At 41.0% G+C, this 70207-nt stretch overlaps 5 protein-coding genes across 6 annotated transcripts in view; 2 read left to right on the top strand and 3 right to left on the bottom strand.

Moving 5' to 3' along the window:
• The first annotated feature begins 11531 nt into the window (after window positions 1-11531).
• On the top strand, window positions 11532-26082 carry otud4 (OTU deubiquitinase 4). The gene is made up of 21 exons (XM_026344445.1): window positions 11532-11932; window positions 12285-12368; window positions 14105-14155; window positions 14279-14325; window positions 14929-15001; window positions 16713-16794; window positions 17069-17234; window positions 17873-17918; window positions 18020-18119; window positions 18686-18750; window positions 18836-18936; window positions 19217-19311; window positions 19401-19560; window positions 19791-19926; window positions 20079-20153; window positions 20433-21201; window positions 22073-22951; window positions 23116-23156; window positions 23296-23938; window positions 24120-24184; window positions 24378-26082. Exons 1-21 carry the CDS (start codon window positions 11795-11797, stop codon window positions 24756-24758), a joined length of 4197 nt encoding a protein of 1398 aa, XP_026200230.1. The 5' UTR covers window positions 11532-11794; the 3' UTR covers window positions 24759-26082.
• Window positions 26083-26462: 380 nt separating this feature from the next.
• abce1 (ATP-binding cassette, sub-family E (OABP), member 1) lies at window positions 26463-33678 on the bottom strand. The gene is made up of 19 exons (XM_026344459.1): window positions 33523-33678; window positions 32173-32314; window positions 31989-32074; window positions 31814-31911; window positions 31034-31151; window positions 30421-30558; window positions 30219-30288; window positions 29969-30065; window positions 29783-29872; window positions 29578-29699; window positions 28754-28878; window positions 28420-28516; window positions 28270-28329; window positions 28134-28192; window positions 27923-28033; window positions 27350-27492; window positions 27138-27260; window positions 26939-27050; window positions 26463-26821 (listed from the first exon to the last, which is right to left on the bottom strand). The coding sequence occupies exons 2-19, from the start codon at window positions 32273-32275 to the stop codon at window positions 26774-26776; spliced, it is 1800 nt and encodes a 599-aa protein (XP_026200244.1). The 5' UTR covers window positions 32276-32314; window positions 33523-33678; the 3' UTR covers window positions 26463-26773.
• Window positions 33679-33699: 21 nt separating this feature from the next.
• anapc10 (anaphase promoting complex subunit 10) lies at window positions 33700-35859 on the top strand. Its single transcript, XM_026344460.1, has 6 exons — window positions 33700-33840; window positions 34325-34442; window positions 34529-34619; window positions 34705-34825; window positions 34930-34983; window positions 35107-35859. Exons 2-6 carry the CDS (start codon window positions 34328-34330, stop codon window positions 35284-35286), a joined length of 561 nt encoding a protein of 186 aa, XP_026200245.1. The 5' UTR covers window positions 33700-33840; window positions 34325-34327; the 3' UTR covers window positions 35287-35859.
• Window positions 35860-39791: 3932 nt separating this feature from the next.
• LOC113151485 (F-box/WD repeat-containing protein 7-like) lies at window positions 39792-64304 on the bottom strand. Of its 2 annotated transcripts, XM_026344392.1 has the most exons (14): window positions 64054-64304; window positions 62999-63528; window positions 49308-49390; window positions 49063-49198; window positions 48833-48967; window positions 48603-48726; window positions 47268-47404; window positions 47066-47179; window positions 43991-44172; window positions 43154-43379; window positions 42981-43047; window positions 42714-42857; window positions 42290-42439; window positions 39792-41824 (listed from the first exon to the last, which is right to left on the bottom strand). In XM_026344392.1, the coding sequence occupies exons 2-14, from the start codon at window positions 63479-63481 to the stop codon at window positions 41691-41693; spliced, it is 2115 nt and encodes a 704-aa protein (XP_026200177.1). In that variant the 5' UTR covers window positions 63482-63528; window positions 64054-64304; the 3' UTR covers window positions 39792-41690. The 2 variants fall into 2 exon arrangements, with proteins under 2 accessions (XP_026200177.1, XP_026200179.1); XM_026344394.1 differs by lacking the exons at window positions 62999-63528; window positions 64054-64304 and adding an exon at window positions 51766-52093.
• Window positions 64305-65016: 712 nt separating this feature from the next.
• The window catches only part of LOC113151532 (FH2 domain-containing protein 1-like), a 22740-nt gene continuing 17549 nt past the window's right edge, over window positions 65017-70207 (bottom strand). Inside the window, exons 11-14 of the mRNA XM_026344448.1 lie at window positions 70192-70207; window positions 69811-69975; window positions 69535-69630; window positions 65017-69444 (exon numbers count right to left, since the gene is read on the bottom strand). The exon at window positions 70192-70207 is cut by the window's right edge and continues 102 nt beyond it. Of these exons, the coding sequence (XP_026200233.1) occupies window positions 67036-69444; window positions 69535-69630; window positions 69811-69975; window positions 70192-70207 (2686 nt within the window). The 3' untranslated portion in view covers window positions 65017-67035. The remainder of the gene's footprint in view (window positions 69445-69534; window positions 69631-69810; window positions 69976-70191) is intronic.

Below are 70207 nucleotides of genomic sequence, written 5' to 3'. Positions count from 1 at the left end.
TTTTTCAAGGCATAGATGCAAAATAATGTCCTGTTTTCGCTTCTTAATTGCAAAGATTTTCTGATTTTTTGTCTCAATAGTAAATGATAAACAGAGTTACTTTAGTTTTTGACTAAACAAGTAACTGCTTTACACTTTAATGAACTGTGGTGGACATTGTTCACTATTTTGTGACTATTTTTAGAGTTAACAATGAAGTAATTGATCAAATAAGCATTAGATTAATCAGTAGTAGTAGTTAGTGTGAGTTAGGGGGCTAGAAACTGCTAAAACAAAAAAACTCATTCAAGAACAGTCGGATCAGTTGTAACGTAATAATTCAGTCACACATTTGAATTTTTGTTTATATTTACCAATAATGGTCTAATTTTCATGTTTTTTCTTTAAGCAGCAGCCACAGGCTTTTCTGAGTGAATTTTAACTATCACAAACATTTTTATTTCCACTGTACAGACACTGTTAAATAAATACTTTGAGGGAATTTGTGCATTTGTTTTGCCTGCAGTGTTTTTAATGCAGCATTATTATTGTTATTACTTTTTAATGACTGTCTTCGTATGTTCTGTTATGGATTTATGCTGCCACGAGATCGCCCTTTGGGTTTATAGTAAAGATGGCACTGAAGTGAAATCTCTAAACACTCAGAGAAGTGTACCACTAATAACTTCCAGTGGGACTCATCGTTAATAGATTTTGCAGTGCAGAGTAAAACATAAAAAATATAGCAGGGGAAGTTTTATTTCATGAATCACTTAACAGAATAATATAGACTCACTTTGTGTTTTCTTCTCGCAGGATCCCAAACCAGCCTCAGCAGAGATCAAACCACAGGTTGCTCTTACTTCTACAGGTAGCAATTACGAATGTTTGTATGATACTGTACTTAAAAGGAGAGAATAGGTTCACCAGCCTCAAACTATAACCTTATCCAGTCCTTCAAAGTACATACACATATGAATACACCATTGGGGACACACTTTGTGACTCATTTGTTAACACGCGTGATTCTAAAATACACTTGAGCTCTCCAAGACTCCCTATTCCCAGTCTGTATGCTAAGCTTTATGCTAAGCTAAGCTAACTGCCCACTGGTTATAGCTTCATATTTATTGTAGGAACACAGGAATTACTAAAGAGAACAATAATATTCCCTAAAACGTTTCCCCACAGGTGTCACGTATGTGGGTTTGAGACGGACGGCCGCGGCCTTTTCCACAGTCACATGACAGAACACCGGCAGTGGGAGCACGGCTCGTTCTCACTGCACTGCTGCGTGTGCGACCACTCCACCAATCAGGAGGCAGAGATGAGGGTCCATGCTGACACGCACATACAGGGCAACACTGGAGTCAGCGGTGACATGAGGTGGGTCCCCCTTAAACACATGTCCGACACGTTTTAAGCTATTGATGATTATATATATTATCATTTTCTACTTTTACTTGAACTCAAACAATAATAATTTGACTTTAAATTTACATTTAGACTCAAAAAGTTTTAATATATAGACATTAGCCTTGTTAACATTAGATACCTTTTGTTACACACCAGTATCAAATTTCTACCATGATGCAACTACACTGTAAAAAAAATTGCGTTCCTAGTGGAGTTCCTGTATGTACGTACAGTACTTTTTAAATTAAAGGCGTTTTAGTCAAGTGGTTGAGTATTGAGTTTGTGTAGTTGTACCAGTGGTGAACTTGTCTCGTGTGTTTTGTCTTGGTGGGAGTGAGACGAATACGTGAGTACCAACTCAGAGCTCTGGAATCGCATTTGTACGTTTTCTGTTTTATCTTTGAATAAATAGATTTCTGTCGTTCACTTCACTTTTCATGTGTGTATGTTTAACCTTTTTAAGTGTATGTGTGTGTGTTTTAACCCCTCCCCGTCTGACTCCCAGATGCCCCCCTGACATCCCTCCTGTTGCCACTGCCGCCTCCAGCAGCGCTCCAACAGTTGCCATGGCAACCCAGCCGGAGAAGAGCACCTCTGAGCATCGCTGCCGCATCTGCCAGAGGTCGTTTCCAGAGCAACAAGAGCTGCTGGTTCACTTCCAGGGTCATCGCCAAGGCAACCAGTACCGGTGCGACCGGTGCGGCCACCTGACGCGGACAGCCAACAAACTGGTGGAGCACGTTCGCGTGCACACGGGGGAGCGGCCGTTCACCTGTGACTTCTGCCCCTACAGCGCCAAGCGGCGGGACAGTCTGCGGCTGCACTGTAAGGTCAAACACGGCGCACACGTCAACGGGAACGTGGCAGACGCCCCCGGCGACGTGCACACACACCGGTCGTACGTGCACGGAGACAATCAGCGTTCTAACAAACACGTCCAGCGGCTGCACACACCGCCCAGCACACACACTGCTGCACCCTCCTCTCTTCCTCCTCTTCACCCCTCGCTCTCTGACCGGGCAGGATGGAGGGATCTGTCTCCTCTTCTCCCCATAACGACACTCATCTCTCTGAAACCACGCTCTCCTTCATCCTCCTCCTCTTCCTCCTCGTCTTCCTCCACCAAGGACTCCTTTCTTAGCTACCTTGGTCTGACGACTTCTTTATAAGAGCTTCTTTTCTGTTTCTTCTCTTCATCCCTCCTTTTCTTGTTTCCTCCTCCTCTGTCCTGATTTTCTAAATGTTTTTATCTTTTTCTCTTTTACTCCTGTCCTCAACTCTCCCCTCCTCTCCTCCCATTTCCTTTCTCTCTCGTGTTCTCTTCTTCTTTTTTCTCTTTTATTTCCCTCGTCTTCTCATTTCATATCCTCTCCTTGTTCTTTCTCTTCTGGACTCTTTATCTTTTCTATCTAATTTTCTTTTCTGCCTTTATTTCCTCTTCTTTCTCTCCTCCTCTCCTCTTCTCTCCTTGTGTCCTTCTTCCGTTCCCCTCACTGTGTTGCCTCTCTTCTCCACTCCTCTCTCCTCTTCTCGTTCGCTGTTCTTTGCTCATCATCTCTCCTTCTCCTCTCCCATTTCCTCTCCAGTCCTGTCCTCATGTCATCCCCTCTCCTTGTTTCCTCTCCTCCCCTCCTCTCTTTGTTTTTCATCCTTTCTATTTTTCAGTTACTCTCCTCCTCTCTCCTCTTTGCGCCTCCTCCTCTACGTCTATCCTATCTTCTCCCCCCTTTGTCCCTCTGTTTCCTGTCCTTTTTACTGCTCTCCTTGTTTCCTCAACCCTCTTTGTCCTTCTGGTATGTCTCCATACCAGGGGTCCTTCTTCTCCTCAACTTGTTTCATCTCTGTATTTCCTCAACTCTCCTACTCTCCTTGTTTGCTCTCCATTTCTTCTCTCCTTGTTTCCTCTTCTCATGTCTTCTGATTTACTTTCACTCCTGTTTGTTTCCTTTCCTCCCCTGCTTGTATCTTCTTCTCTCCCTCCACTTTTGATCACATCTCCTTCCCTTGTCTCCTCAGCTCCTCCTCTTTCCTGTACTTCTCTCTCCACTCCTCATTTCCTCTCCCACTTACCTCTCCTCTCCTCCTCTATCCATCCTTTGGACATTTAAAATGATGGATGTAAAGCTCTGTAATGTATCCGACGTACTGTCACTCAACACTATGTATGAGAATGTCACATACTGTTATGCTCAATGCACTGAAAACTCACAGATAGGGAACGTTTTGAATTTATTCGACTTTTGCATCATGCTCGTGATTTTTGCTGCATTTCTGCCTGCTTTAGCCTCTCATATAATCACTGAACTCTTATCTATTTATCTGTGTAACATATTTATTGCCTGTCTCTCTTGTCCTTCAGAAACTCGAAACTTAAAAACCCTCCGCAGAGTCTTGCACAAAAAACACAAACACTTACATATAAAGATTGTATATTTATTCTGTATAAAATCACTGCAAAAACTACCTTAACAAGTTAGTTACTGTTTTATTTACTCATAAACTTATAATTTTACCTGTTATAACAAATCTCTAGGATCATGTAAAGCAGCAGTTTACTTTTTGGGTTATTTTGCATGAAATAAAATGTGTGAAACAAGAAGCTGCAGCCATACAAATGACTCTGTGAGGCTGCTGCTGATGTTAGGCAGATATAATGTTTACCATGTTCACCATCTTAGTCTGTTTTGCCAATTAGCACTTAACAACTCAAAAACAAAGTTTTGCAATTATTTGGTCATAGACCAAAGCTTTGGACGAATTGAACTAATACTACAAATCATCATCTCAGCACTTTGGACACCTGAACAACATTTTATGATGACCCATTACTTTTGCAGTTTAAAACATAAAACATAATGAAATAAACAAACTTCTGCATTAAACAACAATATCAAAACGAAACATTTTAAAACAAGAACTATGATAAAATGTTTATCATCAACAAATAAAACTGATGTGAAGAAAGAGCAGATACATGTATTAGGTAATAAAAGAAAAACTTTTACTCCAGTACCCAAAATATCTCTGGTTCAAACATCGATTTGGCCACTTTATTTTTTGAGGCCACTTCATGCTTTATGTGTCCTCGTGAGCGAGAAGGTGACATCAATTTCATCACCTGCTCAAGGTCAAGTTGGTCAAGAGAGGGATTTTTACTTTTTATAACGAGGAAGCTTGACCTTCTGGATGACCCGTGATTAATTTCCATCCTGTTCTACATGTTTTACCAGAGTTCACCAATGACAAAAATGTAACTTACAGGAATGATGATGATGTATGATAAGTATCTATATGAATGTGCTGAAAGCTTTTTTATTCAAGAAAAAGGTGAAATTGTGCATCACAATGTACCAAAGCTCGAGGAAATGTCTTCCAATGTCTCAGTTTGTCCGACTTACTCTCCAAGATTATTATATCAATTAAATTCAGTTTTGTATCATGAATGACTAGATAGTATTCACACTTTAGAAACTGGAACAGGTGCATTTTTGGCAGTTGTGCTTAAAATAACTTAAATATTAATTCTTAAAACTTTTTCTTGTTACATCATTTTAAATGAAGACAAGAGAAGTTCCCAAGTGATCCTTGTTCCACTGCTGTTTCTCGGATCTTTGAGGATCTTTAAGTAAACACGGTTTCTGGAGGACAGTGATGATATTTCTAATATTTGTGTTGTATATTGATAATGTATTTGTGTTTACATAACTACACAGGGCTCCTAAGAGTCTAAAATGTCTTAATTTAAGGTTGCACTATACAGTGTGTAGTTTTGCTAAGAAAAAAAAACCATAAGAATACTTAAGCTCTTTTTTTTAATACTCTTCACAAGATATGTTTTTTTAAAAGTGCAGGAGGAAATTGAAAAACAACAGCACCTTCAGTCCTGGTATCAAGTTTTGTAAGAACTTCATGAGGATTATTCATTATATTACAGAGCCCTGGAGGAGTTGTGGAGAAAAAAGCTTGTGCACAGTGGTGGAGTGTAACCTTAGTACATTTACTCAAGCACTGCACTTTAGTACAACTTCAAGGTACTAGTACTGCAATTGAATATGTGCATAGCCAATGCAACTTTAAATGTTCAAATTAAAATGTTTAAATCTCAGGAGCAACTAAATATTGGTTATTATTATAACAGTTTCAACCATAACTTGTCTTTCTCAAAGCAAATTGAAATCTATTTTACAGCTTTAGTTACTGATCACTTTTCAGATTACAAACTTTTATATTCTTCTTGTCCAGTGAAAACCATACATCTCTAAATGTGGTTATTTAGATGGATGTGATAAATATGTACTGTATGAAGTAGTGCAACTCTAAACAACTGCAGCATATAAATGCTAAATGCACATGAATGTGCCAGTAATATCAATCTAAAAACATAATAAATAACAGTTTCGAGTGCTAATAGTTTTGCTCTTTAACTAAAGTAAAATAAAGAATGCTATATTTACTATAACTGAGTAATTCTAGAGTGTGATATGTGTACTTCTACTTAAAGTAAAGTACTTCTTACACCACTGCTTGTGCACCTGATTTCATCATTTGGAGGACACTCGCAGTATCATTTAAAGTATCATATAAAGTTTTAAAAGCAAACTTAAACAAAACACCATGCTGTGTTTAACAGCCAAAAACTGAAGTAGACGTGTAAATATAAGCGAGACTGTGAAGCTCACACAGAATAAGACTGATGGCATGAAGATAAGACGTTTTGCCAAATCAAGCAAAAAACATTAAATCATGCACATAGTTTTTTCTCTCCATAACACCTCCCAAATTATATTGTACTTCAAAGTGAAACGCTTCTTTCACATTTACTGTGAATGTAGGATCAGACCCATGAGACAAATGAAATGTGTTATTAGTGGTTGACTCTTTAGCACTTTAACACAAAGAAAGCTACAGCTGAAACACATTAACGCATCTATTCATGCAAAGTTTTGAAACAGAACCAGAAACCTGAGCCTGATTCTGAACTTAGTCGAGGGTGAGAGATGGGTGTCTGCCCAGGTAAACTTATCACCAGGCTCAAACCATGGTCCCCTCCCCGTCTCTGGTTCAAAGTTTCCAGCCTCTGTCACCTTTGACTGCAGTTGAGTGTAGTGAGAAATATGCTGAGTCAGTTAATGCTGCATTACCTCTGCTGCACATGCACACTTGTGCTGCAGTAACTATTCATAACAGGGACATTTGCTCCCTCAAATAATACAGATTTTAATTTAACAATGACAAAAATAAAAGATAAATCACAGGATTAATGAAATTTTGTTTCATGTTAATGGTTTTCTGGTTTGGCTTTATTTGAGAACTTACTATATCAATTTTTATCATCTAACAGCAGAGGATATTGTATTCTTACATTTTATTGGGATATTAGTCTATGTAAAAGTACTTTTATTTAATTTGACATACAAATTAATACAGAAACAGAGCATAATGCCACAAATGAGCCTTTGTCCAATATGTTCAAATTAAAATGTTTAAATCTCAGGAGCAAGAAAATATTGGTTATTAATATAACCACCGTTTTAACCACAACTTGTCTTTCTCAAAGCAAATTGAATGCTAGAGTCCGACAGCCTTATATGCACTCACAACTAAAATAAATCCAATTGTTGTGGACGTTTTTTTATTATTTGCATGTTGCCATGAATAGCACCTAAATTTCTATGTGCATTCATGCAACAAAGCAAATTCTCCACACTCTTCTCACCAAAATGTAATTTAGGTGAGCAAATGTTGGTACAATAACATAATCAGTTAACATGTTTGTAAAACCAGAATACAACTTGCATGGTATAACAAATAAAAAATATGAGAATTATTTCATTTTCAACAATGATTTAACAATGTTTTTTCTTATTGTTTAAATGATATTGAAGAATTATAAAATGTATCTTTGTCTTTTTTTTAGTAGTAGATGAACATTAGAAACAGAAGTAATGTGCAACTGCAACCTGACTGTGAAATAAACAAAGAGGTAGTGACAGAATCAACAATGTTGTCAAAATGTAAACCTGAAACTCCCACAAACCAAACAGAACAGCTAGAAGAACAAAAGGTTTTAACATGAAAAATGTGTCTAATCAATGGCGCTAGACTCTGCAGAGCCTGAGATCTGATGTCTGCCTGCACATTTCATTATAACAGTTTATTTGCTCCAAAACATAAACAAGCATGAAAAACAAAAAAACCTCTCCACGTCTTTAGACTTATTATGTTTTATTGTCTATTTCTCTACTTCCTTTCCTTTATTTACTCTGCTGTATCCTTTTACAGTTTGCTGCTGCAATTATCAATAAAGTTTACTTTAATCCGATTCACCTCTGCTCAGGTGTTTTCTCTACATGAGCAGGTTTAATAACATTTGAATGCAGAGACATAGTTTATTAACTGTTATTATGAATAATACGAATAAACACCTGCAACTTTATGTGTTAATATATGACAGCCACTGAAAAACTATGTAACAATACTTACTTTTCAGTCACTTTTTCTATTTTCAACTCTTTACATCACTGTATTACCTACATTTCGGCTTTCAAGGTAACACTAAGCAGGACTAAATCTACAATATCTCTACAAGTATTGGTCCCAGCTTTGCAAACTTACATTAACATCCAAACACTAATGTTTATGGTCATCATGGACATTGATTAAACTTACCATGTTGATTCTTGTTAACACTGGATGTTAGAGTTAGCCTTTGTTAGCTTCAGCCTTTAGTTAGCTAGTTAGCTAGCATCAACTATGCTGGCATCAATAAACAAATCTAATAAATGACACACTGATTTTTATCTTTACAACAAAGCTTTAGTCGATCTTGTTGGTCGTGATAGTTCAGCCCTCAGCCCCCTGATGCAAGCAGTTCTTGGTTCTAGACCTGGATTGTGTTGGTGCCACTGTGGAACCAGGTCTTCTGCTCCTGTGATTGTCAAAATAGAACTGAAACTGAAGCGTTGGCTCGTTAGTTGCAGTAAATGTCTTCACACCTCAGGTTGTAGATTCAATATTAACAAGTCCACTATCTATCTCCTTTTTATTGTGGTACAATGGTGCCCCCAGTGCCCCCACCACAGGGGGGTGCCGGGCCACCCCAGGCCACCTCTGTGACTCCACACCTGCATCTTTACTCCAACGTAGTCACATGCTTGAATGAAGATCACGTTACAGTGCAGTAGTGGAAGCTAAAAGAGTCTAATCTGTTTACTGGTGCAGAGATTTCACAGGACAGTGAGACCGCTGCATAAATGCTCCACTCTTTTAACATTATTACTACAATTTAATACTTTAATAGTTATATAATGATTATCTGAAATGCTCCAAACACAGAGTCACTGGGATTTAGATCAGAGATGAGAGAAAGCAGAGAATTAAAGAGGCATTTCAGAGAGAAGCCAGGGATGAAGGTCATACACCACACTCACCAAACGAGTGGGAGGATAAGTGTCAATCGCCATGGGTCCTGTCCCCTCCTCGCCGGTTGCCACGGTTACCTGGCATGTTGTAGGTCTCCATGGTGGCGAGCAGGAGACCAGTCGATTGGCTGGCTAAAGCTCCGGCCTCAGCGAATCATCGGGAAACGTGAAGGCCGGGGGGAGGTCGGAAAAAAATAGTCACCGATATGAGCACAAAGGTCATTATTAGATTTCAGAAAATCGTATTAGGGAAGAGGAAAGAAGGGAGGAGAGGATATGAGGAATGAAGGAAATGAAAAAGGAGGAGATCAAAAATGAGGTCGAGACAGAGTGAGAGAAAGAACCAGTAGGAAGGAGAGGTCAAACATAGAACAGGAACCCAAGTACAATATTGAGGTATTTGTACTTTACTTGAGTATTTCAATTTTGGTACTGATTCTCCGCTAAGGTTCAACTGGAAATATTGTACTTACTAATACTGCACTTTAATGTACTAGATTCATTTGACAGATTCGACTGCAGTATACAGCACAAATGTGAAATAAGTTGATGGTACATATTTCCTCCTTCACTGGTGTGTAGCCTCCTCTTTTTACTGCTGCCAACTAAAGGATTGATTTCTGAATAGAAGAAGTGAAATTCTCTGAATCATGACGTTTTCTCTGTGGTCCTCTCCTTGAATCTGTACATGAATTAAACACCACATTTTAGATTTGTGGTTAAACCTTTTAAACTAATGACATGATGATGATAATATGGAATAAATCTGGACTAAACTTGTTGATTTGCTCTTTCATCATTAACTTGTCATTAAAGATAATTTTAAAACACTCATTAATGACTTAAATCTACAAGTAGCAGAGTACATTTTTGGGGGCAGTACTTGAACTTTTACTTGAGTATCGAGTGTGGGTCATCACTATTTTCTTTGGCCAAGAGGTCAAAGATCAAAGCTTGAGGGACAAAGTTAGATGCAGTTAGTTTTTCACTTTGTGTGATTTAAAGGTATTTTTAATGCTTTAATCTTTATGGAGGTTTCTGCTCCACCTGGTGGAGCTGAGACTGCTACACACTACTGTAATTGTTAATAACACACTTAGACTATGTGAATGAATGACTAACAGACACGCACATGCTTAGCTGAATCCAGATCAGTTGTTACACATGCACATAGTGTTGGCCCACACCCAGCCTCTCTCTGCAAGACCAGAAATCAATACTGCTGTATGTGACAGGAAGAGATAGGAGCACCACATAAGGCCAGGGAAGAGAGACAAATGGACGGGTGAGAAAAGGCTGGAGGAAGGAGAAGATGGAGGGTTAAAGGAAGCAGGAAAGGAGCGAATTGGTAGCCTAATGGTTTGTGTGCATGCCACGTAACCTCAGCATCACTGGTTTGAGTCACGCTGGGAACCTTTGTTGGATGTTATGCGCTCTCTCCATGTTGTCAAACTAAAAGACAAGAGTAATCAGAACCTAGCAATCATTTATGAATGGGACTAATATTGAAATGTACTTATTCTTAAAAATAATAATCAATATTAATAATTAGAAATGTGAGTTAATCAGTGCCAGAAAGTAAGTTACTATTGCAATTTTTACTCTACTAAACCTGAACTTACTAATTACAGAATAAGAATTTGCATTCAAAACATTTCGGATTATGAAACACAAGACACTGCAACACTGGGAATTAGAGTTTAGAGAGTTTATAAAATGAAAAGCTTTGTTATGGACAAAACTATAGATACAACTGTATTTTGTGGTTCTACCTTCTGAAATGTGAAGGTTTGCTGTTTTTTCTTTAAAATATTTTGATTATTTTTATAAATATTTACTAACTGATTATACTGTGTATTAAATATCTGACTGAATGAAAACCGCCCCCTGTAAAATATTTCAAGTATGTGCCCATAATTTATACTTAAGTCTTTCTACTAAATATTATTATATAAATAAAATATTTAGGGAATATTATGGAAAATTATTTATATTCCTTTGCATTCTTTGTCTTCTGTAAGAGCCAAAGTCCAAATGCTTCCTGATATTGTGCAGCATGATGCAGCCCACAGTGGGCGGTGTCTGTGTGTTTCCATGCTGTTTTACCCTCTGATCTACCACGTGGGTGTGACTCTCTAGCGGGGTTTGACCTGCATGTGACAACCATGCACCGTCCACCAAAACCACCCATTGTAACACACAGTATGTGTTCCTCTTCAAACCAGTTCCTTTAGATTATTCTGATGTTGGTTTGTGAAGTTATAGACGGCATGCAAAGCTTTTATTTTGACAGCAGGTTTCCGGGATCTTCTATGAGGCTGACAGAGGTTTTATTTTGAGCCTTTTTGGTTAACATTATGTTAGCAACATTATATTATTTGTTTAAGAATCCAAATAGTTGTAATTTACCAGATTTACTAGACCTGTGAGACATTTATGCATACCAAAAATCTAAACTTAAAATTTAAAGATAATGGCAGATGTGATATTTCCTGAATTCATAGTATAGTGAAGAAATAGATGTCTGGCAGTTTCTAAAAGTAGATGAAACATCAGCAACCATATGTGAACTGTTGCATCTACAGTTCAATGTTTTGCTTTGGGACTTTTAATTTGGTATGAAACAGGAAACATCCCGTTGCGTTGCGTCTAACTTGAAACCGTAGAAGAAGAAGGGGGCGTGTTGCTAGGTGCTAGCCTGCTGCTAACTGCGAGCTAAAGTTGACTTTCTACTTTCACTTTCTGACAGTCAGGGATGTCGTCTGTGGGATGAGCAGACCTTCCTGGAAAACGAAACTAGAAGCTGACGTTGTTGTCCCAGGTCCAGCTTGGATCGTAGATGTAGTTATTTAACTGTCTTCGGTGGCGATATTGACACCTTGCAGCCCGTGGCGTCTAAAAGTTTGAACGGCCAAAACCGTCAAACACGCAGGTAGCGTCGCTTCAGCAGCTAGCTTTAGCGGCTAGCCCCCGCTAGCATGGACCAAGTAATGAGAGAAAGTAATGATGAGAGGGGCGCAGATAAATTAATGGACGACTACCTGAAAACATTGGGTTTGCATCGCAAGAGGATAGCCAAAGATGGGTCGTGTTTGTTTCGGGCTGTCGCCGAACAGGTAAAGTATTAAAACCTGAAACGGAGCGTTAGCATGAAGTTTGTAACTAGCTAACTGAACACAGGTGAAGAGCTGGGCTGGGTCAGTTTGTTGTGCTAATGCTGACTAGCAAGTGACTAATGGTAACTTACTAAAAGTTAAAAGGAAGTAACAAGAACTGTTTAAAATGTATATATGTAAACACTTAAATTATAACATCTTAATATAACTAAGGTGAAATGAGGTCAAGTTTAAAAACTAGTTAGGTAATGCAGGAAAATAATATATTTTGTTACTTGATGTATGTCAGCTGTTTAGTGCCTGTTTATCTGTAATTCTGACTGTATTACTGTTGACCTTTGACCCTGTCTAGGTGCTGCATTGCCAAAGCCTCCATACTGAAGTTCGTGCCCAGTGTGTGGAGTTTCTGAAGAAGAACAGAGAGGTCTATGAGGCGGTATGTGCACGTATACTGATGATTATTATTGTTCCATAAACATATACAGCTCTGTTGCAACTGCATTAGCATTTTGGTTTACACATGTTTGATGTGGGACCTCAGCAGTCTGCTCAGATTTAAACAAGGCAGCTTACTGAGTTTCGCAACCAGAGACTCGATGTTAAATTCGTTTTGTTTCCTTTTGTTTGTTTGTCTTTTTAAGCAGTGTAGCTCCTTGGTAGCCAAAGGGTTAGAGTTCATTCTACATAACGACAACCTCCCCCAAAATATAAAAAGATTATATATATATATATATTTTTTTTTTTTATATATATAGTATTCATAGAGTATTCAGTGGATGTCATGCCAAAACATTTATCTTCCTTAAATGTCTTCCCTATAATACCATTTTGGTACATATCATTATATTTTATGCTTTTGGAGAATTAATATTGTAGTGAAAACATTATCTTAAATAAATTATGTAATTGATCATAAATCAGTACAAATGTGAAAACAACAAATCAAAAAAGAAGAAGTTGTAGGGTGAAACAACAGATCTTTGTTTCGTGTCTGAGGTTGTGAGATGGAAGGAAATGAAAGCAAAAGTACTCAGTGTTTTTGTGACGATAATTACCAAGTCACCTTGCGCCACAGCAGGGATTTACTACATTTCCCATAATGCGTTTTAGAAGTGTGACCTGTCTGCCCTCAGTCAAATCAAAGACGTGCAGGTGGATACATGTGACGTACAGGAAAAGTAGGTTTTGATTCTGAGGTGTGTTTGTGATTACCCTGTGTAAAATGTTTTCGGCTCACTTCACTGTATTCTTGTCTTTTTCCTGCTACTGAAAATGTAGAAATTAGTCTCTTTGCCTCTTTGTTAATGATAACAGTTTATTCCTGTATGGTTATTAAATGTACCTCTTTCTCTTAAATGCCAAAAAGGCCCAACATAATCTTCTGATATCCAAGCTGATTCCTTCTTACAACTGTGAAGGTGGAAACAGAAAATATTTGCAGTTTTTGCTGGAATTATCCAAATAGAAACCTACAACAGATTTTAGGAAATCAAAAAAAAAAGCAGATTCGGCAGTATTTTCATCTGAGTACAGAACCCATTCCACTGTTTTTTGGTCCATATGACTTGAGTTCGAGAACTCGATAGCGTTTCTGCATAAAATTGATGTGTGGCTTCAGTTTCAGGTTGCATTTGTGAATCACAGTGCAAACTGTCTTTACTTGTAAGGAGTGAGCCTCTGGTGGACACTGCTTTTTATACCCAATCATGATGATACCCTCACCTGTTACCATCTAAGCTGCTAATTTACAATCATGCAGAGCAGCATTACTATAATATAATATGTTCCAGTCTTATTTGTTGTCTGTCCCTAGTGTGTTTCAGGCATCAATCTTTAGATTAGCTTATATTTACAAAATACGATTGATGTTTTCACTAGTCAACTTAAATATCATGTCTTTCAGTACTGTACTGTCAGATAAAGATTCAAACCAATTAACCAGTGTTTGGTTTTATTGCATTTTGGAAAAAGTGGCACCTTTTCTGTAAATTAGATTCTTAGTTTTTAGCAAATGTTAATGGAGATAATGAATATTCTTCAACACCTCAATCCTTTTGGGAAAATCTCTCTGATGAGCTAAAACAACCATTTTTTACTATTTTCTGCTTGTCCTCTACTGAGTGAGTGTGAATCCAGATGTCTTTATTGTCAATATGTGTATTTTTGTTGCAGTTCGTTGAAGGTGACTTTGAGGATTACCTGTGCAAACTTCAGGACCCACAGGTAAAGAGTTACATGATTACACACAGATTAAGTAACTTATTAACAATATCTTATTCATGTTCATCTTTATTGATGAATAAATTAGTGTTGATGATGAAGAGAAACTTTTTTTTTCTTTTTCAGCAATGGGTGGGAGAAGTGGAGATCAATGCGCTGGCTGTCATGTACAAGTAAGGAAAATGTTATGTTTAAGACCATAGCCTGGCTGATACAACTGTAGAAATTTGTAGCTGATATCTGTATTGATCTTTATTAATCAACTCTGATACCTAAAGCTTGACAGTAAGAACAATAAAAAGCCCTCAAATGTCAGCAGCAGCAATAGGAAATAGGAATTTGTATTTTTGGAAATCACATCTTACTCTGAGCCCCATTCGTCATCTGCTTATGAGGAGTAGAAAGATAGTGGCAAAAAAAGTAAGTGACCTATTTGATGTCCTGGTTTTCTGCAAATTTTGGTAATGAAATGGGATCTGATCTTTCTTTAACATCTCAAATATAAATAAATAGTTCTAAGCTCAAACACAAACAATCGAACAGTCAAAATCTTTATTCTTTAGTCTTTATTGAATACACCCAGTAAAAAGTAGTATTCTGGAGAGCTGTAGGACAAATTTCTATAAATAATATTCACACTACTTGAAAAACACTTGGAACCACTTTTAGATACTTAGATTAAATTTACTGTTAATCTGATGTCACAGCACAACAGTTACACATGTTGCTACATGCTAAAGAAGTTTATGACTCTGTTTTTCTTTCTTTTTATCCAGGAGGGATTTTCTGATCTATCAGGAGCCTGGTAAACCTGCTGTCCCCATCACAGACAACAACTTCAAGGAGAAGGTGAAACTGAATGCATCCTTTTATTAAACAGTCTTTTAAATTTAAAGTGCATTTATGAAGCTGGATGTTTTGTTCAGATGTTTAAAAACTTTAGTCATAAAGATATATTGGACTCAAATTTTATGCGCCAGTTTATTAGGTGCAGACTAAAACTATGCAAATGTCTGCAATAAATCTTTCTCATCTTCCTCTTGACAGTTCCTCATAGTAAACTATAGCTTTCAGATCAGTGAGTTGGATGACCAATCAAGCACATATAATGGTCAAAAAACTGGTTAGTGGCAGCACCTGCCACAATGGGCATGTGCTGCAGGAGATCAGAATCTCCATAAGGCTCATCAGCAGACGAAAACCTGGTCTTAAATGTCCTGGTGTTGATTTTGGACACATGTTAACAACAGTGGATCAACACCAGCAGAGGATATGGCAACCTAAATCCAGTGGAAACTCCACACTGGACCTGTATTTTGTACCTCTCCACACTCTGGGACCTTGATTTCCAAATGAAATGCTAAATTCACCTTCATCTTAAGATGACTTTGGTTCACTGAGTGAAATTCTTTTTCTCCTGACGTTGTCTCAGGCTTGATAATAATGCAGCAGTTGTAGCTCAGTTCCTGAAGACGTCTTGTGTGTGGTCCCTCTTGATGCGCTGATTCCAGCCTCAGTTAACTCTTTTTGAAGCTCGTCCTAAGTTCTTGAATCAGCTTTTCTTCTTCTTGCTCTTCTTCAACACAGCACTGTGACAGCCAGTGATGACCTTCTGTAACTTACCTCCCCGTGGAGGGTCTTGATGACTGATTTCTGGACAACTGTCAAGTCAGCAGTTGTTTTTTGCTTTATTGCTGTGACTTTAATTAATAAATTACGGTCTTACAGGATCCATAATCCCCTGTTTATCAGGCCTTCACAGCTGTGGGTATAATAGTGTGCAGTGAGACTATTATTGTAAAACAGCAGAGCAAGATAAAGACAAAACAGTGGGTCTTTAATACAGTGAAGACTGGTCATACATCACACTGGATCCCCTGCAACAAGCAGTGCTGTTGTGTGCTCAACCATGATCATCTGTGAAGGAAGAGCTTTAAACTACAGTAACCATGGGTGTTTTTGCTGTATTCATCTGCTCGCCCTTCTAACCACGCAAAGAAGTATTAAGTTGTAGCATTGTCAATTATTTTCATTTCATAATGTCAACAAGATGAGCTTAGCAGGGTGTGGTGGAGCAGGGAGAGGGAGAGGGAGGGCTGGGGCTGAGCAGAGTGGACTGATAGTGAGGCTCATGCTAGCACTAGCTGCATGCTGCAGCTTTAATTAAGAAGGGTTTGCCAGTTATTCTGCTTCTGATAAAAGAAGTATACACTGTTGCTGAGCCAGAGTCATGATGCCAGTCGAAATTGTTGACAAGGACGTGTTTTTACTTATCACTGATAATATTTGCACAGCTCTTAGACCATCATTAATATTGTTACTGTCAACATATGGTAACATGTTGTAATATTATTTTAAGTCTGTATCATCCACAAATACAAATCTGTAAAACTTTAGTCACTTTTGTTTTGCAACACTTAATATTGCCTGATATTGATTGAGTTAGTTACTTTGTCTTTTTGCCTCCAGTTTCTTGTAACTTTTGATGTTTTATCATCTAGTAAGAAAGAAAAATGTCTAGAGATGTGATGCATTTTATGTTTTTCTTTCTCTCTCTCAGGTGCGGTTGTGTTTTCTGAACGGAAATCACTACGACAGCGTTTATCCTATCAGCCACATTAAGAACACTGCGGTCTGCCAGTGTGAGTGTTTGTCGTTAAAAATCCTCTGGGTGCATATTTGTCGAACTGAAGCTCTGGACCTAAAATAAGTCACAGTTTTGTAGGTTGTAGTCAAGTCAAGTTCTTGCCACTTGTTTTTTAAGATATATGTGCAACCTGAGAATATTTGACAGTTTTGGTTGAATTTTTTCTATAAAACTTTTATCTCAGCTTCTGTAGGAAAAACATCAGAGTTTACAAAGAATTATTCACACACACGACTGTGACACTTCTGCTCTATGTGTGTCTGCTGCAGCCATCCTGTATGAGCTGCTGTATGATGGCGTGTTTAAGGTGGACCGGAGCACCCTGTCCACTTATTGTCAGCGGAACAGTCGACCCAATGACTTAGTCAGTGACGACAACATGCCCGCCTGCGTAAGCAGCGACGAGTCTGAGCTGGACCCTGGTGATGTGTTCCGGTAGGAAACGTGACATTTTAATCCTGAGACTTTAAATACTGTCCAGTCTGTTACTTCTATTCACCTTAACGTTCCTTATATGATATAAAATGCTTGTGTTGTTGTAGAACAGAAAAAGCGGGGATCTATAATCTTGTATCGAGGTTCCAGATGTCAGAACTGGAATTTCTAATTTCACAAAAAAAGATATGAATGAAACTATAGGTTTGGAGAATTTTGACATACTGTAAACTCAGCACTTTATTTCTCTTGAGCTACTTGAAATTTCTAAATTATTATAGTAAAAGTAGACTTAAGCTTAAATTTTATTCACTGTCGTTTTTAAATGTCAACGTGGCCACTGATGCAGTATGATGCATTATAACCTTTTCATTAAGTAACAAAGTTTAACTGCAGTAGATTTTTTGTGTACTTCTTTTTTACCTTCTTATATTTGCTGATTTATCTAATGCATACTTTACTACTACTGAGCACAATTACTCCTGAATTTCCTTATATTTGTGTTAGTATTTAAATATTTGCTCAATTTCTACAGAAAAAGACTTGCCAATCTAATTTTACCACTAACATTTAAAAACCACAGAACTACATGAACACCCTCATCAACTGTATTTTTTTGTTTTGTTTTGTTGATGAAGGGTTGAAAATGGATCAAGCACAACTTCTACAAAACACAGTCACAAGGTAACACACACATTTCATCAAACAAATGTGACCGAGGTTCTGTACACACCCGCTGAACTGTTGTTAAATATGTGATCACCGTGTGCCTGTGTGTGTTTTAGGGCCGCGGGCGTGGTCAGGTTTCTCACCGGGTGAAACGTTCACTGAACCCGACTTTGTACAGAAACATAGAGTATGACGTCTGGCAGAAGACCAAGAAAGGTAACGCGCACAGTAAAATGTGCATTGACTGAAAGGACCTTGAGCCTCCAGAGCCTCTATTGATTAAAAGGACCTTGAGTCTTCAGAGCCTCCCTTTCTGCAAGTACTAATACTGGAACCAAGTACTGTGGAAGTTGTTGTGCATCATGTTAATGATTACTGTCATGATTTGTATTCATGTGAGCAGCGTGAGATTTGTAGTTGGAGGCAAAACAAGGTTAAATAAAATAACACGTCATGAAAACATAACTTGCAACCTCTCTCCCTTCTACGCTGAGCTGACACAAACATAGCAGTTTTACTACCTCCACTGCCAGCGTAGCCCTGGGGTCTTAGTTTTTTCACACAATTACTGTTCACCATCTATTAGCTCCAGCTGTAACATTATTCACTCAGTTTTAGCACGAGTGTTTAGAAACTTTCTAAACATAATGTAAGTTCTAGCTTTTGACAAAAAAGAATAAGTGAAATTAAAAAAGCTGTAATCTCTGCATTGATTTTGATTCTTTGGTTAAAACATTTCTGACCCTTACAAAGCTGAACCTTTTTCTCTGTTTTCATCTCAGCCCAACAGAAGATAGACTACTGTATCGCTGCCGGGATGCAGTACACTGTAGGAGACCGCTGCCAGGTGTGTGTGTCTGTCCAGTGTGATTAAAACTCAGTTTCTTCGTCTGCCTGTTTACATTATTTGTTGGCACGTGTGTCATATGTAGGTTCGTCTTGAGGGCAGCGGACGGAGCTACAATGCAACGATCAAAGAGGCTCCTCCCAACAGCAGCTATGTAATAGTTTACATAGAAGAACTGGGCAAGAGGTAGGTCACACCAACAGAACACACCAGTCTGTGTTTGTATGTAATAAAGTCTGTAAAAGCCTCCAAAGTTTATCTAACTAACTAGTTAACAAGGCGCCGTAACTAGTTTTGAAGTACAGATGTTCATAGTAAAATAGTAACTTGTAAAATATTTTCTTCTGATCTTCCAGTTTTTCATCTGGATTTAAAGGTTGTCAAAGTCTGAGCAAATCTCTGAAGACTTATTCCACTTTTATGTTGCACAATTTAAAGCTGCTTTTGTATGTATGTGTGTGTGTAGACAGGTTCCTCTGTGGTGTGTGTGTCATCCCAGTGATGAAAACAGCTGGAGCACAGTGGTCAACAGAGACAAGAGACTCAGCAACGGACATGGAGGTGGTGGAAACAAACAAACACACACCCAACAACATATTTATGAACTGTTACTAACAATAAATTAATTAATGTCCCTCTTTCTGTCTCAGACTGGGAAGAGAGGGGTAAAGGCAGAGGTAGGGGGAAGTCCAATGCAGCATCCTCCTCCGTTTCCCAGGCGACGGCACCGGGCTCTGGTGGGCGCGTGCAGAAACAACATTCGTGGCCACAGGCCACTGTAGAGGAGCAGGGCGGGACAAAAACCAGCAGGTGAGAGTGTGGACAGTACTTAAAAGCAGCTATAATCATGTATTCTGGAGAGAATGTATCACTCAAAACTGCAATTTCATAGTCGTCTCATCAAGACCACAAAAACAGAGCTCAAAAAGAGGGAAGATTGGACACATAATAATGTTCCTTTGTAACTGTTGGATGTGGAAATACACAGCTGTGTGATCAGGAAGGTGGATGCTGTTTGTAACTTGTCTGCGTTTCTGCAGGAAGTCTCAGAGCACAGTAGATTCTGCGTTGTTCGGTCTGACAGAGGAGGAGCGATTGGCCAAAGAGGAGGAGGAGAGGAACGTGGCGCTTGTTGAAATCCAGCTCAGGGATGAACACAGCTTCCCTGCCCTCGGGGTGAGTTAGAAGTCAAAGAGATGTCGTTGGATAGATGCACCTGCTTGTATTGTTATGTTGACGTGTTTATTACGTTTAGTCAACATCCTGTGAGTCAGCATGGTTTAATATTTTAATCTGAGTCATAAATGCATTCTGTTTTTCCCCCTCAGACTCAGCATGGGATGCAGAGTGATGGAGGAAAGAGGAAGGGAGGAGAGAAGAGAAGGTCTCAGAGAAATAAGACGGTAAGTGAGTGAAACCGCCTCGAGTTTAAAAACTGAAAGGTGCTGCTCTGTTACTCGTTTTTGTAAGATGATGATCTTCAGTTTGGTTTGATTAAAAGATCCATAATAAGTTTGAAGGTTTAACACATGCTAAAGCAAAGCACAGTGGTTAATAGCATTATCAGGAAGGACGACTCTTCTCAGGAGAAGAACCTGGTTGTGATGATCAGCAGGTCTTCGAGAACACACAAGGAGCCCTGAGGAGTTTTAATTGGAAACAGTTTCCTTCTGCTTTTACAGAAAAGTCCAGTTGAGGATGTCAGAGCACCGTCTCCCTCTGCTGGTGAAAGACCCAAATGCTCCACTCCATCACTCGCAGCTACTACTGCTGCACCAACTACTACTACTACTAACCCCGCTAACCCACCTGCTGCAAAACCTCTCGCTGCTGTGTCTACGAAGTCGAACTCCAGTCCCGCTCAGCCGAGCTCGCTCAAGGCTTCAACGCCCAACACAAACACGGCCACTGCAGCACCAGGCTCCTCTTCAAGACCACCACTCGCGTGTGCTGCCCCGACGACTAAAACAAACGCACATTCTTATGCGTCAGCTGCTTTTCCCGCACCAAGCTCTCCTCCTGCTGCTGCCCCAAGTACAAAACCTACAACAGGAGGTGCCCCACCTCACTCTGTCCCATCCTCTGCTTCTGTCTTCTCCTTCGTTACCCCTGTTCTCCCCGCTGCTTCACCCATCCCCTCCTTCACTTCTTCACCCTCATCCTCTTCCTCTAAACTTCCCAAATCCTGCTCTTCATCACAAACTCCTAAATCGTCTGCCTCCCCACCTCCTTCCTCTTCAGTTCCACCTCCCACTTTCATCGCTCCCATTGCTCCGTCTCCCGTTGCTGCACAGGGCTACCTCGCTACCTCCTCTTTCCCCCGTTCTCACCCCCACTCCCCCAGTCCTCCCTCCTTTACACCCTCCGCAGACCAGAACTCCTCCTCCTCTGTTGTCCATCATGCTGCTCAAACCCAAGAGGCTCCACCAGCTTCAGTAGCACAAACTCCAGGTAAGAACTCAGTTTTTAAAGTCAGTTTTATTGCACTAAATGTAAAATAAGGATGTTTCAAAAACAAACATCTTGACTAGTTTTTATTAACTTCACCCTTAAAACCCTTAATCATGTCTGAAAACCTGTTGCCTTTCAGACACCAGCTCTCCTCAGTGCACATTCTGAGTTTTCCAACTTAGTTTTTCAGTTTTTCTGTGGGTTTCGTCTCCTGTCTCTTCATATAATCCCAGACTGACTGAATCGTGTTGACATTTTAAAGACTGTAAACTTGTTCTATGACGATTTGACTCTCCGATGGTATTACATGATAGACAGCTTAAAATATTTGCACAGTACAATACAGCTAACGAGTTCCTGAAGGAAAGACGGATGGAAACACAGTGTGTTGTGGCCCCTTTTCATCCAGTTTGACAATGTCTCTGATGTCTATATGACTGGTGACGATAGCTACAAACACTTTTTCCTTCATACGTAGGTGAACACCTGTCATCTTCAAGTTATTATTTTTATTGAGCTAAATGCGGACTTGAAATGGTGCACTTGATGCCCAGATTCTTAAAGCCTTATAAAGAAAAAGCATGTGTGAGGACCTTTTATGTTCTCTGTTGAGCTTTGGTTGTTCTGTTTTTACGTCATCATAGATCATGACAGGTTGGGATTCAGTGTTCACATTCATTGAACCTCCCCTGTGTCGCACAAGAGACGAAGTGCAGCATTTGAACAATGAGTCTCTTAGTCCAACTCACAGCAGCAATTTAGGGGACCATGAAGATCCTAACTGACATTATCATACTAGATGTTTCCTGCAGTGAGTGTGCAGGTAGCTACCAGTCCTGCTCTGACTGCCTTTTTTTCCCCCTGTTTGCAGATTCTTTACCACATGCTGAAACTCCTCCTGCTGCACTTCAGATCTTCCACAACCAGAGTTCTCTGTCCCAAACTCATCACCAGGAATATCAGCCCCAAAACCAGGCATCATTACCCCAAGCTGAGATTTCATCCCAGCCTTCGACTGAGGTCCAGACACAAAGTCAGCCTTCGATACCCCAAAACAATATCTTGAGACCCCAGATCCAGACGGAGGTTCAGTCCTCTGTCCCCCACCTCCAGCACCAACCTCAGACCCACACTGAAGCAGCCTCTCTGCCTCAAACCCAAATTCAGCCACCTGTGCTCCAGACCCAGATGCCCCTCCAACAGGCCCAGGTCTCTATCTCCCAATCTCAGGCCAAGTTCCCGCCACACACCCAGTCTGAATTCACCCAGGTTCAGTCATCTCACCCCGCTCCAGGAGCTTCCTACCCCCATGTTCCCCAAGGCTCTGTCTCTGCATCTGTCCAGCCCCAGCCACCAGTCACCCAGTCTCAACTCCACAGTCAGCTGGTCCAGCCTCCTCACCCCTCCCAAGTTCCACACCCGTCCCTCTCGCTGTCTGCCTTCCCGACCCATCCCTCCGTCCAATCCCAAACCACCAACACCCAGAATAAAACAGAAGCCCCACTGCCTGCCGCTCAGCTCCCACAGCCTCAGCCGGAGTCCCAGCAGTCACAACCTCCTCACCCCCCGTTACACTCAGCACACCCTCCTCAACCTCATCCTCAGTCCATGCCAGGAGCAGTTCCTCTCCAGCAGCTATCCCAGCTCTACCTGGACCCTCTATACCCCGGCTTCCCCCAGGATGAGAATGGCACCTTGGCCCCAACTCCACCCTTCTCTTCCAACAAGTCTGGGGAGGACCTGCCCCAAGGTGAGAGTTTCAAAATTAGTAGAGCTTTGTCGAGAAAATTATTTTCAGCATGGAATATTCTCCTTGATTGAAAATAGTTTAAAATGCCTCCAAATTATCTACAGAAGTATCAGTACCAAAGAATCACGCCTTTTTTCTATTGTGTTAATTGTCTTCCTCTGCAGACGTCAACATCTTGAGGTTTTTCTTCAATTTGGGGGTCAAGGTAAGACAAAAACCGAAACAAAAGCAAAGATAAAAGTTCTGTTAGTACAGAAAAAAGTATTTTGTGTGGTATTTTGTAGAAGTAAAAAAAAAACTTAAACCACATCAAACTGACTTTTACATCCTGCTCTTTTCCCCAGGCCTACTCGGTGCCCATATTTCCCCCTTGCATGTACCTAATGCCCCTCCAGCAAGCGTACACCATGCACCCCAAGCTCTCCTCCCGCTCACCCTCCCCTACTCCCCACTTTGCTCCCTCCAACCCCCCGGCCCGACACCAGGAGCCATACCCTCAGTACCCTCAAAATTCAGCGTCGGCACCAACTCAGTACGACCACCAGGCCCCAGTCACTGGATCCCCACATCCCAGTGAACCCTCTTTCAACCAGGCTGCATACCCCGTCACCCAACCACCGCCGCACAGAATGCAATGGCAACAACAGCAGGTGCCCCCACCTAGAAACTCCAGCTATTCAGTAGGGTACCCCTCCACAACACCTCCATACCCACTTCCCCAACCTTCACCTCAGGGGTTCCCCTCAGGTCAAGACCCAGGACACCCACCATACCCACCACCAATGTCCACTTTCCCCCCATCCTCACTGGGATATCATCAGTCGCCCACCCCTGAAGAGTTCCAGGGGAGCCATCACCTTCAGGCTGCCAGTGGGGACACGATAGCTGGCCACGGGCTGGGCAGAGTCCCCGGTCCTCTGGAGGGTCCTGCTGCAGCTAATGTGACTAATGCTAACAACAACAGAACGATGGTGGTTCACGGCTACGGTACGTACACCCAGAATAAGGTGTCGTGAGAATCTTTGTTTAACACCAAAAGTTCAACAAAGCATCCAATCAGATCTTTTATTTATGGGTAACGTTGTCCTTAGATTTCAAGCTTTTACTGTGTTTTGTTTTATACCTTAGTGCTGTTTTTATAAAAATAGGTTTATTGTTTTTCTGTCAGGCTTCAAGAACGAGCAGGAAGAAAGTGTTCTGCTGGTGGACCCGCCACTCAACAACACACCAATAGTAAGACACACACACACACACACACACACACCAGGTAAACAATAGAGGGTCAAATGTGAAATACTATGTGAAAAGTAGCACACTGGTGTATTAGTAGTGTTGTATGTACTGTAGTAGTAGTTGCAGTAATATGTACAGTAGTAGTAGTAATAATAATAGTAAATTAAGTTCAACCCATCTCTCTCTTTCTCAGCATGTCACTATGACAACCATGAAGTCCAGCAGCATCGCGGGATCCCATGACATTGTATCCAAGCCAACCGTCTCCATGGACAACAATCCAAGCCATGTGTATCGAGGCGCCCGAAAACCGTATGTCAAACCTGGGGCCATTGCAATGGCAGAGGGTCTGTCTGTGGGCTGCAGCACTGAGGACGACTGGGAGGAGAAGGAGGTGTTCAACCACCCTTCCATGAACCACCGAGGGCCAAGGAAGAGCAACAGAGGAGGCAGAGGGCGAGGAGGCCATGATGGAGGAAGGGTGGGACAAAGGAGGAGACAGGACATGGGAGGGAGATTTATCCACAACCAGTTTGCACACTCCCATGGGGGGCAGGGCTGGGGCACCTTCTAGCTCCCAGCCAATCACAGGAAAGGAAACGAGAAGGTGTTTTTCTTTTTTTGCCCAAAGCTCGTTGGTTTCTGCTCGTACTTAATCAATTTTTCTCATTTGATTTGACGCCTTAACTTTTTCATCAGCACCTCAACATCTGATTGGTGGATCGGACAGAAAACGGACAAAGGAGCCAATCAGTTATTTTTCAGTCCAGCTTGTTATAGAGACAAACACTACCAACCTCATTAGTAGCTTGCTCATTAGCGTGTTAGGAACTGCGAGTTTACAAGTAATTTACACATCTCAATAGTTGAATGTATGGATTTAAACGTTGCTGTGGTTAGAACAGGGCTGCAACGAAATGTTGTGAATCAACAAACCGTTGTTTCCATAGCTCTGGTGGCTATAAACACGCAGCGCTACAGAGAATTTGTCACCATGTTGGTGTTGAGATAAAAAATGTCTGATTCTGATTTTGTCAAATTAGTAGTTTATGGTTTTTTGAAATGTTGTCTTTGTTGCTAAGAGTTAGAGGTTGGCTTAGCATTAGGAATGGAGAAATTGGAATAACAGTCCAGGCAAGACATAAACCTGTAAAACAAATACACGTTTAGCTTTGTTTAGCACATGGACAAAAACAACCCAAGGTGAGAAATAATTTGGTATATTACTCTACGTAAAATTTAGTTTTCTTGTCTAATGCTTACGCATATTAGCTTAGCATAAAGAAGCTTCGGTTACTGGCAGTCTTTATGCTAAGATAGGCTAACTATCATCTTTTTGCAGGAAAGTTTATCATTCCCAAAATTTTGAACTACTAATTTAAGGAAAGTCAGATTTTCTGGCATTTCTTGAACGCACCATAACAATTCAGAGCTTAGCATTAGCACCTTTAAGCAACAGAAATGTAAACTTATCAACTAAAAGGCATCAACCGTTTTCTGCATGCACGTCTTCCGAGCTTGAGTTGGCTCTGCGAGATAAACAGGAGTAAATCAACAAACGTCTGATTTAAGGTCAAAGAATCCGACCTGAGAACAGCTTAGAGTCGTATTGCTGCTATAAAGTGACAGCAGGTGAACTGAGTGTGTGTGTTTGTGTATAGGGCTAATTTGTTTTGTTTTTTTTAAATTGTTTGTTGCTGCTGCTGGTTTTCTTGTCTTCTTCCTGGTGTGTGTCTCGTCTCTTTGGATCAGCTCCGGCGTCAGTAGAGATTCAGTGCCTTATGTTTGCTCCTTTTACTTTGCTTTAGTGTGAGTCAGAGACTCTGCTGTACAGAACAGAAGCCGTTTGTTGGATTTTTCTATGTGAACAAATGAATAAAACTGAAAATAAAAAGGTTCAGATGCTGCTGCTCTTTCAGACGTCTGTCAGCTCTCTGTAGTACTTAAAGCAGTTCCTGTAGTGTAAGTGCAGTAGTCGGGTCTAGTGGCTATTATTGTGTTGTTTTAGTATTCAGTGCAGTAAGAGTAGTGGTGTAACTGTAGTACAGTCAAAGTAAAAGGTGGTGCAGTTACTGTAGCAGTAGTCACTCTCTATTAGGTACTGCAGTCATACACTGTTGTAGTAGTGTTACTATAGTATTACAGTAAGTAGCTGTAGTAACAGTTAACAACATTCAGTCTTAACTCAACAGTGAAAAACAGAATGTAAAACAGTTCAACTGTACCTGTGTCCCTGAATGCAGCACAGGCATTTAGAGACTGAAGAAGTGAGAAGCTGTTCTGGGATCAGGTAGGATCAGTTTATTCATCAGTTGTTGTAAATGCATGAATGTTAAAATATGCTGCTGAATGTTCCACAACTTGTGAATGCAGCCCAGCGTGTTCAGGCTGACGGACACAGAATGCAATGCACTTTATACTTTGAAACGTTTTTAAACAACATTGCTGGCTATTGAATGCAGCCTGGTACATAAAGGCCGATGACTTATATTTTGTTTATGACTTTAAACATCGCTGCTGCTTTGTTGAACGCAGCACGGTTGTACTTGTTGGTAAACGCTCCTGAACGCAGCGTCACAGGAAGGCGTCTTAGTCGTCCAGGAAGAAATAGTTCCCGCTCTTCTTTTGTTCAGTGTCCTGGGACAAACGAGACAGAGGTCGAAGGTCAGCGAGCGTTCAAACACAACATAGGTTCCATAACAAGGAGTTAGTAACGTTCTTAACGGATACGTTCACAGGAACCAACAAAGATACCTTGATGGAGTTGAGCTTGTTGATGCGCGGCCTGAAGTTGTTCGGGTCTCTTCTGAACGTGATTTCCAGCAGCGACAGGAAGCGGTTCATCCCCGCTAACAGACTCTGAGGACTGAAGATAGAAAATAAATGTGGGCACCTTAGAGTCGACGCAGTGCGAAGTGTGTTTATTTAAAAAAAAAAAAAAAAAGCGGCTTACGTGTTAGCTGATGTGTTCTTGGAGGGAATACCGTCGAACACGATGACTCTGTCGGCCAGGTAGGTCGCCATGATAAAGTCGTGCTCCACCACGAATGCTGTCTTCTTCGCGTGGAGGATGTACCTGCAAACACAGACACACGCATGACGTGATGAGCAGAATAAAAGGAGGAAGGAAATAATACATAAATACATAATAAAGTACCGTCTGACCTCTTGATGACTCTGGCAGCCATCAATCGCTGCTCGGAGTCCAGGTAGGCTGAAGGTTCGTCGATGAGATAAACATCAGCCGGTTTCCCCAAACACAGAGTGAGAGCGACTCTCTGCAGCTCACCACCAGACAGGTTTTGCACCTACATGGAGAGAAGGAGGAGAAGGTGGTGAGCCAGCTGGTCCAGCCCCTGATGCAAAAGCCTTTCTTGGCTCTGGAACTAGTTTTCCTGCAAGAGAACCCTCATATCTCATATCCAGCTCTGGTTCTGAGTTTGGGCTTCTTCATACGTAAATGTGTAGTCTAAAATCTTTTCAAGTGCCCTAAGCACAAGCGCAGGTTCTCGTGTGTCCAGAAGGGGGCCCTAATCCAGACACAAATTCTGTCACTACTTTGAAAACTGTGTAGAGAAGAAGAACTGAACAAAACTAATACACACGTCTTCTGTTGTCGCTTTTCTTTCTTTCTGCCAGGTAGGTTACCTGACTGTGACCATGAGACCAATGGAATAAAGACTGAGTCCCGAGACCAAGTTGTTTTATGTTTAGGGACATAAAGTGTGTGTTTCTTACGTCCTGGTCTATGATGCTCTCGATCTGCATCGGCTTCATGACGTCTGTGATGAACTGCGGGTGGGTGTAGGCGTCTCTGATCTTCTCGTGCAGCAGAGCTCTGACGCTGCCCTGCACAAACGAACATCGACACACGTTTGTAAAATAAAAACAGGTTCAGAGTGTAGAAGAGAACAAACGGGGCTCTGCTGACAAAACAGACTCGACTCACCTTAAACTTTGGGCTGATGGTTTGAGGCTTGTAGCTGACGTTCAGGATGGGAACCTCACCTGAGAGAGAGAGACGGGTCAATGTGTGTCCATGCGAAGACATGTTGGACACCTTACTTTTACAACTTGTGACTCACCTCCTGCGTCAGGTTTGAGTCCTCCAGCCAACATCCTGATGAAGGTCGTCTTCCCTGTGCCTGCAGACAAACAAACACATGTTTTAATTTTAAAGAGAACACATCAACAAATTCAAACCGAGTGTGTCCGTTCTCGTTCACTCAGCTTACCGTTCTCCCCGAGCATCACCATGATCTCAGAGTCTGTAAACTCTCCTCCCTTGATCCCCAGCGTGAACTCCCCCATCGTCTTCTCCATGTCTGGATACTGAACGACGACAAACAGCTCAGACCTCAAACGTCTTCACACTTCACAAACTATCAATCTTCACATTTATTCTGATGAATTAAAACACTGGACGCTCTATTATCGCTTTATTATGAATCAAAACCTCATCTTTCTGATGACTGAACCTGACTGAAGCATAAAGATTTTCTATTATTCCTTTAAGTCTTTTACTTAAGAAAAAGCAGGAGTGAGTGAAAACGATCAGCGGGGACAGACCTGGTAGTGTCTGAGCCTCTTCACCTCCTCCTCATTGGCCGTCTCAGCCACTTTGAAGACCAGCGAGGTCTCACGAAACCTGAGATTCTCCGTGGGAACGTAACCGTCCAGGAAGATGTTGATACCTGTAAAAACACCAAGACGAGGAATTAAAGTAAGTTACGACTGACTCCAACAAATCAGATACGAGAGCTCTGAGGAACTTTCCCAGAAGTTATCATGACTTGAAAGTCGACACCAACAACTTTTACAACTGGAAACTGCAAAAATATCTTGTTTGTATAAATTAAGCTACTTTTTTAGATTTTACTTTACTGGATTTATTATGACCTTGTATTTATTTTTTTTTTTTTTATTTTTTTTTTTTAAATCGAAGCCAGGACCAGGTACAAGACAAAATAAGGAATACAGCACAAATAATTTTATCTAATGTGCTCATAAATGTTTGTGTTCACAGAAATTGTTCAATACTTTGGGAGATCAGTTTGTGTCAAGTAACCGATGAATCTGAAAATGACCAGATCCTGTAGAGCGAAGCTGTATCACTCTGCTAGATGTTTCTGGAACAACAGAAACACTAAATCCACAGAAGGTTGTGGGCAGGTAGTGCAGAGTGAACCATCTTCTTCCACAAACTATCTTTGGTTTGACACCACCTTCACAGATTTAATGTTAATAAGACTTTAATTCTAATTTTCACTCTCGTATTACTAATACTTGTGTTTATATTGTATGAAAACTAAACATTAAATCACATATACTGATAATGAACCATATAAACTGTCGGGTAAAGTACAATGTGATATTAAGGCGTCTGGTTTTACCCTCTCTGACGCTGAAGGGCATGGTGACGACTCCGTAGGCGCTGGGGACTCCGTACAGACAGCAGATAAAGTCAGACAGGTAGTCCAACACACTCAGGTCGTGCTCCACCACGATGATGTATCTGCAATAAAACAAACACACGGTCACAACACAGTAAAAAAATGATCAACAGCGTCCGCAGTTACACAACAGGTTGACATTTACCTGTCCGGGGTGATGAGTGAGCGGATGGTGATGGCAGCCTTCAGCCTCTGTTTAACATCCAGGTAACTGGACGGTTCGTCAAACATAAAACTGCAGTAGAGACACAGTAGAGACAGTAAACACAGCCGTCAGTCTGAGGTCAAATAGTAAATTAAAAAACGTGGAGCTGCGTCTGCGCTTCCTCACATGTCGGCCTTCTGGATGCAGACGACGGCACACGCGAACCTCTGCAGCTCTCCTCCGGACAAATCCTCCACGTTCCTCTCTCGCAGGTGAGTCAGATCTGCCCGGCAACAGCAGAAAAAACAGCCAATCACAATCAAGTTAATGACAAACTATTCTGTTCTGTGTTGCGTTTGTTTTTTGTCAAACTTTGGGTTGCACGACAGGAGTTGAGGGTAAGTTGTGTGTGTGTGTGTGTGTGTGTGTGTTTTACCTAGCTGATCACAGACGATGTCCTGTGTGTCTGTGTCGTCTTTCCTACTCAGAATGGCCCCTACTGAACCCTAAAGGCAGAAACAATGAATTACGCACAATCCTAATGATCACACAGTAACAGCTGCCACTGATTGTCAACCAACAGCTGGATGTGCAGCTGTCAGAGCGCCACATTAAAAAAAGAACACCTATCTACCTACCTTGACCGTCTTTGGAATCTGGTCGACGTACTGCGGTTTGACGATGGCCCGCAGGTCGTCCTCCAGGATTTTGGTGAAATAGTTCTGCAGCTCAGATCCTCTGAAGTACGTCAGGATCTCCTGCCAGTCTGGAGGGTTCTGGGTCAGGAAAAAAAACAGATCTTTATACAGTATTAGTGCTTGTTACCTGTCTACTACAGAGTTACTGTCACACAGAAGCACGTTACTGTAGTTTGTGGTTAAATAAGACTCGGCTTCAAAACTAATTTTGATATAAGCAAAAAAATGTGTTGCTATGAATTTGTAACGTCTATGTTTCGAACAAGGGCTTTGGTCAGTATACGTCACCAAGCCAGTGGGTTGAGGTGTACATTTTACTGCATCTATCACATTCCATCATCTGTGTTCTTAGACTTTCTCCAGCAGAGAAAACATCAAACAACTTTCAGCGGCTGGTTTGGGAGAAAACAAACGGCAGCTGTGAGCAGCTACACCCTCATGTTATCTCATCAGCGCAGCCGCGGCTTCCAGCAGCAATCACCCCCAACAAATCGACCTCTCAGCTACATGAGTGTACGTATTTTTACATCCTGACGGAGGCCTGAACACTCACATCGTACTTCCCAAGGTTGGGTTTCTGTTTCCCAGCCAGGATCTTCAGAGCCGTTGACTTGCCGATACCGTTGGTCCCCACCAGCCCCAGCACCTCCCCGGGCCTGGGGATAGGCAGCCTGCACACACACACCTCAATGTTACACATCATACCTCTAAAGGGATTGGAACAGTGAGGTCAGTTTGTTTCAACATCAAAATATGAATATAAGACAAAAGATCAACATTTCAGCTTTTATTTACATCTGGATCTGATAAAAAACACAAAGGCAGCACCTTCTGTTTAAACCCGCCCTTTTTTCATGTGAGCACAAGTTTTGGAACATGTGACTGACAGGTTTGTCCTCTTACATTGATTATGTTACCGATTTGGGTTTTGCCTGTTTAGACTGAATTTATAGTTAAGAGGTGTAACCAGCACGAAAACCACAGAGCTGTTTATGGTGCGAAACAAGCACTTGTGAAGCTGAGTGAAGCTGGAAAATCAACCAGAGCCACTGCACAAAGACTGGACATAACCCGTAAAACCATTTAAAAGTCCTGAAGAAGAAAGAAACCACTGGTGTACTAGGTAACAGACATCAAACAGGTAGACTAAGAAAAACAACAGCACATGACGACAGAAACCTTGTGAGAGCTGTAAACAAGGACCTCACTGCTCGGCCTCACTGATCCAGGGGAGTGTAGCTAAACTATAAGTGCTGACTTATAACCTGACACTGCTGTTACTAAATGATATAACTCAGTGATCAGTGTATGTTAATGCTCATGTGTGGCGTACCGGTGTAGCTTGAAGGAGTTGGCGCAGTATCTGTGTGTGGTTTCCTTCTCCAGGTTGCTGGGCAGGTTGACGATTGACAAGGCTCCAAACGGACATTTCTACAAGAACCAAGCACCATCAGAAAAACCGAACAGCAACAAAAACAACAAATCAAATCAAGCTGCAGTTTCATTACCTTGATGCAGATGCCACAGCCTATACACAGAGACTCTGAGATCCACACAATCTTACTCTGTGGAGTCACCTCGATACACAGCTTCCCTGCAAACACACACAGAAGCACAAATTACTATTTCGTGTTAAAGATGAGTCATGTTAAAGTTTGTCTGGAAGGGAACACCAGTGAAATGATCACTCACCCATACGGACGACTGGGCAGCTCTTCTTGCACTCCTGACGGCATTTCTTCGGTTTGCATTTGTCGTGGTTGACGATGGCGATCCTGGTGTTTTTATCCGCCATGGTGGAGGGCTGGGATGACGGGCGCTAGCACCGGTGGAGCTGAGAGACACAATCACATGACATGTGAGACAGACAATTTGAGAAAGGCTGATGAGGAGAAAGAGGGAAATGGTGCAGAAGCAAGAAGAAACTACAAACAAAACTCCTTTAGATTTGGGAAGTTTAAAGGATGCAGACATAAAGTGTAGTTATTTGCAAACTTGCCTTGTAATAATGATATGTATCTAAATATAGTGGACAGTGTTCAGGCTTGAACCTGTCACCACAAGCGCAACGTTAACTCTGCTGAAGCAACACATTCAATTCTGAACAAAAACGCAGTCTTAACATCTAAAACAAAGAGCTGCCACAGATCTGTTACCTCAGCTTTAAAGCAGCCTCTGTTCTCCACACTGTAACCAAATGTAATGCTTTCTGGCTTTAACGCAAAGGGGGTTTATTTCAGGCCTTAATGATATGAATTAAGATAAAAGCAGCTGCTAGCAAACGCCAGGCCAGTTAGCGTTCTGCAGTGTTTTGCAGTCACACCAGACTCCGTTTAAAATCCTGGCCTTTTATTGCAACCTAAAGAGAGAACGTAAATGCCTTGGTGGTCATCCCGTTGCTCAATGCGACATACATTCAACACAAAGCGGCAAAAAAAACGTGTGAGTAAAAGTAAATAGCTGCATTGAGCTAATCTGTTACTCTTAACAATAGCGTTTTTCTTCCGCTGAAACGCGACGTGACGGGCGGCGACGAGCAGCATCAAATTTGGATTTGTCCTCAAATAACCTCCTGATCTGACTCATTAATATGCCGAATTCATCAACTAATCCTAAATACTGCCAAGACATGTCGAACTGGGATATGGTAAATGTGCGCTGTTGTCAGTGATCAAGAAAACATTTGATTAGGAAACTATCAAACGGAATTTGGAGTACCATCTTTTCGATACAAGAGAAAACGTGTATTTTCGGGGGGCTTGTAGCCGTAAAAGCAGCTGTGCTAAAAAGCAAAAGGTGAATCTATCAACCATGTTAAACTGTGGTCTCGGGTGCATTAATCAGCCGTTTAAAAGGCCACACCGTACCGTAACATACAAACATGAGAGGGTGCTAACAGCTAGCTAACAGCTAGCTTCGCATTATACGACGTTAGCACTGGAGGCCCAGCACTTTGACAGCTGCTCGCCTCGGGAACAGCGTTTCTATGGCAATATAAGCCCAAGGAGGGACTGAATCCGGATCGATAAGTTAGAGACTCACCCCTCTTAGGCTCCGGGCCTGCGGATTTGAAGAAAACAGGCGAGAATCGACGTTTGGAAACAAATAGTTAGGAGTGAAACTTCTTTTTTCCAGCAACGTGTTCCTCTCCTGGAAGCCGGCAGGAAAGATGGCGGGAGGCACGCACACAGCATGCGACGGCGTTCGTGACGTCAGTAAGAAGCGACCCGGACTCACAAAAGTGGGAGATTCGAAGTTGCTAGCAAAACAAAACTGATTTTAATTTAGCGTTAATTTGTGTCGGTCAGACTCACATCTGATGTATTGACCACATATCTGGGAGATTTACGAACCCTTATTGTAAGTTTGACTATTGTCTCTATTACAAACTAAGTTTTAGTGGCTTTGAGATGCTCTGGAGTAGAGTAATGTTAGCTGCTAGCAGCTAGCTAGAATTCCACACCAAACTCCGTTAAAATTATTGCTTAATGTTTACTTGCAAGTTTGCATGTTTGAAAAGATATATAACAGCTTATTATAAAAAAAATAACGATCTACCTTTAAGTTAAGTTTAACGAACTAGCAGTTGATATTCACTGACTTTCTCTTTTTCAAATGCGTCAAGTTTACTCATGATATTAATAAGAAAATGTGCACTTAATATCACTCGATACGTCCTTAAATTACAATTTGTCTTTAGGTTAAGTCGTTATTATACAAAAAGGTAAAAATAATTGAATTGATTGGCGTAACGTTACCGACAACAGGGAAAAAAACCGAGATAATTGCGACTAAAAGCCAACTAATGCTTGTTTATAATGTGTTTTTCTTTCTCCTCGTTTAGAGGATGGCCACCCCGAGCAAAACACCACCTGGAGCTGATCCTAAGCAGCTGGAGCGGACGGGGACGGTCCGGGAGATTGGCTCCCAGGCTGTGTGGTCGCTCTCCTCCTGTAAACCTGGTCAGCCTCGAACCAAAGATACAGTCTGCTGTGTATATTCAAAATGATGAGCTGTGTGTGATGTTAATGTAACTGTGGTTTTCTAGGTTTTGGAGTAGATCAGCTGAGGGACGACAACCTGGAGACCTACTGGCAGTCTGATGGATCCCAACCTCATTTAGTCAACATACAGTTCAGGTAACTGAGCCAGAGTTTGTCTGTTACAGTTTTTTTTTGTGTTAATCATCTGTAACAGTGTTGGGTGTTTGTTGTCCATTTTTAGGAGGAGGACCACGGTGAAGATGCTTTGTATTTATGCTGACTATAAATCTGATGAGAGCTACACACCCAGTAAGATCTCAGTCAGAGTGGGCAACAACTTCCACAACTTGCAGGAGATCAGGGTAACAGCTCCTTGTTTTTTTTAAACGGATGATTGTTTGTTTGTGTTATTACTGACGTTCACTCCTGCTCACGTGCTCGTCGGTTTCCCCTTTACTTTCTGCAGCAGTTGGAGATGGTGGAGCCCAGTGGTTGGATTCACATCTCTCTCATGAACCAGGTAAGATCATTTCTTCAGACCCTCTTTCTCATATTTCTCATATTATCTGTTTCCTACATCCTGTCAAACATCAAATAAAGGCAAACAAACAAAAAAAAAACCTAATCTGTTGCTGGTTTTTAGCGAACAAACGAGCCGATCAGCACCTTCATGATCCAGATCGCAGTGTTGGCCAATCATCAGAACGGCAGAGACACTCACATGCGTCAGATAAAAGTCTACACTCCAGTGGAGGAGAGCTCCATCGGCAAGTTCCCACGATGCACCACAGTCGACTTCATGATGTACAGAACGATCAGGTGACCTGGGACTACAGTGAGACCACCTGAGCCTCTGAGCCTCTGGAAAAAATACGGAACATCACAACATTTCCAGAAAAGAGGATAAATGACAGAAACTGAACTGTGGAACTGCTGCTTTTATAGAAATCAGGTTTGATCCATTGTTGACATGATAACAGGTTCGCTGTAATTGGCATTCGCAGTTTGTACAGGTTAGCAGTTTTCCCCGTTTCCACTCTTCATGCTAAGCTACACCTGCTAGCCTACAGCTAGCTGTAGCTTCATATTTACCGTGCAATGCCAAAATGTTCCAGCTCTGGCGACATTAAATATATTTAATAATCATTGAAAATGATTATAGGTAGACCCTGAGGCCTTTTTATCAGACAACTCTACTGTCTCATGACAGCCTAAAAGCTCTTTCAGAGCCTTTTTCCATCCTGGAAAAGGAACACTGAAAGAAAACACAGTAAAATTTTTAAATATTGCATTTCAGAGTTCAATAAGAAGCTAAAATGTGCGACAGAAACTCACAGTTGTGCCTCCAGACTGTGTCCTGTTGTTACTTAATGTTGAATTAAATGTTTTAAAACAGCACTGCTTCTGCTGTGTTGATTTCTGAAACAAAGAGAGTTCACTAGGAAGAAAGAAGAGAAGAGGGACTTTGTAGTTACTGTGATGTTGGAAATTGTTCCAATGGTCCAACAACAAAAGTGATTTTGGACTTTGTAGTGAGAAGAAACGACTGGAGCTTCTTCCAGGGGTGTTTGTACAGATTCCAGTGAATTCCAGGGGACCTTGAGAAGCTCTGCAGACTTCCAGGATCTGAACTACGTTCCAAGAAAACTCACAATCATAACTCCAAGTGCTGAGAGGCAACTTAGGTCCAACTTCAGTTACATGACAGGTTTACAAAATATAATAATTTCTTCTTTTTAAATAGTTTAGTTTCCCAGATGTCGGCCCGATATGATGCACCCCCATGTCTCTCCGTCAAATGCAAAGTTAATTTAGCACCATTAACTTCTTTAAAGTGAGTATTCACTGATAATATTTGTCACACTGCAATAAGTTATAGCTTCCATTAGTGCAGTTCAGCACTCAAACCACTAGATGGAGCCAAATGAAGAGCTTTCCTCTAAAACCTCAAACCATGTGTACATGTACTGCATTAAGTGCTGTTACTGCAGTCACCACTGATCTTCATTCATATTTATACTCATCCATCTCATATCGACACAGAACACACACCCAAACAGCCTTTGATGTATTTATCTGTGCACACACACGTAGAGTTATTAATGAGTTCCAGCCTGATGTTTTCATGAGGCGTTTACTGCCTGCTACTTAATTTGATCATTTTTCTTTTTTAACTCGTCTTTATTTTCCCCCCACACACAAACATTCACGGCTGCATGTTCGGCGTGTGTAACCAGTTTTATTTTACTGGTCCACACTGAGGGTCGATTATTGATTACGAATGTTCAGCCTGCAGCAGTGTGTGTGTATTTGTGAAGACACACTTCACAAACACAAACACAGTAAACACACGTATGAGAGCATAGAGGCTGAGAAAATAACACAAATATCTCCACAATCAACACATCGAGCTCTGTGAAGGATCTAATTGTGAGAGTGTTTCTGTTATTTTGTCCACTCCTGTGCAGTACATGTAAAAACAGACGAGCCTGGTGAAGTGAATCAGCAGTTTGTTTGTTTGTTTGTTTATTTGTTTTCAACTGAAGTCATCCAGGATTCAAACTTTACTTCAAAACAATTCAGGCACAAAATGAAAATCCAAGATTTGCTTATGAAATTTTCCTCCGTGTGTTTGTGTGTTACAGCCCTGCAGGGACTTATTAGTGTGCTGTCAACAAGCTGCAAAGCCTCATGGGTAATACATGAGGTGTTTTTGTGCAAACACACACACACATAGGTGATGTGAGGGTACGAAGGTGAAGCAGTCGCTGAGTGGAGCAGGTTCCTCTGCAGCTGTTTGTTGGTTTCATTTCTTTTCTGTTATCTCCTCATTGCAGCTGCTTTATTCTGCTTTTTATTTTATTTCTTTTATTTTTATCTCTTCCTCTTTTCTTTTTCTCTCTTCATTCTCATGTTTGTTTATTTTTAAATCCTTTATTGCAGCTTTTCTCATCTATCTTTCCAGTGATTTCTCCGTCTTCCTCTTTTTTCTTTTACTTTTCAGTGAGATTTGCTCTGTTTCCTTCCTTCCTTTTCTCTTTCACTCACTTCTTCTTCTCTATTCACCTCTCCCATGATTATTTATCACTTATTCCAGCTCTTGCTTCATTGAATTTCTTTTTCTTTACCCTCCTTCTCTTTCCCTTCCTGTCATTTCACTTGCTCAGCTCAGGTTTTGCAGCCACCTGCTCATTATATCGACTCACTTCCCGTATATATTTATCTTTCAGTTCAGATTTTCAGGCCTTCCTTGCTACTGAAACTCTTCCCACTCTTTCACAGCTTACACCTTTTTTCCTTGAGGCCATAAAAATACCCCACAAAAACAGACTCTTTTCACTTTCATGTGTTTCAAGGAAGAAAAATAATCCATGTGCTGAATTCTAAGCAGCTTTAACAGCACGTTTATTAATTTTTATCAATGAAGCTCAGACACTGGGTTTTATTCTTGTTCAGTTGTTACATAACGTTACCGACTCCCACATGCTGAAAAAGAAACGCTCGTCTCTGCTGTGAGAGCTGAGACAGAAAACGAGTGGGAAGCTGCAGGTTCAAAGTTCCACTTTTGTCTCGTTCCAGTTTAAAAAATATTGAGAACTTTATCTGATTGTGAATGAAGAACGACGCAGTACTCCGCTGTGGTATTAGTACTTCTGAGTACTTCCTCCATCACAGCCCTGAACCTTCCTGCTCCTCCCGTTCAGGACATAGTTTGCAGCTTTTTGTGGGGAGCCGTCATCGCTGCCCTCCGGCATTGTTACCATAGCAACAAACCCATTGCTTTCTGGGCCAAACGGGCTGGATGCACACAGGTTTTTTATTTATTTATTTAATTTTTATTTAACTTGTATTTGCTCAGGGGAGCTTCACTCTGATGTATATTCACACACTCTTCTTACCGGATCTACTGAGGAGCAGCAGGGTTTTTACTCACTGCCTTGCTCAAAAGCATCTGATCAAAGGTGATGTTTGCTTGTTGTTTCCTCCCACCTGTGCTCGACATTTACCACGACTTCAAAGAGACTCTGGTGTAAACATTTCCTCTTATTTCTGCCTATTTTCTGAAACACTTTTGCGTAAAAAGTCCTAGAAACGATTTAAATTGGTCAAATAAAAAGAGAAAATTGCTATAAAACATACAAAATAACAAAAAAGTGCTAAACTACAACTTGAATTATAAACATTCAGGTCCAGAGTCATATTTGAATTAGTTCAAGCCTGAGTCAAAGTGTACGTTGAACCATATGTGTGATATTGTGTCGGCAAGAACAGAACAAACGTGAGGTCACAGTGACCTTCAAGTTTCCTCAGGGTGGTTCTGTCCTGAGATATGGGACAAGTTATACATAATGCCTGTGTCCATGGCGGTCAAGGAACTATATATGAACTATACTGAATTATATATATCTGCACTAATGAAACTATTCCTAATTTCATCATAATTACAACTAATTATTTTATTAAACCTAAACAGTTTCTATTCTCTCATGTATTAGTATTATATCGCTTATTTGCAGAACTCGTCATGTTAATTATTAGAAAATTAAAAACCCGTAAAACAAAACACTACCGACTTTTTTTCAATTAAGCTCCTAAAGTTGGTGTCTGCAATAATTTGTCATCAAACATCTGGCTGATACAAAAATAAAACATCAGGTCTGTAGTTCAACCAAAGCAATTAACTCTGGAAGTGTTGTGTCTAACGTTCTGTCACAGAAATTGATAAAACTAATAACATACAGAGCATATTTTAAAAGTCAGATACACTCCAAGTATACAGAATAATTACTTCCAAGTAGAAAATACCCATCATTTTGATAATTAATATTCAAAACAGTGCTTCTGCTATTAAAACTTAAACAATATCACTTTAATAAGGTGAGTTAATGAGAATAAATCATTCAACCACTCTGCTTTTTTAAAAAAGAAATCATCTTTATTGATGTATATTCATCCATCCGTCATGTTCTCATTCCACCTTAACAATACTTTCTCTCTTTTATTCTTATAAAAAGCTCAATATGTACATCCTCTCTGTATTTACACCTTTTTACATGATTACATCTCTTCAGGGCCTCACACCTGCAAAGGTCAACTTTCCTGGAAATCCACTCAAGGAGATATCACTTGTTGCCGGGCAAAAATATCACCCAGATCTCCATGGCGATTGGCTGGAGGTGTTGCCCGGCAACGACAGCTTATCGGATTAATATTTGGTAAAAGGTTTTAAATTATTTATCTGTCGATTTTAATATTACATAAGCTGATTGAGGTTGAAAAAAACAAACATCTGGAACAACCTGATCTGAGTGGCGGCTCTACAGCCTCAGTACGGAGGCAAAGAAAGGACTAAATTATTTGGATTTTTTTTTTTTTTTTTTTAACAGCGACATTTTACAAAATAAAACTTTTTACCTTCTGAGATTTTTTAAAGAGGGACATTTAAATCATATAAAGTCTGTCAGATGTTTCTCCCAGTGAAACATTTAACGCTATCAGTTTCAACATGTAGTAGTGATTCAATTCCACAATAAAACAGCTGCTTATAGTCAGTAACATTTGTTTAATGTCTTTGTAGACAGTAATGTTTTGTATATTAGAAGTAGGTCCACTGCACAAATGCAACAAAAATAAGATGTAAATGTGTGTTAAAGATTATTGGATTGGTTAATCTGCCAATTATTTTCGCGGAGAATAATTCTGCTCATAAAATTTCCCTAAGGTTGATTGGACTTTGCATTTTGTCCAATCAACACTCCAAACACCAAATTTTACCATTACATAAGAAATTAAATCATCATAACTGAACAATTTAGTGGATAAAAGGGAATTATACCAGCCATTAATCTGTTACTAATTACTTACTAAGCTGTTACTGAATTATTGAATTAATTTGTTAATCGACCACTTGTTGCAGCTCTACATTTCAATTAAAATATTTTTTTGCTTCCCAAGTCGTTCTAGCATGTAATTCCACTTTTATCATGTGCAACTGACTTAAACCACAAGTGATCAGTGTACACGTCATCACGAATAACTAAAAATACACATACTGTGTTTCATGTTTACCGTGTTTCATGTTTAAAAGTGAAAAAAACATGTTTATTTAATGAGATTTTTTTACAATGTAGTTAGTTTTCAGATTTTTTAAGTTTGTAGCTGCAAAAAATTAATAAAAAATTGATAAATAAATTCAAAGATATGCAGGTTAAAGCTTCTCAGATTGTTAATTAGCCAATTTTCTTGGTCATATCTGATTGTAAACTGAATATTTTCACATTTATAGATGAAACAATTTAGTGAGAAAATATTTGGCAGATTAATCAATAATAAAAATTGTTTTTAGCTGCGGTCTGACCACTGATTTTACACTTGGCAAGTAAATATGAGAAAAAGAAAGTGATTAAGTGTGCAGTAAACCTGCAGGTTTTTATAGAGGTGACATGCAGCTTTGGAGTCGTTATATTAACTTAGAGAACTGAGCCGTAAAGCTTGAATTAACTCTTGCAGATGTGAGGTTCTGCTTGGGGCTAAACGGGTTTGTAGATTAGTTCGTCCCACTTTACAGGAAAAACTGGATTTTACTTCACCTCCCAGTTTTAACCAGTGACTACAGCTCACTCTACACATTACAGTACTGCAGCCTGCAACACAGAAAGACGATCGGAGGCAACAGAAACAGGCAAAAAAAAGCAAAAAGAAACAAAAAATACGTCTTCTGGTATGAAAACAATACTATATGAGGTTCTATTTCAATTTACTGGATTCACATTCATTTCAACCAATAGCAACACTGTCCATCTCTGTTGCCTCTAGAAGTTGCACGTGTGTCTCAGGCCATCAGGGTTTGGTTCATTATGTCCTCGTCGGTGCAGCAGCAATAACATCAGTGGATCATCACTGTCAGTTGAGTGTCTGTCCGTCTATAAATCCATCGTTCTCCCAGTTTTCGTCCGTTCAACATTTACTTGTTGTTGCAGAAACTGTTTCCGTCTGAGCGTCGTCACAGCTCCGGCCACACTGAGACGGCCTTTTACATTTGGGAATCAAACAGTGTCCGTGCGTCTCTGCCAGCCAATCAGGACGCGTTGTAACATTCATACCCGTCAGTCGGACTGTGGGAAAAACTGGATCCGGCCATGACTTTGGTCAAAATTAAGTCCGAATAAGCGAGAGTGGACGATTCCTGTTGTTTGTCTTTACTCAACACTCGACTTGTCCTCCTCCTCAGTCCATCTCGTTCTTCTTGTCGTCCAGGTCAAAGTCCAGCACGAGCAGTTTGGTTTCTTCGGTCCCGTTCCTGCTGCCGGCAGCACAAACCAGCCGAGTGTCGGACGCTCTGATTCGCCACACGACGCCCCCTGTTGAGAGTCAGACGAGCAGATTGGGTTAAACCCAGAAACCACCAGACAACAGAAGTGAGAATGAGTAAAAACATCTAAATCACCGTTAATGTCTTTAATTTTCTGTCATGAACTTCAGAATTAAACTATGATTGTGGTGCACTACACACTACCAACGCCCCGTTTGGCAGATGTCACAAATTACACTTGTTTTTGCAGCAGCTGGAGACTTTCTGTTCCACTCTGAGGACCAGTTCAAGTTCTAACATATTTTGTTGTGTCTAGTACATGAAGCATGATTAGGATCTACCCAGTCAGGGCACCGACTTATGTAACATCTTGTAAAACAACTTTTCATTCATTGGATAAAGCGCCACTAACGTGTTGCTTTCTGCTACCTGGACAGAACCTGCTGTTAAGAGACGGGGTAAGTCAGGTGCAGGTTCATGAACACGTTTATGGATTCAACGTCGGTGTGCTGACCTGATCCCCGGCTCTGCAGCGCCACCACGTCCCTCAGCCAGGCTCCGGTCTTCAGGTCCCACAGTTTGACTGTGCCGTCGTCGGAGCTCGACAGAACCAGACCTCTGCAGAACTGCAGGCACGTCACAGCGGACTGGTGCTTGTTAGGACCTGAAACAAAAAGCATCATCACAAGGTGACCTCTGACCTCCAAACAGCAACTATTTAGTTGTTCAAGTCAATAACCCGGTCTCTATAGTTTCCTCACTTCTCTACTGTTCGTCCCTTTGTCACTTCCCCCCAGTGGAAATGTTTTAATGCTGAGTCGGCAACGTGATGGAGGTCACCCACACGCACAAACACACTCAGTGACTTTTCTCTTCACCTTCACGCTGCTCTCATCCTTTCTCTGTCGGATACTCTCAGAGGGTTATTGTTGTCTCACCTTGCAGCGTGTGGAGACACTGTCCCGTCCGGATGTCCCACACTCGGACTGTGGAGTCGGCGTTACCAGATGCTAGGATGTTATCACGTAGCTCCATGCCGCTGGTGAGCGATTGGTGGCCGGTCAACGTGTGGACGCATCCACCTGAACGAGACGCAACGAGAGTCATTTTATTTCTAATGAACAGGTTCATTCAGGATCAACACAACACATTCAAATATTTGAACGATTTACTGTAAATAACATTAATTTGATGCTCATCTGTACCTGTCTCTGCATCCCAGACTCTGATTGAAGTGTCCAATGAGCCACTCACCACAAAGACGCCATCAAACTTTAAACAGAGAGAAAAAGACACATTTAACTTGTTTAACTACGTAAGGTCCCAAATCTTATTTTTAACAGAGAGCAGCATCACAGGTTCATGTATCTGTGTTTACCTGTAGTGAGTACACTCTGTTGGTGTGTCCCTGCAAGGTATGGAGACACACCTCCGTCTCAGGGTCCCACACCTTCACCATGTAGTCGTAGCCGCCTGACACCACGCGGCGGCCGTCATACTGAACGCACCGCACCGCCGCCACGTGGCCGGTCAGCACGTGCTCACAGCGGCCTGATGACACGTCCCACACTCGGAGCGTTGTGTCCCGAGAACCCGACACCACCCTGGGCGAGAGAGACAAATACCAACACTGCTGCGTCAGGACAGTTCAGGAACAAGTTGTGTTTCTCTGTACGTCCATGTTGTGTTGACCCAGTTGCATAACGTGTTGTGTTTTTTTACATTAGTATGTGTATGTAAATATATGTGCAAGTTCATGTAAATGTGTGCACATAGATACAGCATGTTCCTATTTATATGCATGTAGGGTGTGTGCTCTGCTACAGTGAGTCTGTGTGTGTGTGTGAGAGTCTGTGTGTGTGTGTGCCCTCTTTTCATTACAGTGTATTTTTATGTAGTTTGTACTAATTGTTTTAGTGTGAATACAATATATCGCGTGTGTAAGTGTGTACATAAATGTATGTATGTATGTATAAATGTATTTATACATATCTTGTTTGTGTGTTTTTACTGCAGTTGTATGTGTACGTGTGTGTATAGTGGATAAACTAATGTATATTAATGTAAAGATGGTTACCATGGAGACATGCAGTGGGCATGTGTGTCATCAGGGTATACTTCATGGGATTATAAAACTCGTGTACATGTGTAGAAGTCTTTCTGGTCGTTATGGAAATGAAGCTGATTGTTAGAGGTGTGTGTGTGTGTGTTTTACCGGTTGCCGTGGAGATGCATGCAGCGCACAGTGGACGTGTGTCCGTACAGCGTGTGGACACATTCTCCGCTCACGGTGTCCCACACGCGCAGCGTCCGGTCGGTGGAGCCGCTGATCACCGTGCTGGCCGTCATCTCGCTGCACCACACCCCACCGGTGTGACCGGTCAACGTCCGCAGACACTGAGAGAAGAATGTGAAAAGAAAGGAAATAACGTTAGGAGACTTGCTCCAAATAGTAGAATAAGGCTAAACTAAAACAAGATGCAGCAAACTCAGACAATAGCTGTTAAATATTTACACCCACAAACTGCCAAAAGCTAACACAGCGTGCTAATACGACCCATTCAGACCAGAGATATGGAGTACTTGATGCAAAAAGACGACAACCAAAAAGAGAACTGCCAAAGATCGAAGTGTTAAAACTGCCAAATAATCTTAATGTTTCATTTATGATCATCTTAGTTTGTCTAAAAGACTTATTTTATCCTGTACACAGGTTCATCCAATGTTTACCAAATTAATCCGTATACATTTACAAACCAAAATGATTAAAACTGTCTCACTAAATAATGTGTCAGATTAATCCACTGTTAATTAAAGCTCAAACCTAAAATAGCATTTGCATCGGCTTTTTCTTGGACGTCATTTTCTTCTTGGAAACGATTTATCATGCTTCTTCGTCACTGTGGTGAAAGTGTGTGTATTTGTTCTACTTTCACAGTTGCCCTCGAAGGACGGACACACAAACACACACACACACACACACACACACACACACACACACACACACACACACACACACACACACACACACACACACACACACACACACAGTTTCACCTTGAAGGTGTTGTTGTGGTGCTGGTTGCTGCGGCAACAGAGGAAAACTTTGCCTTGACAACTGCTGCAGAGGGAGATACTGCACCTACTAATGTTAACACTGCTTTTTCCTAAATAATTATCCACAGCTCGTACACAGTGAGCCTCATGCAGGTCAGTCTATGTGTTCAGAGATTTGTATGTGAATTTTACTGTCACCTAGGAGAAAACTGCAATTCTTGTACCTGCCACTTCCACAAAAAAAAATCTGTTTGCACAGTTGTTTCTCTGCGTGACGTTGTCGTCATGTCCTACTGATAAAGATCAGCAAATTAAATTTTTTCACAGAGACGAGAGAAGACACGGGTCTGTTCATCCCTGCAGGTCATAGATGTGGGTGTGTGTGTGTTTTTCTTTCCACGGGGAGCAAGAAGACGCTCCCTGTACACACACACACATTGACAGGCAAGTCTAGACTTAGGAAAGCAGGTGTGTCCGGTTAAAGAATGTTCTACCGAAACCAGGTAGAGACAATGAATCAAGTGTGTGCGCGTTTGTTAAAGCAACATATTCAGGCAAAAAGACGGCGTTGACATTGGCAACGTTACGCTCGTCTAGGAAAGGGGCCTTTGGATGACACGTGTAATTGTTACATCATACAGGCACATCTTTCCAGTAGTATAGTACCACAGCGTGCTACAGCACAGTGCTGCCAAACAATCGTAACAGAAAACAAAGTGCCTCAAAGTGTAGGCTACTGGGTAATTTGTCCACACAGTTTGTTGCTCGGTTCTTTATTTACTACAGTTGTGGTGCACTGATGTATAACAAGCTCCTCTGGTTGTGACAGGAAAGTCCCACTTTTTCCTCCATGACTCACAGTTGGAAGTATTTCTAATGTTGCCTGGTTCAAAATTGCCAAAATGATCAACAACTGCGTTTAAAATATCAGTACGGTTGAAGGTGCATGCTTGTGATCACTTTCTTGCATAGAGACGATAGTACATGTTCCTCCTGAGCCATAAATTGATCTGCAGAAAATATGACCTGATAACCCTGTATTAATAATACGGAGAGAGAGAGTGACTACAGGAAGGGCGTGCGGCTACTAAAACACACAAAAGAGAGAATCCCTGTACAAACAATGCAAATGGCATCTTCACCTTTAACACATATTGAGGTTGTGGATTCACACAGAGCTGGGTCAGTATATGCACACAGACGGTGTTTAAACAGCAGCTCAACGACACACCCCGACTGCCTCACCTGCCTCTATCCCGTTTAAGCTTAGTTTGTTAGCTTAGTGTTAGTTTAGTGTCCTAATAATCACGTTTCCCTACATATAAGCCTCTATTGTAATCTATCACAGCTATTTTCTCGGTAATCCTGCAAATACTGAATGTTTGGCGTGTGTTTCTGTTGTTTTTCTAAATGCTGCACCAGTGTTGTCCAGTTCTTTTGTTAATCTGCTTGCGTTTTGTTGTTTTGTCTGTTTGCATATGTTTTTTTTTAAGTTGGACTGAACTGAGCCATTTCAAGGCCATTGTACATTAGACTGTTTTTACCTCACTGAGCACTTAGAGCACAGCTGCAATCGCTGGACTTGAACTAATAACAAAGAAGGGTAGGAAATAAAAAAAAAAAAAAAAAAAAACATAAATATAAATAAACTAAACTAAAAATTAGTTTAATGATTTAAAGTTAAAAGGACTTTTTTGGGCCCAAAGAGTCTGTAAATATATACAGGTTTCTACACGTTTAATTCAACAAATTAAAAGACATTTTAAGACCTATTAGGCAACTTGAAACATGTTTCACTCCCTCCAATTGAAGGAAAATGATAAATGATTTAAACAGTGTGTTAACTCCACAGTACCTCAGCTTTACACTGCAGTATTTTGTTTACCCATGGGACTCCAGGGCCTTTATTATTCCCTAACCATGAACTGTTGTCAGTCCAGATCTCATTAAACCTGCATTTTTCCATATTAGGTAAAATGAACTGAATCAGTTATGAAACACCCTCTCTGTTATCTCACTCAATAAATTTTGGGGCCAATCAAAATCATATAAATAATATTTTTAGACATTCCCAGCACAAAATGAAGAGTACTGGACTCACAGACCCTGTGTTATGTGGTTTCTATGTGAGTATCACACTGATTTTTACAGCTAACAAAGCAGAAAATGATCATTTAAATGATCAATATGACCGTTTGTGCTGACACACGAAGATACACACACTGCGTCTCACCTTGCCCGTGATGGCCGACCACACTTTGAGTGTGTTGTCGTCAGAGCCGCTGACGATCAGGTCGCCGCTGAACTGGAGACACGTGATCACATGATCGTCGTGGCCTTTCAGCACCTACAGACAGAGACAGGAGGATTTATTGACACTTAAATACACACCAGTCAGCTGATCGATGTGGCTATGACTGGGTGTTACTGCGTACCATGGGCTCCCGTGAGTCGCCTTTCCTCCAGTTGTTTTCGATGCAGTGTTGTCTAATGTAGGCCGATTTCCACGGACTGACTGCTGCTCCTGGCTTTGCACACTTCCGGCGATGAAGTGATGTACACTCTGATATACCTGGGACGAAAGCGAGGAACAAAAAAAGCTAAATACAGCTGCAAGGTTTCGCTTTTTTGCATTTCTAATCAGCACATAAACGAAACAGGGAATCTGACACACATTTTTGCTAATAATTTTATTTTAAAAAGTCCCTTGGTGACTAATTCCTCTAAATCACCTTGTTAAATTAACATCTAATATCTTATGGATGTGTTTGTCATATTACTACACCTGTTTGTTGCTATGTAAGCAAACATTTACTGATAGCTAACTATTATAAGCTAACAGCCGCTATTGATTTCAACATTAGCTCCTATAGCTTTATAGGAATCAGTTAGGTTAACAATAGTTCAATAGTTCCAGTGTTGCACTAAAAGCTCACATGAGTTGCTGCAGATTAACAGAAATTAATCAAATTAAAAACAGTAAATCAAAGCAGCTGTGTTTCGAAGCAGCTAATCTTGTTTTTAAGCTAACGTTAGCAGCCATCGTTTCGACTAAATGCATACTTTCACTGTTTTGAGTGAAAACTTTAGTTGTGTTTATAAAATATAAACCCACCATATCTACTCTAACATTTAACGGTGTGATTGTGGTGTCGTACAATAATATTTATTTTGATTATACTTGCATGTATTTACTGTAAACTCGTCTCATTAGTATGAAACTAGCGTCCTGCCAATGCACGTTAGCTACGTTTACATCCTCATGGAGTTCTACCCAACGCCAACACCGCTCCCACTGGTATGACAGGGGTGTGGTGCTAATTCAAATTAGCTTTATTTATGAAGCCGGTGAGCTGCAGTTAGCGCGGGCTTCATTAGTATGGCTGTGGCATGGTGCTAACGTGAGGTACCTTCATTGGTATGGCTGCTGAGTGCTGGCAGTGAATCTCGGCTGACTGGCAGAAAGCCCAGAGAGAAACACACACTCACGCGGAGCCACTGCATTGCGCTGAATGAAGGAGGAGTGACTGGCTGTGTGTAGCTGTATTTGCATGTTATACTACACTGCCAGTAATCTCTTGCGTCTATTTGTATTCTGGTTTTCATATTTCCCCTGTGAAAACACACCCTGCTCAGGTACCACATGTTGAATTCTCACACTCAGAACAGAAAACGTAACTTGTTGGACTACACATGGCAGAAACACGCCGAATCCCTTTATGATTTAATGATATATTCAACTTGAAAAGCAAGAAACAATTAGTGTTTACCTTCCTCGCGGCACTTCTCCCTCCACAGCAGGTTGTCTTCAGCCAGGATCCTCCAGTACCTGCAAGTCTGAGCGGCCTGCAGCAGGTCTCTTGGAGCCAGGAAGGTTAGCACGTACAGAGCCAGCTGCAGACACATTTTAAATCATCCAGTCGTGATGTCAGTCTAAACCTAAAATAATAATATTAAAACTTTTAGGCACGGCGCTGTTCTGTCCGGTGTATGTTTGTACCTCTTTGGGCAGCAAGGATATGAAGTCTCTCTGGAACTGGGGCTCGATGACCTGCATCATGTGTTTCACCTGGCTGGTCTCGCACCTGTCAATCAGCTCATCCAGAGCCAACAGCCGCTCCGGACCGCTCCACGTCTGCAGGGGAGAAACGGAGGAGGGTGAAGAGAAAGTGAGAAGGAGAGAACGGGGGATGGGAAAAGACGAAGAGACAGAGAGGTATGTGTGCTTACCTGGAAGGTGTGAAGCCAATCCTGCAGACCGGAGGGCGGTGGACCCGAGGTGACCCGCCGCCGCTGAGCTGAATGCCCATTGGCCAGGCGCAGGTCGCCGAATGTGGTTGGTGTGGCCTGAACCAAACTAGAAGGACTAGGAGATGAGGAGAAAGGTGTTAGTATACAGTTTTATTCTCTAATCATTTAGTAAAAACTGTGGAGACGGGAGACTGTTATTGACAACTAAAACACCTGTGTGTTACCTGAGGTATCCGCTGCCTTTGCAGTGCTTCTTTCCTGAGGAGAAAGGCCGGCCATCTGGACCATGATCCAACTTCCTCTTCATCTGGAGGTTTAAAGACAGAGAGAAGGACACAATGAGCGACAGAGAAACTGTTGTCAACTTATTTTTGAACCAAGCTCTACTAAAGGTGAAAGGAAATTGTCTAAATTGAACACATACTGGTATTTTTGACTGATTATTGGTCAAACCAACACTGACTTCCAATGAAAGTTTATATATTTTAAACTGTATTCTAGCTGCAACATAGGTTCAGCTCATTATCATTTAATCTGCAGATTATTTTATTGACCAATTATCTCTGAAATGTCACAAGAACATAAAAACTGATATCTTGTTTTACAGAGAGTCCAAAAGAAATTCAAGAAGTCTAAACTAGTGCATGTTTAAGCTTTAATAATTCTTCACCAATTAGTCAGTTGTTAAAATAATCAATCGTTTTGTCCTTTCGCCCAAGTTTTGTTTTGCTGGGACCAGAGAATATTTGCCATCTTTCACTATTTTCGCTTAAAAATTTACTGAAGAGATTAACCATCTACTAATCAAATAGTTGTTCAAGGTCTAAGTTCTCTCCAAAAACAGACACGTGAAATTGCACGTGTTAATCTGGCCTGTGGAGGAAACACAAGTGGAGTTCCTGAGATCCTTCAAATGTCTGAGGATCTCTGTGATGATCCTGTGGTCACAAAGAGACAGAAATGTCCCAAACAGTTGTTGCAGACTCTACATTAATGAAAAGATAAAGATAAACTGGAACCGTCTGTGTAAGAACACACACACACTGAAAACACCTACGCTGTCAAGTAACTCAAACTCAACGGCCCAGGGGTCTGGATCAGCCTTCTTTCTCTTATTCTCTGCGCGCCTCTCTGACTCTCTCTCTCTCTCTGACTCCCTCTCTCTATGAATGAATGCAGGAATGCAGAAAATTGGGGGAATGTCGCCGGTGCAGCACTGGTCTAAAATAGAGCAGCACGCGCTAGCAGGCTGCTGCACACACACAAGTACACACTGGAGGCTGGAGAGGACAGTGTGTGTGTGTCCTCCTTCCTCTTGGCATCATTATATGAAGCATAACATTATCTGAGTGGTTGCTTTTATAAAAATGAAACACAACTCTTGTTAATATTTCAGTCCTCAGGATGGGAACCACCAACCACACAGGCCATGATTTTAGCTCCTAACGCCACCTCAAACTCATAATCTGCTTTTAATGTTCGGACTTTTTTCCCCCCTTCCTCAATGTCAGTGGCTTTTAATAAACAGATGTCGTGTCTGTGTGTATTTCATTAAAACCAGAACAAAAAACTTAACTTGGGGGTGAAGAGCAAAACAATGTGTTGACTGTTAAAAGGGAACAATTCAGCTCTGTTTTGAGTTTACAGTAAAATACATGTTTTCTAGTCAAAGTTTCTAGAACACATGGGAAGTAATGACATTATTGTACCTTTCAGGGCTTTACCATCTCTGGTGTGCTTTGGTATTCTACTTTAATCTATGATTTTTTGCTTTTGTACACTGTAAAAACACAATTTCCACACTTGTATTCCTGTGGTTTGTAAATAACCAGTGGGCACCAACGTTTGGTGTGGTCTTTTTAGTCACATTAGTGTATTTTTGTTGTTTTAAATATAATATTTGACTTGAAAATGCAGTTTAAAGTACATTGTATCAAAATTAAAACCATCCTGACCTAACCTGACATCAAGGAACCTATTGTACTTGAAATGCAGATTAATGGTATGACTAATCAGCCAGTGACAACTGGTATGCATATGCAGTTAAGTAGAAGTTTTATAATTGCATTATCCCATTTTAATTTATTTTAACAATGCAGGCAAGCATGCATGTTTAACATGCCTCTTTCAGAGAATTGTGGTTTGATGCTATAAGGATGAGCAACCAATGCATACCAATGTTTTTTTTACCACTGATAACTTGTCATATAATTTCAGTGTACCATGCGACATCCCTCATTTAGAGAAGCAGAAATGTGAAATCCAAAGATTTTTATTAATGTAGTTTGACGCTGTAGCTGCTCTGAACAAGTGCTGCATACTAATCCACTAATATTTTGGATTTTACAGCCATTTCCTGTTTAATACAACACAGTGGAGCCAAATAATGAAGTTTACAGTGCTGCACTACATCTATCCATGTTGTAGGGAAGCAGAAATGTCAGTTTCGATCATACAAATAAGACACGATCAGAGTAGTTTCTGTCTCCCGGTTCCGCAGTGACACACACACACACACACACACACACACACACACACACACTAACACATGCACAAGACGCTCCGCTGTCAGAGGGAGAAACGCCTCGTCATCCCGGTTCTCCAGGAGCCGGACAGTGCAACACAGACCCAGCTGATCGATCACCCCCCCACCACCACCACCACCTGATAATCAATACTCACTTTATAGAAGATGAGCTTCAAGGTGCCGTAGAAACCCATGGCTGCTGCCGCCGGTAGGTGAAACCCTCCCGGGAGAAATGTGACTACAGATTTAATTTGCAGCGATTAAATCCCGAAATCCATAAAAGCGAGATCCGACAATTAGGCGGCGTGACGTCAGCAATCCATGCGGGTCAATCAGTGACTGACGAGGGGCTCAATTAATAAAAGACAGAATAGAAATGGATCAGTAGAGGAGGAGGAGCGGGGTTAGTCCGTGTTCAGCTCCTGCTGCCGCTTCAGAGGACTCACCGAGAGAAGAGGAGCGACCGAGCCTCTCTCTCTCTCTCTCTCTCTCTCTGTTCAAGCTCTATGACGCTCGACCTCCACAGGAACACGCAGGGACAGCCTCTCCGAGGGAGGGGGGGGGGAGGTGTGCAGAGCAGAGCCGCAGACTCATCACATGTATGTGGATCATGCATCACATTTTGTGACGTATGGAGTTCCACGACGGACATACGTCACTAGTTGGCTCCTGGCGTTCGTTTCTCCGTTTGTTCTTAAAGGGGCCATTTTATGGTCTTGGTGTTCTGGTGCCACCAGGGGGCAGACTAGAGCCCCGACCGATCGTGCACTTCGACTTAAGTGGCAGGTACGTGGATGCAGGTAAGGACTTTTGTGGAGATTCAAAGCGGTGGCAGAGTTCGCCTCATGCTGCCCCCGATGGTTTTACGCAGACGGCATCTTGCGCATCTGTTGCATCCATTTTTGAGGACGTGCGCTATGTGCCATTCGACTACGTCGTTAGCAGAGAGTATCTCCAGCCTTACAGAAGCTCTGTGTTCCAGCTGCACCTGCGGTTCGGTTACTTGCATTATGATGCCAACAGTTGGTTCGTGTGTAATTTACGAAGCTAAAGCTACAAAAATGATGACGCCGTGAGATAATAAACTGTAATTTTAGCGCATTACTTATTTTATTGTTGGTCAGTAGGTTTTTGAAAAAGAAAACAAAAGGAGTAAGGATATAGTTTAGCGCCTGGCTTCGCATAGAGCAGACATCCTTCCCTACAGTAATGCCAACCATTGTTTTGGGCTTAGTTTGGGCCCCAGGACCACATCCAGTAGCTGGCCAATCAGAACAGAGGGATGGTTCTTAAAGATACAGAAGCTTAAACGAGGCCAGAGGAGCTGTTGCGTAAAAGAGGTACTAGAACATGTATCAACACTTTTTTACCTTGAATATCATGTATATCGATTATCATGTATCAATTCTGTTGTCCCAGCATTATTCTGTCAGTGGAGGTAGTAACACAGCCACAGATGAGCAGGCTAGATGGAGATGAGGGCCTCAGGTCTTGGGGATTAAAGCAATTTGATGTTTTCTTCACATACACACAAATCAAAATCAAACACAAATACTTACTGTACTCTACTAAAACTAGACCTTAACAGTGTTAATGTAAACCCAGGAAACACTTCAAACATGCACATTACACAACACGCAGTCTCAAACGCCGTCATTTTCACCAATACACACAGAAAGACGCCCAGCGGGGGGTTGATTGGAGGTCACAGTGTTCTCACAGCTGATTGACCTTAAGGTCGTCACACTGAAACTCCCACAGCACCATTAGGCAGTTAGGAGGTGGAGGGGATAATTTAGGCGATAAAACCTTCATCCGCAGCCTCAGGAGACAAAACATACGACACCTCCAACCCTCTCACCTGTTCAGCTCCTCCTCTTGTTTTCTGGATTTCTTTTCTACCTGGAGGCCTTTTCCCTGATCCTCCTCATGTTATTTCAATTACAGCTAAACTCTAACACATCCAAACAAGCCCGGAGCCGATGTTCATTCATATGTCTTGATGTGAATTTGAAGGAAGCTGCAACATAAACTCAAGAGTTCAGAAAAATAGAAACAGCTGGAGAATCTAATGTAATCTAATGCAGCAGCCCTGCAGCCAGTTATTCTGCATGTACAGTATGTGAGGCCTGTCATGTTTCTCCAGTCTCCAGTCTTGGACGTGTTTGTGATGGTGCTTTACTGGATTGTTGTCATACAGACAGACGGTTTTAATATTTTGGTGACGTATGTAAAATTCTACAAATCCGCAGTTCTCCTAAAATGTAAATCATAACTGATCGAACACAAAACATTGGTTCATTATTTATCAATTCCTGAATTATTTTTTGGTGAATTAATAAGAGAGTTAGTCAGAGAAAGATGAAAAATGCCAATTACAAGTATCAGGAGCCTTAATTGATGCCTTTTGTGTTATGAACAGTGAAAAAAAAAAAGAACAAAGCAGAAATTCTTGGCACAACTTCACTTATTCAGAAGAACAACTGTAAAGATCAAACGCGCAAACAAACAACTTATTTCCTTTTGTTTTCAACAGAGCGCAGCTGTAACGAGGCAAAACTATTTCCCTCTGGGACTAATAAAGTTTTTTTGAATCGTGAAGCTTTGTTTTTAGACCAATGGGTTTCGGAGCCTTGTCTTTATCAGGGTCTGGTTAAAGTACACAGCAAAGAACATTTAAATACAAAACAGTCAAATAATGAAACGGGGGGAAAACTCAACGATATTGCTCATAGGTGCTAAAGTGTCCTGATCTTAATGATTTAAATTAAAATACAATGAGCAGCATTTGTTGTTTTTAATCTGTTTAAACTCTTTTAGCTGCTTTTCCCACACCCGCTCTCAATTACCTCACCTGGTCTCACCCCCTCCCCTTTTAATCAGGATCATTATAGCCCTGGAGACCTTCGACCTCTGGTTCTGTTCATCTGCAAATCTCCGTCTGTCATCACGTCACTTATCACTCTTTCCTCCGTTCTCTCCTCTCATTCCTCTTTTCCTGTTGCGACACGCTCCACCTGTCCTTTCTTCATTTCACTTCTCTAACTCGACATCCTCATGTTTCAGCTTCTAATTTATTACCTTTTATTTCCCTCTGCTCTTATCACGGATTAATTTTAGATCCTGCAAAAAAAACATCTGAGAAAGATTAAACTGGATAAATCTGAATTTACAGATGGTGACAGAAAACAAAAACACCATGTTTTTCCATATGGTTCCTGATTTCCTCACAGCTGTTTCATACTGTAAATTGAGACCATAACAACACTTTTTTCAGGTAAAATTAAATATTGTGCTGATTATTTTTATCTTTTGACTGAAATGTTCCCTTTTATTCACATCTCCTGGTATTTCTCTATACATGTGACCATATTTTCACATAAACCTCAAAATAATCATGAATTGTGCATCGGTTCTGTCTCGTCTCATGCAGTATATTTGATCTTTATTCCTTTTTTACATTTATGTATCTGTATATTCTTTATCTCATCCATCCAATTGTAATTTACACACATTTTCTGCTTTAATACTGGATCTCCATCTCTTTTTTTTCATCTACACCCTGTTAATCCTTCAAAACTCTCTCTGGTATGCAGACCCGCTGAGTCTCTCCCTCTGATGGCCTTGTAAAACCTAAAACTTGTGTGTGTGTGTGTGTGTGTGTGTGTGTGTGTGTGTGTGTGTGTGTGTGTGTGTGTGTGTGTGTGTGTGTGTGTGTGTGTGTGTGTGTGTGTGTGTGTGTGTTATGCATTGAAACAGCTGACTGTTTCCCTACACTCGAGGATTTTCTGTATGTGTGTGTGTGTAATAATTAATCTTATCAGAGAGTGATTAATGTCCTATAGTGTGTGTGTGTGTGTTTATAAGACAACAGACATGCACAGCACATGTATATGTTTGTGTGTATTTTATCCTCAGAGTTAACTAGTGTCAGACACTGGAAACCGAGAAAACCACTTCAAAGACACTCACACACTTCAAACACTGAGGCAGATGTGGCCTATGTGTGTGTGTGTGTGTGTGTGTGTTAGCCTGTTGGATTAGCCTACCTACAAGTGTGTGAAGAATCAATAAAGAGAGAAACATCAGAAGAATGTGTGAAAGATTGATTTTCAGCAGATGATGTTTCATCTCTCTCCCTCTGTGGATGACTGCATACAGTATGTACTCAGAGTACAGTAGACTCTCACTCTCAGCTGGAGTCAGTTAATTTTTAACTTGAATAACATTACAAACAACCAAAGAGAACTTTAGGGATGAGGTCACTGGCCTCAAAACCAGCATCAGGAATAACCCTGCGGAAATCAGGTCGTTTCAGTCGGTGCTCTTTTTTTAAGTTCTTCTTAAAAACATACTATAATAATACAGCTTTGAGTGATTTTACTTTTACAGATTAATTTTTTTTTTTACTTCATTCCATAAAATTGCTATCAGTAATACCTAATAACTATTATTATTTCTCATAATTATTATTGTTGCCACCAATTTGGTTTGATTCTCACAGAAAGGATTATCAAGGTGCAGAGGTCCCATTTGGGAAACTCAGATTCAATTCTCTGCTTTTTTGCAGAAGATGTGATTCTGTTTGCTTCATTAGATTGCGACACTGCCCTACCAAAAGGGCATTGGTAGGGTTTATAGTCAAATGTGAAGTTGCTGGGACGATTAGCAATCAACAAGAAGACTGGAGCAGCATCAGCAGTAATGTTGGTCCACTGTGTCAGACAGCAAAGCATTTAATTTGCCAGCCAGTTTAAAATATGTTGATAAAGTTAGTTAATTGAAGAAATAATCAGACTGCAAATACAAGTGGTTGATAAAGGTTTTCTCTGTGGGTGGTGGTGACTGGGCTAAGCCTTAGAAAGACTTATCTAGAGAGATTCTCCTTTGTGTCAAAGGCAGCCAGTATAGGTGTTTTGGGCAAATGCCCAGGAGGTTTTCAGGGTATGTCTGTTAAGAGACTCCAGTGCAGACCCACATTAGGCTAGAAAGATTATTCATCTGATCTGATCTGATCTGATCTGGGAATGGTAGAGGATCCTTTAAGAGGATCTGGAAATGTTACTGGTGAAAAAGGTGTTTGTGCCAATATCCTGAACCACAACCACTTTAGATAAGTGAGAGATAATTCATGGATGGACTGAACGTTACTGTTGTTATTAGTAGTAGTAGTACCAATTATTTTTCTGTGTAAGGAATACAAATTACAATGATACTGCAGTTAAAGTGTGTATTTGTCAAATCTCTAAATAAACATAAAACCAATATTGTGTCTAATCTTCAGGAGAGGCCCCTCCTATGGCAACAGCGGTACACAGAGCAGATAATGTGGTTATCATCCCGACAGGATCTAAACACAGACACTTCTGTGTTTCCGGTGGGACAGATTACAGCAGTGCAATGCAGCAAACAACAGGTGCTTTATAAAGCAAATAAACACCACGGCTGCAGAGTGGAGTATGTGTGTTCATCAATAATGAATGCAGGGAGTGTTGCAGGGATGTAAGGGATTTAGTGCTCATGTATATTTTAATAAGGAGCCGTGTGTGTGTCTAAGCTGCAGATACTCTTGGGAGGAATCGTGATTCAAGAATGGTAGCAACAAGGATGCAGAAAAGGAAGAAGGGGGAAAGGAAGTAGAGAAAACAAAAGAAAATACCCTTTAATGTACCGTTTTCATGTGCAGATAAGAGACTCAGTCACTTTTATAAAAGCAGAGGAAAAGGTTGAACCCTCTGCATCGATATATACTATAATTTATTAACCTTAGTACACTAGGTTTTTAAGTGTATCATAAGTACATAGCTTTAGAGGTTTTTGGTGAGTCTAAAGTAAAAATAAATATCAATGATACTCAAAGAACTAAAATTAATTGTGAAAAATCAACTACAGCCTTGTCAAAGTCGTTAAACATGAACACGTAGGAGCTCACAGAGTAAAGGTGAGCTACCGAATATCTGAATGAGTAAAATTAAATGAAGAAAGGACGGGAAGTGAAGCAGAAGTGAAAGAAGCACTGGATGTGAGGATGAAGGAGAAAGAAAAACAGAGTGGGGGAGAACTTCAGGTTTTACTGGCATTCTTCGAGTGTCGCCTTACACGTCGTAAAACACCGTGAGCGAGAGAGGAGACACATGAGGACAGCGGAGCACCTGTTCTTCATTGGGTCCTCGAACACACAGAGCCGGTCCCACTAACATAAAGGATTCCTGTCTGGTTTCCATGGTGACGATGCAGACGGAGAACAGAGAGTAAAGGAAAAGTTGATTTGTGTTTGGGGCTGTCAAGTTTGAGCCAGACCCCCCAGGAACGACAGTGGGAATACGTGGATACAGAACGTCACCTGGTGTGAAATGTTATCACACAGAGGGCCGCAGGCCTCTACTCTACAGTCTGTAGGTTGTCATCATGCTTCAGACCTTTGCTGTCATGGTCACAATAGTAAACACGGTGCTACAACACATTGACAAAAAGCTGGTACCGAATTATCCATAAGACATACATGGTCTGTATGAAGTGACTCGAAACTGACCTCAAAGAAACGCAAAATGACCACAAAGTAACACAAACTAATGCGATTTCTGAAGAAACCGAGGTGGATTCGTTGTTTGAGCAAACACGATCTAAAATAACTGCATCATTCATATATCATTGTTCATATAAAAGATTCAACAGTTCTGTGTAGTGAGAAGTCATTGTTAGCAGAAGGTAGTGCACATGCTGTGGACTTGTTTGGAAATATAACTTATTAAAGACATGAAGGAGATTCAAGAGACAGTAGCGGCTGATTTATTCTTCTCTCCGTCAGGATGTTAGATTTGAGAACCGGACCGAACCTGCCAGTAGCCGACTGCACTAAAACCAGAATGACGCAGGTTCAACCCTCCGTCCTGCTGACGAGCAGAAGACTCCAGGAATGCTGCCGCAGCTCGAGGACCGAGTGCAAGTGAGTGTTTGGGGGCTGGTGGGGGTGGAGGGGTACGCTGACTCTGCGAGATCAGCGTGGTGGACCTAACTGGCTGGACTGATGCCCGGTGCAGGAATGTGACCTCGTGCACACAACAGCAAGCGCGGGTATGAGGGTGAGTATAAGTAACAGAGGAAGAAATATTTTAGCTATTTTTACTTTTTAGAAAACAAAAGTTGTAGAATCATTCTATGGGCAACACTGAAGACGAACAGAGACACTTAAAAGGCCAATTTACAGTGTTTGTTTGCCCACAGATGAATAAGCTTCTATTAATACATTTGCTAATGTGTATGGAGACATATCCACAAAACATTATTTAAATGATTACTAGTGACTCTCGGGCCCAATAGCTCAACAACCTTTAAACACAGAACTCCTCCACAACTTCTTAGGTACCTAAAAATAATCTTTTTGGCTCTTTTGTCTAATGAAATAAGACATTAACACTTTGCATGTGGGCAGAATCAAACAAACTGAGCAGCCGCTTTAAATCACTACAACTTTAGAAAGTTACTAATCTTCTCCTTGAATCACACACATGTACCTACCCCTTAGTGTTTCTTCTACACATTAACCTCTTTGTGTGTTGTCATGGCTTCTGTGTGTTGTGGAAAAGCAAATGTTCACAGGAAATAAATGCCATTTTCTGGAATGCATGATTAAGCCTTAAAGTAGTTTGTCACCCTGTGTTTAACCTGCAGATGATGCATTGGTAAGCAGCGACTATATCCCTGGTGAAATATTGGAGTTTATATTCTGTATGGTGTCTTACATAAGAAAAGTTTTGGACTGAGTACATTGAGGATGAAATATTTCCCTTAAGACACTACAGCCAATATACCACAGTGGGCCCATCAATTATTTACCAGTCTATGCAGCCGCTCATTGGTTTTAAGCGTGGGCTTAGCGACTACAGACATTCACAGGCTTCACCCTGCGATGAGTTCACTGACCTCTCGTCCATTCTACTTCGAGACAGAACAACTCTTACTTTTAAACAGAAAGCATGACCACAACATGAAAACGAACTCCAAACGCACAAACCAAAACACATCACTTTAGACACAGCGGGCGAGACTGATATGAAATGTGTGTGTCCACATACCAGACATACCAGTGCAGCTCTGATGTGCCCATGTTCTCACCAGTCATCTGACCTTAGTATGATCAGTGTGTGTCCATGTGAGAGTCTGGGTGAATTATCAAACAGACTGACTCAACTTAGATGGTAAACCAGGTTAAAGCACAGATAAAACCTCTAAACTGAGTATTACAGTGTATTAATATGACTCTTCTGTGTGTGTGTACGTAGATATAATCTATTATTTGTAGTAATCTGGGAAAAAAATGCTCTTAGATTACAGAGCATGTCTGACCAGATTAGTGCCCTAGTTTTTTTCTATCCATCGCTTCATACAGACAGAACCATTTTTCCTCTTTGTGATGCCACTCATTGACATGATGCATTTCCTAGATCTTACCTTTAATCATAACAATGTAAATCCCAACCCTAAATCCTCACCCTAACCTAAACCTGATTCTAACATTGACCCTAAAACCCAAGTCTGAACCCACAATGAGGCCTCTGAAATTATCCAATTACACTTCAGCTCTGCCTCTTAATTGATCATTAATCATCACACTGGATTTTGTACCAGTACAGGTTGGGTTGAGGCATTCAGTCGTGATGCCAATACCTGGCAGTTACTCCACTACTTTCCCTGTCTGTAGTCCTTTATCCTACTTTTAGTGGATCTTAACTGGAGTGACCTTCAGGTTATGGATGCTAGGATGAACAGCTCTTACTCAAAAACTCCTTTGCTCCTCTAAGATACTTGATAAATACGCCAGGTCACCACCAATTCCTTGATTACTATTGTAACCTGGGTTCTCTGAGTAACATCAGTCTTCTTCAGACTCCCACTTGATGAAATGTGGTATAATGTGGGACTTTAAAATGAACGTACATGCAGTGATTGAATGTCCTAACAATTATAGAAAGCGTGTGTGTGTGTTCCCGTGGCAGCAGACTTCATATCCAATGATCCTGGTGAGTTGTGAGAGGAATGTGAGGAATGATCACTGCTGCACATTCCTACACACACCTACTGTCTGAGTGTATTTCAGAGAGATAGAGTGTGTGTTCAAGGATAATAAGATAAAACATTTACAAACAGTCCAGAAAATCCAATGCCACCGTGTGACCATATCTCACAGTATTTAAAAGTGAATCAACCTAACCCAACAAATAAAACCACCGCTGAGAGTTGAAAATGTGACACTCAATCAGACGTTTCGAAAAACTTTCACGGTCACAAATCCCTACAGTTTTTAAAGTAACAATAATGTGTTCAAAATACAGACTAATGTAAACAGATTAATTCTTTTCATTTATTCTAAAACAGTGTGAACATCATTTTAAAGACAAAGGTTTAAAGAGCACCTCTGAACACCATGTTTTATGATTCTATAAATACGCTTAATGCAGAGTTAGAATATTTTCACTCTGCTCCTCTAATCTGATATATTACAGGCACTACTGTTATAGTCAACATTAATACGTTTAGTACTGCGACTGTATTCAGCTGTACCAACATTTTATTTAAGGTCTAAGTTGACAACTTTGTTGCTTTATATTTATGCACAAGTATAAATCTGGCTTAAAATATGTGTATTTAATTAACTTCAGAAGTAGTTAACAGGTGAAACATACTGCTGCATAACAGAAGAGTAAAAAACACACACAAGCACACACACACACACACACACACACACACACACACACACAGTTGGTGTTCTGCTTGTTAGTTAAAATAACAGAACAGGAGACACAATGGCACCTGAATGCAACACACACCAGCGAGACGCTGATGTCGTTGACTGGTATCACAGACCACACAAAAAGTTACCAGAGGTGGAAAGTAATTTGCCATTTAGTATATTTAGTTTGTTACTGTACTTTGGTACTATTTCAAAAAGGTACTTACTTCAGTATTTCTATTTCCTGCTACTCTATACTTCAACTTCACTACATTTCAGAGTTAAACAATGAAGTTTTACTCCACTACATGTATTTCATAACTTTAATTTCTACTTACAGAAGAACTACTACTAATAAAATTTGAAATTAACAAGTGACCAGTTAGTACGTAAAGTAATCTAATTATAATTAATGTACCACTGAATTCAGTTTTACTTGTAATAGATTATTTTTACACTGTGTTACTGCTGCTTTTATTTTCTACCACCTGTGTGTTTATGAGGTGAAGGGTTGATTGCGCCACCTGCTGGCTTCACTCAGATATTACAGTGTTTCATCAGTGTTAGTGTTTTTTTTTATTTTTTATTGCTACTAAAGTGCGACGGTATTATTGGAATTTATTACACTATAATGCAATCATTGCATTAATACTGTATAGTGTATAATTACATATTGTGCACACACACCTTTCTGGCGACTTCCTTAGATACAAAATCTGTAAAATTGTATTCAATCCAATTTAATAGCTCAGTCTTAAATAAAAAATTAAAATTTTATTAAAATTAATTTAATTCATTTTAATTAAACTATTTAATTAAACTACTATGATATTGATAAAAGTTGCACATCTTAGCTTTAATATTCCACTCACTAAATCATCATCCCAGTATAAGAATTAGTCATTTTACATTTCACCGTTATTGTTTAGGGCATATTTCATCATAGCAGCCTAATTATTGTAGTTAAGACAGGAAGAAAGAAAACTTGTGAATACTTAAAACGTGGTTTTAATGCAGGTCTCTGTCCAGTTTAACAACAGCTACTGTAGTAATATTCGCCAATATCTGAGTGACCTCATTGCATATTAACCACAAAACATTTTGCTTCAGAGATGTGTTTTAGTGTCCAGCTTCATGTAGGCTGAAGGACTCTTTATTTCACAGTACACGTCACTGACACATGTACTATCAACACTTTTGTAGTTGTTGTGACTCGTTTCCTGTGTCGATATTTCTGACAACAGGCTCTGCTCATGTTTGTGAAGGAAACTTTCAGAAAACAACGCAGAACAGGAGCCTCACATGGCAATGTCGGGGGCTCTGACTTTGCTATTAAATAACCTTATGAGCATGAAAAGAGCAATTTACCACAGTTTATGCAGTCGGGTGAATTTGACACAAAACACGATCACGAACCTCACAGAGAAAACTTAGGACAAGAAAGTCTAAAAAAGGTTGTTTACTAAGTGACTTAGCTGCTACAGCTCAGAGTACCATGTCTCTTACACCTGGAGCTTGTTGCCTGATGTGTCTGACTAACATGACAGCATCAAAATAAAGGTGCAGCTCAGATGTTTTTTTTATTTTTATTTTTTATTTGACTTATGTCTCACCGCAGATTGATTGTTGGGTATCACTAGTGAGTGGTACAAGCTTACCTGGATCTGTAGGTGGAGTGATGGTGATGTCACCTCTGTGTTCTCCTCCTCTTCCTTCTCACAGTTTTCCCCCTCTACCTCTACCTCCTCCTCGTCTTTTCCATCTCTTTCTTCCTGAGTTCGTGTGATCTGATTGGTCGTGTTGAGGTGAGCGGTGCAAAAATGCTCCGATGTACAGGATTCATCCTGGATGGTGACTAGAGCGACTCTGACCTCATCGTCCTCCTCAACTCCTCCTCTTTCACGGCGGAGAGAGGTGAGGAAAGGAGAGGAGGAGGCAGAGACTGGCGTGTGTCCACCAATGAGGTCTCTTTGTGCTTTGTCTTTGGAGATGGCCTTCATTGTTTCCTCCTCCTCCTCCTCTTCCTCTTCTTCTTCTTCTCTCCTTGAAAATGAGGTTTTTAGTGTTCTGTCCTCTTGTCCATCTGTCCTTTCCTCCTCCTCCTCTTCTTCCTCTCTCCTTTCCCGACGCTCTTCCTCCATCTCCTGTGTTTCCTCTTCACACAGTAGAGTTAAAATGAAAAACCATCCTGAAAAAGACACAACCCAACAGTTAGAGCTGTAACTACAAAATATTATTAGTCAGAAAGTAGTGAAATTATAATCAGACTTTAGAATTACTTCTTATTCTGGACAGACATATAACTTCTCAGTGATATTAAAACAGAAAAGCAACAAGTTCTCATGTTTGATGTGGTGGTTTATAGTAAAATAATAAATAAAACAACATTTCTTGCACATTATTTACAATTCACTAATGTCATGTCGGGGACAAGGGACAACATCAAAATAAACAAAAGTTGCAGCACTTAGCTGCTAGCTTGTTATAGATTAAAGTATTACTTTAGCCTCTAGTAGTAAAAGTGCGATTTCAGTGCAGTATTTCGACAAATATCCGTCCTGCTGGTTAAATATCTCAAAGTAGTAGTACTAATGACAGTAGAAGTTAGCGAACTGATTAATGTTAAGTTTATTTCATGATAAGCAACAAAAAGTTTGTAAAATAGCAAAACTATACTTTAATACTACTAAATGTAGAAGAAAACCACACTGACCTTTTAAGAGCACAAACTTTCTCCTCCAGCTCCTCCGGACTTTAAATTTTAAACGCCGGAATTTCTGTTTTCGTAGTATTTCTCCTGCTCTTCGTTAACTTTCCTCACGGGAACCTCAGTACTTCATCTGCAAACAGGACAATAGGTCTCCGGAGTTCACTTCACCGCTCCACGGTTTAATAATTTGACCCACAAACTAAAGAAAGAGAACAAACTTTCTCCGCTTCGCTTTTTTCACATGCACATGGAGCTTTGTTTGGCGCCATTTGATGACGTCAGACGCAACGCTTACGCTCCGTCAAACCAAACTTTTTACCATTATTATTGTTATTATTAATTAATTATAATAATACTATATCATGTATGTCATCGTTTTAACAACACGATAACCACGTGTTTCTATTTAGTAATTATGCTGTAATTGATTTGATGCATTAATTATGTCTTGCACCATAAGTTGGCAGAAATACACAAACACAGTACTGAAGTAAAAGTACAAGTACTTGCCTAAAAAAAGTTCTACAAGCAGAAGTATCCCTCCACTTTTTTTTTTACCTGAGGAAGCCAGGTTTACTGTACAAAAGTACAAGAACACCACTAAAAAATGTTTTTTACTGGACTAAATTACACTTAGTTATTGATCAAACGCTTTGTATTTTATAACATACATTATTAATTGAATACTATTAAACTTGATATTGTTGATCACACAAATGTACAAGCTTCTGCAGAAATGTAAAATGTTGTCAAGTTTAATGAATGCAAATTAAAAGATCGAATCACTTCAAAACCTCAATTTGTGAGAATTTTATTTGATAAATCAAACAAACACGCAGGTCTTTTCCTTTATTCAGCAATAACTTGCTAATATTTAACTGCTGTGTTCAAAGTTGTGTCAGACAGGACTGATTAAATAGAAATAGAATTACTGCAGCAAAGTGAAAGTGGTGAATGTGGTGAACAGAAACACAGTGCAGAGTGTTGGAGGAATAATACTTTATTAATTAGAAGACAGATTATTTATATCAATTATTAACTACATACATACTGTACATACACAAATCTATAAACATCTTCATATGAACAAACTTGGCACCGCAGACTCTTCCCAGTAAGTCAGACACTGTTGGTTTGAATCAGAGACACTTTCAGTGTCTCCTCGTATAATCTAATCACAATTTAAAAAAACTACATGATTCCCAGCGATTTAGCATTTTTATTCTTACAATAATAATTATAACAACATTTCTATTTTAAGTCAGCCGGACGCCTCAGCTTGGTTAGTGACATTAAATGTGCAGAATCAAAAAGGCATTTAGACACAAAATAAGGTTGTTCAATCAGAAGAAGACAGGAAACGCCAAGCTGGGAATCAGTCACATCCATGAACACTGCAATTGGTCATGTTTTAAATAAAACCTCGTTACACACTAGTAGATACTGACATTTACTTCCTTCCTCCAGCTTCCCTTTTAAATGAATCGGTGCGACTGCTCTCAGGAGACCATGGAGACCAAACAGATATAACTGTTTGCTAGTGTAGTTATTTTTCAGGGTTTGTGTTATAAAAGGTGTAAATCAGTCTTAGTAAAAAGATTTACGGCTGAAATGACCAACTAATCACTTTAATTCAGCAGCTGTATCAGAATACATTTAATGTGGGAAGGCTGGAGGGCATCTTTGAAGCATGTGTACGACTTACGACAGGTGCTCTACACGTATTTTCTGAAAATCTGGTGTCTTCTAAGATTGCAATGCTACAGCTAATGCCATTGAAAAGCTTGTTTTGTTGGATGGAACATTTAAACAAATGAAAACTGGAGAACGCTAATTTATTAGCTGTGGTGCACGTTCTGTATTTATTTGACCTGCTTTGTCAAACTGCTACACAAAAGAGTTTATTATCATATTTTGAGTTAACTGTGTGATGTTCTTCTCCTGTTAGCAACAAGATAAGTAGTTTGAAATGTGGAGAAAATTGTGAGCTTCGTAAAGCTGACTACCATTAGCATTTTCCCACATGGTTAGCAGGTCACTAGCATGGCCTGTGTGAGGGCACCAGGCTAAAAATGTGATGTAGGGCCCATTTTGAAGCCAAATTCCCATCAAGTGCAGTGAAAAGAAGGTGCAATAAAACACTAGATTGCAGCTTGTTTATTTTTCACTGCATGGCCTTAGGTTTTCTTTACATCAATTAGTGTTGAAAACTCTGAAGAAACTTACCAATATCGATTATGTTCATTTGATTAAACTCAACTTTAAATGGGAACGCGAGAGCATTGTAAAAATTGTTTGGACTCCATATCGACACAGGGTCCAACTACCAAATAGGACCGTAGGATTATTTAATGCATTTTTGCACTTAAATGGGGAAAATTTCCAAACAAAGCAAGTAATTAACCTACCATAAACGAACTGACATCCAGAAAACACAGTTTTTTGGCCCCTGACAGCCTTTTAGCCGTGGTTAGCAGTTAGCTTACCAACTAGCGGTGCATGCCGTCACTACGCCACCAAACATGTAGAACCAAATGTTTAGCTAAAATGCATGGATGCATTTCACTGTGCCACTTTCTGGTTTGACCAGACCTTAAGAGAAGAACTGTGACTTTTATACGAATGCAGACACTTGGGGAAAATTGGCCTTAAGAGCACATTATACACACTTAACAATATAACTTGTACATGGTTTAGATTGTGTAGTGCTTTCAGCTGGAGTCCTTTTACCACCAGCAAGATTAAGTTTGAATGCATAGTAGACAAATTAATCTCCTTGTTGGAGTTATGCCATCATATTGGAATGTACCTTCTTTTATTTTCCACCTTAAAGTCAGATTTTTGCTTAGGAATTTATCCTCCATATCATCTTTCTCCATGAAAAGGAATCTGTACTTCATGTCGGAGCGTATCCGCTGATTCCCTTAAAGTTGAAGGCAATATTGCCCAAACTTCATGTTGGAATGCAGCCTCACATTTCTCCTGTTATCTCCAACTTGGTCTAGTGGTCTTGCCTGAGTCCCTAGAGTGAGTTGACTTGTCGGAGAAGCTGCCACTGTCATTCCGCCTGTGACCTTTAGGGGGAGCCACTGAATTGTGGAGTGGTGAACTGGGACCTACCCTGATGCTTTGAGACTTCTTCAGCGGGGAGGACGAGTTGAGGACATCTAAAGATCTGCTGGTGTTGGAGGCTCTCAGCGAGCCTGTTCGCATGAAAGGTGGGGAGGTGCCAGGTTGTGGGACAGCGGGGGAGGTGGTTTTCTTGGGAGAGGATTTAGGAGAGGAGTCTGTATGAGGTGGACCAGGAGGAATGAGGATGGTGTGGGTCTTTCTGAAAGAAGAAGAGGCAGTGCTTCGGGCAAAGCCAGGAAGAGGGGATGATGGATGGGTAGTGCCTTTGTGCAAAGGGGTGGCTGGTGCACTGATGCTGCCTCCACCTCTACCTCCACCTCCACCTCCCTCTCCAGCCAGAGTGAGTGCTCGCAGCGTAGAGCGGCACATCTTCTCCTCCGGCTGGGGTTTGGGTTTTATTGAGGCCTTTCGAACAGGTGGTCTATTCTGAAATTCCTTGTTCTGCTCTCGGGCAGATGCCCAAATACCTGCAACTTTCAGGTCTTTTGAATCTTTTGGGTCCAGTGTCTTCTGGAGGCTGGAACGTCGGGATGAAGGTGCAGTCGAGGGCCTCTCACGTTGTCGGAGGGAGTTGCTGTTGAGGCTAGACATGGTCAGAGTTGTGGACGATCCCTGGTGGCGCCCAGGAGAATTCTCAGGACGTTTGCCCAGGGATGAAACAGCTCGGCCAATTCGTGAAATGGGCACAACCCGCCTCATGCCCTGGCTCTCGGAACTGTTGAGCGTGCGGACGGGCTTGGATTTGTTGGTGGCGGAGGTGCCATTTATGGTTGAGGGTTTCATTCCAGTGGGAGTTTTTGTAGTGCGGAGGTTCTTGGCGGATGGTTTGGGAGAAGTTGACAGTTTGGCCTTTGCATCAACGGAAGAAGCTGATCCTGTATTTTCTTCGTGACAAGAAGCGGCTTTGTTTTGGCTCTGGTGATTTGTGGATTGTTCCATAAATGTCTCCACGTCTTTAATCTCACTAGTGGAATCCTCTCCTTCCCCGTGGTCCTTTTCTTCTAATTTACCTTCATCTGAGGCATCTGTGGTGAAAGCAGGAGCTTCATTGGCTGAGTCGGGCTTTGTAGGGCACCATCCGGGGGAAGAAACTTGAAGCGACAGGTCGTCACAGCGGGAGACAGGCACCGGTTGGCTGCTGATGGGTACAGGCACTTGCTTCTCATTGACTGGCTCAGGTTCTGAAGGTGTGCAATTGGCTGCAACAGAGGAAGCTTGCTGGTTTCCTCCCTGATTGTCACTACGACACTGATCCTTCTCAGTTTGCATATGTGTGTCTCCAGCGTTTCCGGGTTCTCCAGCTGCCTCGCACACACCTGTCACACACCACACAACCACCTTTTCTGCCCGCCCCTTGTCTTCTTCTTTTTGTGACAAGGAAGAACTACTATGGGAGTTAGTCTGCGTCTTCTGGATGCTGGATTTGTCCACTCCCTCTTCTTCCAAATCTGTGATTACAATATCGTCCTGGTCATTTCCATGGAGGTGACTAGTGTGATGCACTTTGTTAAGGCTGGTTTGGGGGACCTTGCTGAACACTTTCAGCTCAGGCACCAGTGTGCACTTCTCTAAGACCACAGACATGGCTCCAGTAGCAGCAGTCCTATGTTCAAAGTCCAGATCTGATTTGTTCATTGTACTTGATGGACTTTGATGGTCTGAAAGCATGCTAAAAACCAGGTCGGGTTCATTCTTGCCATTGTTGTTGTGGTCAAATTGCTGGTTCAAATCAGAGGTAGGTTTCACTGTAACTTCATTTGTAGTATTCATGACATCTACTGGCATCTGGGCTGCATCATAGCTGAGGTAACTGGTGGTTGTTTTATGTGAGTTTGTGTTTTTTAGACTCAAAGAGGTCTTGGGAGGGGAGGAGGAGGTTTGTGGTGCCATTTCACCCATTTGAGGCTGCTGGTTTTGGGGAAAGCTGCACGTTGTGACCATCGGGCTTTGAGCTTGTGTCTGAGGCGGATGTTCACGTGAGGCTTTTGGCAAAGCTGTCCTCGCCTCACCCCCTCCTCTCTGCTGAGCGACTTTGCGGTCTCGGCTTGCTATTTCCAGGAACATGCTCAGTTCTCGTTCTGCAGCGATAGACGGTGACTTTGACGGTGAGTGCCGGGAACGTCGTAAACTTCCCCAACGCCCCGGAGGACTCTGGGGGTTATCGAGAGGCGAGCGGCGGTGGGACTTCATCAGCAGCCCGGCCTCGTCATGTTGAGACATGTCGTTTTCACTGCTGCAGCGATACTTGAAGGCTCCAGCCACCTAAAACATGATCACATAGAGGACATTTAATAGCACTGAAGCATTTTGTATTTGTGTGTCAACTTTTAATAGTGTGTGTGGGTGTTCTACCTCCTCGCCTCCGGCCCAGGAGTGCCTCTTCTGCTCCTCCAGCTGTTGTAAGCGCCTACGACGAGCTGCCTCTTTCGACTCCCTCTCGATATTCTCCTACAGAGTGAGACAGACATTAATTAACTGCTATCTCCCAGTTTGAACACTAGGTGGCAGCTAAATTTCAGGGGTGGTTTACTTGGCATTTTCCCATTCTGTTGATATTAATACTTTTTGCATGTTGTAGTTTATGTTTGACTGTAAATGTGTACACGAACAAGCTGCATGTGTGTTTACCTTGACAGCGGCGGTGAACCTGGAGCAGAAGGTGTAAAAGATGCGGAAGCAGTCATCCAGTCTAAAGGTGTCTCTGTCCTCGCAGAAGAAGTCAATCAGCTCGCTGCCTTCCTTCTTCAGCTGCTGCTGACTGTGGCGCAATGAGCACAGCGACGAGGTGGCATGCTGAGAAACAGGAATAAGACGTAAATAAGGCTTAAAAACACATGAGTTAATTTCTGATGACTGATTGAATGATTATCAGTATCATTCTCTGTAGTAATCTCAATTCTCTTTGTGGTCTCTTTGTGTTTGTGTTTGAGGATTCATTTGACCCTTTGTCTGTGTCTTGTATCACTGCACATTGTCCTGTCCACCAAAGACAATGTTTGTGTGTTATACCTGCAGGAAACTGTCC

The sequence above is a fragment of the Anabas testudineus genome, chromosome 18 (genome assembly GCF_900324465.2).
Source record: "Anabas testudineus chromosome 18, fAnaTes1.2, whole genome shotgun sequence".
Taxonomy (NCBI): domain Eukaryota; kingdom Metazoa; phylum Chordata; class Actinopteri; order Anabantiformes; family Anabantidae; genus Anabas; species Anabas testudineus.
This window is presented reverse-complemented; position numbering and strand designations above follow the sequence as displayed.

What these genes read in the sequence shown, in the direction of transcription:
- otud4 (XM_026344445.1), top strand. Translation starts at nt 11,795, where the DNA reads ATGGACCAAGTAATGAGAGAAAGTAATGATGAGAGGGGCGCAGATAAA. An exon ending in GAACACTGCGGTCTGCCAGT is followed by an intron (nt 16,795 to 17,068) that starts GTGAGTGTTTGT and finishes TGTCTGCTGCAG; the next exon opens with CCATCCTGTATGAGCTGCTG. An exon ending in ACAGCTTCCCTGCCCTCGGG is followed by an intron (nt 19,927 to 20,078) that starts GTGAGTTAGAAG and finishes TTTCCCCCTCAG; the next exon opens with ACTCAGCATGGGATGCAGAG.
- abce1 (XM_026344459.1), bottom strand. Translation starts at nt 32,275, where the DNA reads ATGGCGGATAAAAACACCAGGATCGCCATCGTCAACCACGACAAATGC. An exon ending in AGAGCATCATAGACCAGGAC is followed by an intron (nt 27,493 to 27,922) that starts GTAAGAAACACA and finishes CTCTCCATGTAG; the next exon opens with GTGCAAAACCTGTCTGGTGG. An exon ending in AAGAACACATCAGCTAACAC is followed by an intron (nt 27,051 to 27,137) that starts GTAAGCCGCTTT and finishes TTCTATCTTCAG; the next exon opens with TCCTCAGAGTCTGTTAGCGG.
- anapc10 (XM_026344460.1), top strand. Translation starts at nt 34,328, where the DNA reads ATGGCCACCCCGAGCAAAACACCACCTGGAGCTGATCCTAAGCAGCTG. An exon ending in GCTCTCCTCCTGTAAACCTG is followed by an intron (nt 34,443 to 34,528) that starts GTCAGCCTCGAA and finishes GTGGTTTTCTAG; the next exon opens with GTTTTGGAGTAGATCAGCTG. An exon ending in ACAACTTGCAGGAGATCAGG is followed by an intron (nt 34,826 to 34,929) that starts GTAACAGCTCCT and finishes TACTTTCTGCAG; the next exon opens with CAGTTGGAGATGGTGGAGCC.
- LOC113151485 (XM_026344392.1), bottom strand. Translation starts at nt 63,481, where the DNA reads ATGGAGGAAGAGCGTCGGGAAAGGAGAGAGGAAGAAGAGGAGGAGGAG. An exon ending in GGAGAAGTGCCGCGAGGAAG is followed by an intron (nt 47,405 to 48,602) that starts GTAAACACTAAT and finishes CTTTCGTCCCAG; the next exon opens with GTATATCAGAGTGTACATCA. An exon ending in GTGTCTCCACACGCTGCAAG is followed by an intron (nt 42,440 to 42,713) that starts GTGAGACAACAA and finishes TTTTTGTTTCAG; the next exon opens with GTCCTAACAAGCACCAGTCC.